Source organism: Vipera ursinii (genome assembly GCF_947247035.1).
Source record: "Vipera ursinii genome assembly, chromosome: 8".
Lineage (NCBI taxonomy): Eukaryota > Metazoa > Chordata > Lepidosauria > Squamata > Viperidae > Vipera > Vipera ursinii.
This window is the reverse complement of record NC_139519.1, coordinates 6,373,500-6,444,508: the sequence shown is the minus strand read 5'-3', so window position 1 is coordinate 6,444,508 and position 71,009 is coordinate 6,373,500. Positions and strand designations below refer to the sequence as shown.

General features: G+C 45.3%; 3 protein-coding genes across 4 annotated transcripts; 2 read left to right on the top strand and 1 right to left on the bottom strand.

Annotated features, from left to right (window-relative positions):
- Positions 1–12,121: 12,121 nt before the first annotated feature.
- Positions 12,122–18,513, top strand: COX5B (cytochrome c oxidase subunit 5B). The gene is made up of 4 exons (XM_083368221.1): positions 12,122–12,301; positions 16,321–16,391; positions 16,886–16,985; positions 18,278–18,513. Exons 1-4 carry the CDS (start codon positions 12,217–12,219, stop codon positions 18,385–18,387), a joined length of 366 nt encoding a protein of 121 aa, XP_083224347.1. The 5' UTR covers positions 12,122–12,216; the 3' UTR covers positions 18,388–18,513.
- A 1,888-nt stretch (positions 18,514–20,401) lies between these two features.
- Positions 20,402–44,139, bottom strand: ACTR1B (actin related protein 1B). 2 transcript variants are annotated; one of them, XR_014493125.1, is made up of 12 exons: positions 43,922–44,139; positions 36,926–36,990; positions 36,440–36,515; positions 35,903–36,028; positions 34,531–34,655; positions 30,720–30,936; positions 29,437–29,529; positions 28,772–28,946; positions 26,082–26,143; positions 23,390–23,430; positions 21,625–22,934; positions 20,402–21,526 (listed from the first exon to the last, which is right to left on the bottom strand). XR_014493125.1 is itself a non-coding variant. In XM_083368210.1 (11 exons), the coding sequence occupies exons 1-11, from the start codon at positions 43,967–43,969 to the stop codon at positions 22,832–22,834; spliced, it is 1,131 nt and encodes a 376-aa protein (XP_083224336.1). In that variant the 5' UTR covers positions 43,970–44,139; the 3' UTR covers positions 20,402–22,831. The 2 variants fall into 2 exon arrangements, 1 of the variants encoding a protein (XP_083224336.1); XM_083368210.1 differs by having other exon boundaries at positions 20,402–22,934.
- A 1,890-nt stretch (positions 44,140–46,029) lies between these two features.
- LOC310643699 (E3 ubiquitin-protein ligase MARCHF5-like) lies at positions 46,030–59,622 on the top strand. Its single transcript, XM_083368216.1, has 6 exons — positions 46,030–46,358; positions 52,959–53,161; positions 54,665–54,795; positions 56,907–57,090; positions 57,934–58,103; positions 59,240–59,622. Exons 1-6 carry the CDS (start codon positions 46,321–46,323, stop codon positions 59,408–59,410), a joined length of 897 nt encoding a protein of 298 aa, XP_083224342.1. The 5' UTR covers positions 46,030–46,320; the 3' UTR covers positions 59,411–59,622.
- The last annotated feature ends 11,387 nt before the right edge of the window (positions 59,623–71,009 follow it).

Here is a 71,009-nt window from a genome sequence, read left to right as displayed (position 1 = left end):
TACCATACAGCAGGGGTCTTCAAACGTGGCCCTTTGATGCCTTGTGGACTTCAACTCCCAGAATTCCTCAGCCAGGCAAGTGTGCCTGGCTGAGGAATTCTGGAAGCTGAAGTCCACAAGGCATCAAAGGACAAGTTTGAAGACCCCTGACATACAGGCTCCCAATTCTACCAATGAATGTCTTTTGAGGCAAGCTTACACACAATTTATCTGCATGAAGGCTACTGCTTAGCTTGTAAGCCGCCCTGAGTCTTCGGAGAAGGGCAGGATATAAATGGAATTAAAATAAAATAAAATAAATACCAAGAGACGGTGAGTGGTTCGGAGGTCTACCTGCCAGTTAAAACACTGAGGAAAGAAACCTGATCAATACCGCCTCGTACTAGAGAGCGAGCTTACGTTCTCTGCTCTCTTCTCTTCTCCCAAACAAACAAATCCTGGCTTCCAGGTGCTTACCCGCAATGCACCTGGAAACGACGGAGAATCCGTAAACGGCAAGGATAAGCTAGGGAAACGCAGGACAGAGAAGGGCCTGCCAACTTTGAGTCGTTTGGTTTTCCGAAGCTGCTGGTACTTCTGCAGGCTGGACTGGAAGGTGAAGCTGAAGAGACCAGCTTTGGGCCTCCTTAGAGATGACAAAGGAATTTGGAACCAACGAATGTCTCGCCAGGTGTTGAACAAGTCTTTGCTGAATGAAGTCATCTTTGATTGGGAAACCAAGCTAACTTTAGTGGTTTCTTTGGAAAGCGGGGTCTGACGCATCTGCCTTAAGGCATCCTTGGATGTCCCAGGCTGGCTATCCAATGCGGAGGATTTCCCCAAGCTTTGTTTGCCTGACTTTTTCATGAGTACGGCCTATCTCTTCCGGTTTGAATTCGGGAGAAGCTCAAACCTGTTTGCCTTGGCTTGGAAACAGCTGCGAAGAGGTTACCTCCTCGCCTTCCCTACACGCACTCTCTCTCTCTGCCCAAGAGGACAACACGGTGACCCTGTCAAAACAAACAAACCGATAAAATAGTACTTTCTACTGTTCCTAGGCTTCCAGACATACAGAAAGAAAACAAATACAAATGGATGCTTATTATAGTATGATTAATGGTTGTAACTATAATTTTATAACTGATGACCTATTCACTTTTTGTTGTCTTCGTCCACCGAGAGCTTATGCACCGGAGACAAATTCCTTGTGTGTCCAATACACTTGGCCAATAAAGTATTCTGCTCTGCTCTGCAATTTGTTATGACAAAGAGTAGAACTTCTCCCCCCCCCCCCCCGGTTATCTGGTGTTGCCAGCTGAGAGAGTTATGCACCCAGTCCTGTTACCATCTTTCTTTTGAATCGCTTTTGCGTGGGAGAATAGTTATTACTTCAGTGAATACAGCCACCTCAAATACATGACTGTGAGTGGCTTACGACAGTTAAAAACAATACAAAGAAACAGGATACAAAAAGCACATTAAACCGTATTTTAAAAAAACACGTAAACCGATGCAGACTAGGCTGATATGCTTCCACAGGATGCTTCTGTTACTCAGTGGCTAGGAAAACTTTACTGTGAAGTATCGTAACGATAATTGTAGTAAGAGAAGACAGCATCTGTAGCTCAAGGATGAACTATGGAGTCCTTGATGCTCTCGGAGCTTGACTGTGTTCACGCAGACGTTTCATCCAACAACATTCAGTTCAGTGGTGAGAAAAGGAAGTGAGGTCCTGCACTTAGGCACGGAAAATAAATAAATGCAGGTATGGACTAGGTGGCCCTTGGCTCAGCAGTAGTTAACTGCGAAAGGGATCTAGGTGTCTTAGTGGACCACCATTTAAATATCAGCAATCAATCTGCTGCCAAAAAAACCCAATGCAGTCCTAGGCTGCATCCACAAAGCTATAGCCTCCAAATCAGGGGGACCGAAAATACCACTTTATATCCTATTAGCAAAACCACATCTGGAAAAATGCATCCAGTTCTGGCCACAATACCAAAAAAGATGTTGAGACCGGAGAAAGAGAACAGAGAAGAGCAACAAAGATGACGAGGGCTCTGGAAGCTAAACCATACAACGCACGGTTAAAAGGGAACTAGGTATGTCTAGCCTAGCAAAGAGGTGGGAGTGGGGGGGGCACGATAGCAGTCTTCCAATACTTGAGGGGCTGTCACAGAGAAGAGGGGGTGGAAGCTCGTTAAAGAGAGATCCAACCTCAGACTAAGAAATTTCCCGACAAAGAGAAGAAATAATCCATGGAACAGCTGGAGTTATGAGTGCTCCATCGCTGGAGGTCTTCCGGCAAAGGCTGAACAGCCATTTGTCTGGAATGCAATAAGGTCTCCTGAGGAGGCCTCCAAAGATCCCTTCCAGCCCTATGATTCTATGATTAAGCCAACCAGATAACATCTGAAATCTCTGCATAAACACAAGCAAGCTCAGAAGGCATTAAGGATTCCATAACAAAGATCAAGCCGACACTGTCCATTTGTAAACTCCCAGCATTTTCCTTCCCGGAGACAAATCTTGAGGAAGAAAAAGTGAAAGAGCTGCACAAGGGTTTTCACCCGCAGCAGGGCAAACGTTCAGCGTGGGAGCATTCTCACCCTGCTGCCGGCATCAAGCTCCCTTCGTCCTGTGCGCTCCCACAGGGAGGGCCTTCTCAAGGTGCCACCGGCAAAAGACTGCCGGCGGGTAACACCCAGGGAGAGGGCCTTCTCTGTGGGTGCGCCTGCCCTTTGGAACCAGCTGCCCGTGGAGCTCAGGACTGCCCCTGACCTGCGTTCATTCCGCCGGGACCTGAAGACCTGGCTCTTCGAGCTCTCCGGCCCAGGCTGAGAATTTTTAACTGAGGTTTTTATTTTCAGGGATAATGTAATCTGTTTTAATTGTCTTTTAACTTTTGTATTTTGTATTGGTGTGATTTTAAAATGCCCTGTAAACCGCCCTGAGTCCTTCGGGAAAGGGCGGTATATAAATCTAATAAAATTAAAAATTAAATTAAAATTTTAATTTTATTTTAAATTGGGTTTTAATTGGAGTTTAACAGGGGTTTTTATTTTATTCAAGGACTAAATTTAATTATTTTAATTGTTCTTAACTTTTGTAATTTGTATTGATGTTTTAAATACCTTGTGAACCGCCCTGAGTCCTACGGGAGAAGGGCGGTATATAAGTCCAATAAACATAAACAACATAAACATAAACCCTTGCAATGGAGAACGAATCAAGGAACCAAGCTACGTGCACTGCAACCGTCAGGAGCCTCTTGCAGGGCATGACTGAAGAAGGTCAAGATGGCACCACACACAAGAGACGGGTGAAGGTTCAACTTACACTGTCATGGCCACCATCTTGACTTCTTCTTTTTTTGGCTGCACCCTGGGTTGTCAAACTAACTTCACCTACGGATTATCGAGACTCTTGGATGCTCCAGACAGGTTGAAACTCCACCTCATTATCACAACAGCTACACAAGCACTGGGACCTACAAGGAAACTGTCCTGCTGCCGACAAACAGGGTCCATTACCACCATAAAATATCCAAATTGGATTCTGTGAGGCTCCCTTTACAATGTTTACACTGTTTTAAGTCATCACATAAAATGTCAGCAAGGCTTCAGAGGACTTTTCTTCCCAGATAATGGGCCACAACTGCAGCCCTGTCAGAAACTCACCCACTCGGCTCATTACCCTGTGCCGAGATATGAGTTTTTAAAACGAGGGTTGTTAAATAAATTGCAATTGGCTTGAGTTCATGCATCACACTAAACCGCAGTTCACAAACTGCAGTGCTCACTTTCATGCAACACATTAAGCCACAACTAGAGGGTTTGGAAGCAAGAAGACGCTTATTTTTGCCAGACCTAGAAATATCCCCGATATCTGGATATCCCAAAAGAAATTCGCTTCAGGGTTGGCTTTTACTGTACGGTATAGCCAGCAAGGTCACTTGCTATATTTTCCGAAAGGATTTTACGAGGAATTTTCTGAAGAGCCAGAAAGACAAGGAAAAAGCCCTCCATTCTAAAAATACATCTTGCTCTAAAGACAGGTTATTAAATCTTATAATACATAGCCACAGCCCACTTGTTCCTCCTTCTATCAAGAAAACCCCCAACTGTTGTGGAAAAGACACCGTGGCCCTTGAATAGCCTTAATGGCCAAAAAAAATATATATTCAATATTGACGGCATTTTAATCCTGCTTTTTAGCAGCAACAAGAAGAAACAACGGTTCTAAAGGCACTGCACAAACCGATAGTAAAAATAAGCTGCTTCTGCTCTCAGACATAACTCAGCGCTATTATACAGACAAGGAGAGGAAAAGAAGAGAAGAGAAGAGCTACTTCAGCCGCTCAAGCACCATACTTGCCCCTTTGTTACCTGAACCATGGTTTATGTGCAATTAAGCCACAGCAGAGAGCAGCCCTAAGTCAACCTTGGTAACCAGAGGGAACAGAAGAGATGGAGGGAGGCAGAGGCAGCTGATGACTCGACCGATGATGATAATCACACCATCTGTTAGGTGACCATCTGCCTCCGCCACCCTTGATGGCATCATCTTTCCCTCATCTGCAAACTGATGGGACTAGCCCAGGGGTAGGCAACCTTGGCTCTTTTACGGGTCGTGGACTTCAATGGCTGAGGAATTCTGGGAGTTGAAGTCCACGAGTCATAAAAGAGCCAAGGTTGCCTACCCCTGGGCTAGCCCCTTGAACTGGATAGCCCAACTGGCTAAACGGCAAAAGCTGTATTGAAACAGAGGTAGTCCTCAACCTACAACAGTTTGTTTAGTGACCCTTCAAAGTTGCAATGGCACTGAAGTGACTCATGACCCGTTTTCCACTCTTATGGCCGCTGCAGCATCCCCGTAGTCACGTGATCGAAATTCAGACGCTTTGGAAACTGACTCCTATTTGTGACGGTCGCAGTGTCCCAGCATCACTTGACCCCCTTTTGCGGCCTTCTGACAAGCAGTCAATGGGGAAGCCAGATTCACTTAACAGCCGTGTCGCTAACGTAACAACTGCAGTGATTCACTTAACAAGTGGGACAGGAAAGGTCCGAAAATGGGGCAAAATTCACTTAAATGTCTCACTTAACAACAGAAATATTGGGCTCAACTGTGGTCGTAAGTCAAGGACTACCTGTAACACAGCTCCAAGCCCTGAAGAGTACAAAGCTTCAATTCTCATTGATCTGAGCTATGCTCCTGGAAGAAATACAACCACAAACCATCAAACTTAGTTTGATGTTTGTTTGAGGTGGCTACTAGTTTGAAAGCAACCTCCCCTCTCATATCAATGTATTCTCATTGTCTTTTTCATTGTTTACTGTTCCACTACTTTGCTGTTATTTTTACACTTTTCACTCTCCATGTTTATTGTTAAATTGACCATAGCAAGCAGCAAATAAATTTAACAAATAACTTTTAGGCTAGTCTAGTGTGTAAACCTGGGACTATCATTAGTTTAAGGTTTGGATTTTCATTGCAGATAACTGGGTGAAGAAATCAGGGAGCTAAGCAGAGATACCCGTAAGTTGTGTGTCAGGCAAACACAGCCTTAAGATAGTGTAGGTCTTGGAAGGACGGAGGGAGATTAATTCCAGTGAGAAAACTAGAAAACGGGGGGGGGGGGGGGGGGGGAGTCTGAACTAATAAAACAGGTGCTGCACAAAAAGCAATTCTTACTACTTTGATGTCAGGATTTGCTGCATACGCCTAAGCCAGCACTTCTTAAAACTGAGCTATCCCCCTTACCATTTTTCCTGGACTCTAGTGATGTCATTATCCCCACAAAAAAAAACCCCAGACTGTGGCTTTATGCAAGATCCCAGCTGAATCCTGGATTGACAAACAAACAACTTCCAATTGCTGCATTACTCCCAGGATACTACTAGGGGGTTGGACTACTAGGGAATGGAAAGGAGAGAGGCAACCTAGGAGAAATTTCCTAACAGTGAGAACAGTAAACCAAGTGGAAGGGCTTGCCGTCAGAAGTTGTGGGTGCTCCATCACTGGAGGCATTTAGGAAGAGACTGGACAGCCACTTGTCTGGAATGCATATAGGGTTTCCTGCCTGAGCGGGGGGTTGGACTAGATGACCTCCACGGCCCCTTCCAACTCTGTTATTCTGTTAAGACCTCCGAGGTCCTTTCCAGTCCTGGTTCTCTCTTCCACGTTCGCCCCAGTGACCCCCCCCCCAATTTAAAAATCACTAACCTAAAGCTACCAATTACTGGCGCTTTAATTAATGACTGGCTATGAATCGGGGCGGATCGTTCTGTACCTCTGCCGATGGGCAGCTCGGGCCAGCCCGATCCCTCCAACACGCTGGGTGACAACTTGGGTTCCCCCAACGCCCTGACCCGCAAGGGAGGCTGGGAGAGCGACCCCACCCCAAAAAGGGACCCCTCTGCAAGGAAGAGCCACCGGGCGCTCTACCTGCAGGAGAAACGCCCGACCGACCGCTAACAGTCACCGGCGTCTGACTGTTTCAAATGCCAACGCTCCCCGAGACATCCAATTGGATGCGCGGAGTGACACTTACCCAGAAGAGAGCCAATCCCAGCCCAGTTGTCCGAGCTGCTCTCCCGCAAGTGGAGAGAAGAGGCGGGACCCAGCGGATTTCAGCCAATCGGCAGCCTCGGCGGAGAAAAAAACCGCGCTTCGGAAAGTCAAGGCCGGCCACGTGCCGTTGGCCACCTTTGCAGGCGCTTCCTTAGTTTAACAGTTGTCCGTTCGTGCTGGGGCGCGTGGCCTTATGGGAAATGGAGTCCCATCGGGGCTACCAGCTCAAATAGGTTCCCCGTCTAAGTCAGAGTGTCTCAAACTTGGCAACCTTAAGATGGGGGGGACTTCAACTGCCAGAATTTGTACTTTCGAAGCGCTGATGTATCCACGCTTGACCAAATACAGTATTTTATTCTATTCTGTTTTATTCTCATACTCACCATTTAATTCTGTATTATGTTTTAAATTAAGTTTTCTGCTTGCATCACTGTTTCGTTTACAAAAGTTTAATCTGCTAAAAAGCCATCTTGTTAAAATATACATGAAGATTTTTGTAAATTTGCTTTAATTAAAATGTGTTTCATGGGTTGGCATTTTTAATACAAATGGACCAAACTCTCATTTCTGCAGAGCATAATCCCCACCCCATTTATCAGTGACAAACTATTATTGGAAATTGAAAAATGGAGGGTGGTAGCAGCTTTTCCAACTAACAAGTTTTATTAAAAGGCATAAGCCTTTTGTGCAGTTCACTTCATTAGATGTATACTGTAGATTCTACAGTATATATCTAATGATGTGAGCTGCACAAAAGCTTATGCCTTTTAATAAAAGTAGTTAGTTGGAAAACCTGCTATAACATTCCTGGTTTTTTGTTTTTACATCTGCAGACTTAACACAGTTACCCTACGCTGTCTTATTGGAAATTTGTATTCCATTGCTAGATTTAGCTTCTTTTAGAAAGTTGTGGGCAAGTCTAGCATTTCTGCCAGGGTGATATGAAATATCCCTCTAACCATACTTGGAGCATTGGTAGATATGTGAATGTTAACAAAATGCAGTATTTTAATCAATTTTAGTTTATAGAATTATAAGATTCTATCCTTGTTTTATTTTATAGAATATAAGATGTAATTATTAAACAGCAACGGTAGTTTTTAACCTTTTCTATACCCCCATGAAATCATTGGCTTTATTAAAGGGTGGGGAGAGATCACATAAAATCATATCTGCTTTTATGGTTTGCAGGACCCTGACATTAGCAAATATTAGTAGACATAATCAAATCATATTTAAGATGAAAATCAGAATAAGCTGACAATAGACAAATATTGTCAGGGAAAGAATAAGTGAAAAGGAATACAAACTATACAATAATTAGAAACATGATCTCTTTGACCAAACTGCTGTCTTGTATAAATTCCCCCCAAAAGAAGCAAACTAGAAATTGATTTGTTCAATTACTATGACCACTCAACTCAGTCAATAATCATGTATAATAAATTGGTTGCTCTTACCCAAATCAGCCACTTTGTTCCTAATGACATGTATAGAAAAATGTATCCTCAGCTTGAAAACTTTTGCCTTCTCCTCAGAGAACAGAATTAAACAAAACTGAAGTTCAGTTTGCTGTCTTAAACAGGGATTAGTTTTTTTCTATAGCACAAGCATGGCTGAAACCGTACAAGTACCCCTATAAGACAAGATATGGAAGAAAATGTAAAATTGACCAGATATACCAGAACATCTAAGTGTGCTCCTAAAGCATCCTTCTGAGTAGACTCAGTGACTGCCATATAATTAACAATTAACTGAATGATCATTCTAGAATGAAAAGGACCAACTATGATACTTCATCGGAATATTCTTTATTGGAATATTCTTTACTGGCCAAGTGTGATTGGACACGCACAGAATTTGTCTCTGGTGCATAAACTCTCAGTGTGCATACAAACAACAAAATGATAAATCATCAATCATCAGATACAATAATCATAAGATACAAACATGGTGATAAATCATAAGATACCAATAGAAGGTAGTAAGAAAGATGAGAAGGATAATGCAATATAGCCCTACTACATGGATAAATATTTTTAGGCCTAAGACAGTGCTGTGAAAATTAGGTATTTAGTAGATGGCATGGGTGGAAAATGTCTTTATGTCTAGTTGTTTTGGCATGCAATGCCCTGTAGCAGCGTCCTGAGGGGGAAAATTTAAACAGTTTATTTCCAGGATGTGAGGGGTCTGTAGATATTTTCTCAGCATTGTTTCTGGCTCGTGCAGTATACAGGTCCTTTATGGAAGATAGGTTGGTAGCAATTATTTCTGCAGTTCTAACTATCCATTCTAACTATCCGTGTTGAAGTCTGTCCTGTTTGGTTGCTGTGCTATACCAGACTGTTACAGAGGTACAAATGGAAGACTCAGTAATTCTTCTGTAGAACTGTGCTAGCAACTCCTTGGGCAGTCTGAGCTTTCTAAGATATACAGTATATAATGGCTGGGAGAAGACATGAGAAATAGACTTTCATCTTTGTTATATTATTAGATAAACACTAAAGGACATGAGAAACGAGACCTAGAAATCAAGAGCCAAAATTTTTTGACCAGATACAGATTGATCATGTGAAATCTTGTTATCAGACAAAACATTCAGTAGATCAACCTTCCCAAAATCTCTCTTCTGAAGAGGGAATAAAACTGATAAACCCAAATTTGGACATATTAAAAATTGGTAGTCAGAGTCCAACAAATAGTTCTGCCAGCTAATATAACAAGAGGGAAATAAAATGATTGGTTAATTCAGTCCATTGTGCTTTATTTTATCTTCTGCTGTGTCACATACTTCACTTTGAGCTTTGGTTTTTTTTCTCCTCTGCTAATTTAAGTTCAAGAATCCATTGAGATTAAGGAACAAGACATCAATCTAGAAACTATATTAGTGATAGGAATCATGCTGTTTTTGTTAAAACAGTATTGACCAGCTCTTTGTATCTAGGAAATATGTGTAGGAACTTAGAAGTGTATTAAAGGAGCGAGCATATATAACAAAGTATACTTTTAAATCAATAAACCTATACAACTGTCACTCGTAACAGTCACCATTCCCACTGGGAATTAAAATCCTAAATTGGTTTAAAGCTAGCTGTCAGACCTGCCTCAACCTGGGCTTCTAAGTAAAAAGGTAAAAGGTAAAGGTTCCCCCGCACATGCGTGCTAGTCGTTTCCGACTCTAGGGGCCGGTGCTCATCTCCGTTTCAAAGCCGAAGAGCCAGCGCTTGTCTGAGGACGTCTCCGTGGTCATGTGGCCGGCATGACTAGCACGGAACGCTGTTACCTTCCCACCGTAGTGGTCCCTATTTGTCTACTTGCAATTTTTACGTGCTTTCGAACTGCTAGGTTGGCAGAAGCTGGGACGAGTAACAGGTGCTCACTCTGCTACGCGGCACTCGGGATTCGACCCGCCAAACTGCCGACCTTCCGATCGACAAGTTCAGTGTCCTAACCCACTGAGCCACCGCGTCCCTTCTTCTAAGTAAAAATAATCCTTAACTCCATTTGTTGAGAAAGGTACAGTTTATTAGAAGTTAAATGAATTGCAGTAGGGTAAAGCCAGAATGGAAAGTTTGCGCCAGATTTTTGCCAGTTAATTTTCCTCCCTTGGTCCCTTCCTAGCTTATCTTTCATTGTCCAAGTTTAAAAGAGATGTTTTGGAAACAGTCACTCTACAAGTTGGCATTCTTCTCCCAGGGAAGTGACCTTGAGTTGGTTCTCACAGAGAAACCTCCTCACAGTTCAGTTTCACTTTCCCCCAGGCCTTCATCCTCCCTTCCAGCTTCACCCCATGGTTCATGCAGACTGGCAGTGAGGTGGCAGTTCCTACAGTAGCCAACTCAACAACTATCATCAAATCTCCCTGGTTTATGCTATGCAGGGTATGTTGCTCTTAGACTACAGTAACAATGACAATATAAGAGTTGGAAGGGACCTTGGAGATCTTCTAGTTCACATCTTCTTTCAGCTGTATAACAAAAAATGTTTGGATATATATTAAACCCAAAATTTGAACATTTGTTCCAGCCTCTGTCCTCCAACTTCTTAAGTTTTTTCTTAAGGTTTAAGCTCTCCATATCCAACAAGGGAGAAGGTGGGGTTATTTGCCTTTGTGTACATCAGTCAATCAGAATAGAGCTGTAAGAGATCTTGGAGGTGAATGAACCTGTATTGTCAAAGTACAACCATGTATACATTGAGATTAGCTGAACCTCCCTTCGTGCTCCCACCCCCCAACTCAAGTGACAACAAACCTCCATCTTATTACACCATGTGAACTGATTGCACCACACACCGGCCTCGCAAGTCAATTCTGCATAAAGTGTATAAAAATTATTTCCCGTTCAAAAGCCTTAACAGCCCACGGATAAAAGCTGCTTTTCAGCCTGTTGGTGCGGCTGGCTATAGTCCTATATCTCCTAGCCGATGGTAGGCGAGTAAAGAGATACCGTGCAGGGTGTGAGTCATCCAGCCCGCTTCTCAAGCAAGAAACTACACCGTTCCAGACAATCCCTTTTTGAAACCTTCCAGTGATGGAGCACCCACAACTTCTGAAGGCAAGCCGTTCCAACTGATTTAATTGTTCTCATTGTCAGGAAATCCATTCGGGGCTTGTTTCTTTAACACTTGCCACAACAGACCCTTTTGCTGACTTTCTGAATAGGCTAGCTTTTGCACATTAACAAAAAACAGTTTTGGCTAAAAAAGGAAAACACGGGCCCTTTTTTTTTTAACTTAAGAAGGAGTCACGGATGTCATACTAAAACGCTAACACCACCTTTATTAAAAAGCGTCGCGTCCCCATTCTCCGAGAAAAAAAACCTGCACAAATCCTTGCAATTTTGCAGGTAACGTTTCGAGGGAACCATAGCAGAAAACAAGGCTAAAGGAAAGAAAATGGGGAGGGCCTTCTCTGTGGGCGCGCCTGACCTATGGAACCGTTTACCGGTTGAGCTCCGGATGGGCTCCCGACCTTCGCTCCTTCCGACGCGACCTAAAAACACATCTGTTCAAGCAATCCGGTCTGGTCTGACGGGTTCTTTTTTAATTATTATCTTAAGGTAACTATCTTCTACATTTGGGCTAAATTAGGGTTTAATTTATTTTCAATATTTATATTTGTACATTCTATTATTTATGTCACTGTTCACCGCCCTGAGTCCTTAGGGAGAAGGGCGGTATACAAATCAAATTAATAATAATAATAATAATAATAATAATAATAATAATAATAATAATAATAATAATAATAATAATAATTAATAAAATAATAATAATAATAATAATAATAATAATAATAATAATAATAATAATAATAATAATAATAATAATAATCTGGATGGGGGGGTGGGCGGCTATCCAAATTCAGAAAACCTCCAGAGGAGCCCAGAGGAGCGGGAGGTGCCAACCCTTTGCCCAAATAACGGGCATCTGACTTCGGGCAAGCCAAACTCTCCACGTTTCAAACTTCCCCGCCTCTTCCCAGGGCGGCCGGTGGGCGGGGCCGCCTTGACCACTCCCACCGGACGTGGGCGGCGCACCGGAAAGGGCTGCGCGGCCATCTTGGGTCCGGAGGTCAGGAGGGGCACGTGACCGGAACTTCCTGCCCCCGCCAAGGAGGAAGAGGCGTCTTTGAGGCGGCCGCGGCTTTGAAGGGTTGTTATGGCGTCAAGGTTACTCCGGGTCTGCGGAGCCTGGCGGGCTCTCCGGGTGGGACCGGCGGGGTCTCGCGCGGCAAGCACTGGCGGTGAGCTTTTCCCGGGCGGGCGTCCCCTCCGAGGCTGAGACTACACTTCCCATCATTCCCACCCGGGATGGAAGGGCCTGGGAGCCACGCGGGGCGGGTGGGGCTTCAGCTTGTGCAGGAGGGGGGGTATTGCTCAGGCTCCTTTTCGTAATTAAAACCAAGCCCCAAATCATTACCTTCGTTATAAAGGTGATGTGTCATTTTATCCCAGGGCTGTTAGACTACCTAAAAATAATCAGGGGCTACAGAGTTTATATACATAAAGTCTCAAGACAAAATGACACATCACCTATATAACGAATAGATAGTCCATGGTATTAAATATATTTTTAAAATGCCAAAAGATGCATGTTACAGTAAAATAGCATCAGCCACCCTCCACAAAAAGAACTGTATAAACACCCAGCAATCTCATGGCTGTGCCATAATTACCATAAAAAGTAAAGGTAAAGGTTCCCCCGCACATGCGTGCTAGTTGTTCCAACTCTAGGGGCCGATGCTCATATCCCTTTCAAAGCCAAAGAGCCAGTGCTTTTCTGAAGACGTCTCTGTGGTCATGTGGCCGGCATGACTAGACGCCAAAGGCGCACAGAACGCTGTTACTTTCCCACTGTAGTGGTCCCTATTTTTCTACTTGCATTTTTACGTGCTTTCGAACTGCTAGGTTGGCAAAAGCTGGGACGAGTAACAGGCGCTCACTCTGTTACGCGGCACTCGGGATTCGACCCGCCAAACTGCCGACCTTCTGATCGACAAGCTCAGCGTCCTAACCCACTGAGCCACCGCATCCCTATAATTACCATACTATCTGTATTTTCCATCAAAAAAGCTGATGCATTTCTCATGCCATTTTTCTCTCACACTAGAATGACTAGAATGCTTTTGACATTTTTTTTGTTTTATTCACTTATAATATACAAAAATACCAAAGCAAATAATAGGGAATAAAGGTAAGGGAAAGAATGACTGGAATGCTAAAACTGGAGGATAGTGGAGTTCTTGAAGTCCTTCCACCCCCGTGTGGGATCTGCAAAGGGAATGTAATTGGTGGCATTCTAGCTTCCGCAGATGTTTTTCGAGGGTCCTTGTGCCACTTGACTGACTCATAAGCAGCATACAGGTTATTCAATTGAAATGTCCTCTTGCCATCAGAACTGCTTATTAAAGCACTTTCTAGAGCAGGGGTCCCCAGCCTCCAGTCCGTGGACCGGTACCGGGCCGCGGCATGCCTGCAACTGGGCCGCACAAACAAAGCCCCATCTGCAGGATACAGGCAGCACACAAAACCACATACCCTTCAGTCCGCGGAAACATCTCTCTCCACGTAACTGGTCCCTGGTGCCCAAAAGGTTGGGGACCTCTGTTCTAGAGCACACTTTTCAAACTTGATGACTTTAAAAAGGTAAAGGTTCTCCCGCACGTGTGCTAGTCGTTTCCGACTCTAGGGGCCGATGCTCATCTCCCTTTCAAAGCCAAAGAGCCAGTGCTTTTCTGAAGACGTCTCTGTGGTCATGTGGCCGGCATGACTAGACGCCAAAGGCGCACAGAACGCTGTTACCTTCCCACTGTAGTGGTCCCTATTTTTCTACTTGCATTTTTACATGCTTTCGAACTGCTAGGTTGGCAGAAGCTGGGACGAGTAACAGGCACTCACTGTGTTACGCGGCACTTGGGATTCGACCCGCCAAACTGCCGACTTTCTGATCGACAAGCTCAGCGTCCTAACCCACTGAGCCACCGCATCCCTTTTTAGGAATTCCTCAGCTAGCATGTTAGATTTGTCTCATCTTCTCTACCCCAGTCTTTCAGACTAATATAAACACGTGGGATTTAACTCCATACTAATCTGAATTTAATTGTTTAGCAGATAGCCCATAATTAACCCCGACATAACCCCAGTTAACCCTGATTACTAGTTCCCACGTTTATAATACAAAATTGGTTAAAGCTAAGCCTATCTCTTATCTGTCATGACAACAAAATGCCAGAATTCCTACACTTGAGGATTTTTTTTTAATAAAAGCTTACTTTTAAGGAAATATTCTTCCCAATAACGGTAGTTCCTTTCATTTTCTCAAGGTGGAATTTGTCCACCCAGCACAATATGACTGGGAGAGGAGCTGCCTCTTCAACTGGCGAGCCTGAAAAAACGAGTTTCAAAGGCAGCTCCCTCACTTTGAACTCTGCCTCCCTAAACTCAGGCTATTCCTATCCATTTATACTGTAGGAAACATAAAAAACGTTATTTGAGGAGTCAGTTTGAAATTATAGATTTTATAGATATTATCACTTGTAAACTGACAGAAGGAACATGAAAATCCGCCTAATAAATAAATAAAACTATTTTAAAATATATTAGGGTGGAAGTGGGTTTACAGAATTGCTCAAGTAGCAGTTTGTTAATAGTGATGACTCCAAATGCGTTCTAGTGTGAAATTCCCGACCTTTGGGGTGTTCTTTTGTAAGCAGGTTAATAAGATAAAGATCCCCTAGGCTAGATTTCAAAATCCTGCTAACCACTATTACTATAGAATTATGTACTACTGTCTAGGTCTATTAAACAGAACATCTTGAATAGATGGGTAGTGTACATTATACATACACACCAGTCATTCTATTACTTACATCGGGGGTCCCCAACCACCGGTCCGTGGACCAGCACCGGGTTGCGGCATGCCAAAAACTGGGCCACGCAAACAAGCGAAGCCCCATCCACGGGATGCAGGCAGCACACAAAACCACACACCACCTCCGGACTGCGGAAAAATCTCTCACTGCAGAACTGGTCCCTCGTGCTCAAAAAGTTGAGGGTTGCTGACTTAGATGCACTATACATATTTGTATCCTCTAAGACAGGGTTTCTCAACCAGGGGTGCTCACACCCCATGGGAGTGTTAGACGATATTCCAGGGGGTGCGAAAGCTTGGGTTTTCAAAATTATAGTGTATATGCATAATTCATCGTCATTATTTCAAGCTTTTGTAAGGGGTGCAAGAATATATCAGAAGCATTCTAGGGGTACGGGGTATAGAAGCGGTTGGGAGCCGCTGCCCTAAGACATTTGAAAAATGGCTGCCGTGTTTGTACTTAATTATTTTAATATAAGAAATTGCAAGTCTAAAATGGGTGCGACTAAGCCATTCTCATTAGTTCAAAATGGTGCAGTGTGAGCTTGTAGCTGAAGTCAAATTCTTCTGTTATTTCTGCAGTCTGAACACCTACATCAAATAGGCTCTTGAGAGACCACCCTATTCGTTTACTTCGTGAGCTGACTTTTGTCTTTTTAAAAGCCTTTTTTCTTCTGCTTTCTGTTTGTATATTAGGAAAGTTGAGTCTGCTTGTAAATTGAAAATCTCTTGTGTTCATGGCTAAAGCACTTTTAGCTTAGGATGAAAGGTTAAGTGAGAAGCAGGTCCTTAATTCCTGTTATTTCCATTTGTCCTTCTCTTGCTTATAACTGAATCCAAAAGTCAATAAGATCAGCTTTAAAGTAATTTATAAAAGTATAAAACAATGCATGGGCTTTTAGGATTGATCAGTGATTCTCTGATATGCAATTGTATTCTTAATATTGATGTGTTCTTGTGTTCTTTTTCATTGTTTATTTCATTGTCCTATTGTTTTACTTCTGTTTACACTCATTTCTTTCCCCTTTTTATTATTGTAAGCCACCTACAGGAGCCCCGTGGTGAGATAAGCAGCAAATAAATTAAACAAAGACAAACTGATAAAAAAACAACAAAATGAACATCCAGCTGCTATGGAGCCAATCAACAGAAATTGTTGAGAATGCTGGAAAAAAGTATTCAGAGCCAGATCAATACACTCAACTGTATATGGGGCCTGTAGATTTTCTTTAGCCTTGTGGTTTGATTACTAGAAGAAGTTGCTGTTTTCAGGGCAAGCAAATGTTTCATATGCTACCAAAGAATATTGGACCTTGTTTTTAGCCGTAAGGGGAATATCTGACAAGAGGAGGAATCTTTCATATTGCCTAATATTGTCCTTCTCTACCCCAGGTATGCCTACTGATGAAGAACAGGCCACAGGAATGGAGAGGAAAGTTATGGATACTATAAAGAAAGGAGTGGTGAGCAAAGCCAAGCACAGCAACACTTCTTTGAGCAATGAAACAGTTGACCATAAGGAACCTCGCTCCTTTCTTGGAGGGGCAGTGTTTTAGCTACCTCGCTTGTCATCGTACTTTATTTAACTACTTTAAGTAGTTGACTTAATTAAAAGGGTCAACTACTGAGCCTGCCCAAAGTAACATATCCTCCACCATAGCCCTGTACATGAAGACAGATGATTTTGTCGATCAATGATCAACAGAGCCTTTGACAGAGAAACCTAGATTGCTTCAGAATCCAGGCTAAGCCATCATTCTTGACTTGAAACTGGTAGTTGGAAAGATTTAGCTAATCCTGGGCCTGGGGGCCTAGTTCTCCTAATGGCAGAATTGGACAATGAAAAGTTTGAGGATAAAAGTTATCAAAGGCGATTCGCCATCAATAACTTTAGAATTGGGGCTAAGGATGGTACATGATTTAATGGCTTTAACTTCTCTCTCTCTGCTGGTTGTAGGATCCTTATGGAGTATTTCCATCCAAACCATACGGGGGAACAAAAGACGACCCCCACCTCGTCCCCTCCTTGACAAACGTGAGGCTCGTGGGCTGCATCTGTAAGTGGCTCCTCATACGGTAGACTTGTTTCTTGAAGGGTCTGTGCTGCTTTCTGAGTTGGTTGTTTGCTTGCAGACGTTTCATTACCCACAATAGGTGTCATCAATGCATCAGCACCGATGATAGTTAATGTGGGTAATGAAACGTTCTCAAGAAAACAACCAACTCAGAGAGCATCAGGGACCCTTCAGATATTCTCCTTGATTGAGACCAGTTTCTTGAACAGTGCTTACCCCAAAAAGACAATTGAGGGGAGGCATTTGAAATCATGGTTGGAGAAAGTATTGTTCTTGATGCAGGGGGAAAAAAACTTTGGGTGTCAAACTCGCAACATCACGTGACGTGTCGCAACGTATCGTGACTTCCCCCCCCCCCCAATTGCTGGCAATGGGCTGGGCGTGGTTTCGCTATGATGCATTCGGCCCACCGGCCGGCAGACACCCCCGTTTTAGAAGGATGGGGAGCTCCATCTCATTAGCTGAAATTTCTTGAGAAGTGCAAGCCAGTGACATACAAACAGGGACGCGCAAAGCATTTGGGAAGGACCCTCCAGGCGTCTCTTCTCAAAAAGGCCACCTCCTCTGGACCAGGGTTGTGGAGGATCTTAAAACCACTTTCCTCTTAGTAGGGCCGGGATCCAAGGCAACAAGCTGCTTCGAAGCCAACGGGGCCATCCAGAAGCGGTGTTTTCCAACCTCAGCCGTTTTAAGATGTGTGGACTTCGACTCTCAGAATTATGCTGGATCGGGAATTCTGGGAGTTGAAGTCCACATATCTTAAAATGGCTGAGATCGAGACGTACTGACCTAGAGCATCCGTCTGCAATGCCTCAAAAGCAGTTCCCCCTTATGCCAACATCATGTGACCACAGTTGTAGCCTGATCCCACAGAAAGACACCTTTGGATCAGGAAATTGCCAGGCACTGCGCTGTTTGCCCCATATGCTGTGAAGCACCTTCCCTTTTGCATCTGAAATATTGTGCCGTTTTGACCATTTGGTCTTTCCCTTCCCCAAGTGTTTGCCTAACTGCTTTCGTTTGTACAGCCCTGGTCACAAGAGGGATCCCTTTGAAGCCCTTCCTTACGTTGGCCGTTTCGCTCATTTCTTTCTGCAACCACATTTTGTTACCGAAATTCCAAAGGGTTCAGAAGATTGCCTTTTTTTAAACTTGAAACAGCTAGGTTTTGCTTATTTATTTGCTGCACATATAGCAGCCTTTGCTCGGGTAGCATGTACATTTTTCTAACGCTTCTGTAGCATTCTGATAATCTTGTTTCTACCCTTTTGTAGGCGAGGAGGAGGCCACGGAAACGTACTACTTTTGGGTTCACCAAGATAAAATGGAGCGCTGCCCTTCATGTGGGGCCCATTTCAAACTGATTCCCTGCGAGTTGCCCTGAAGGGCTGCAGAACCTTTTTGGGACACAAGCTTGAGCCAGAAATCTGAATAAGTTATGAGGTCCTGTATTTTCTGAAGTTCAATAAAGTCTTTTGGCCCACAGTGTAAAACATGTCATTTGCGTTCTGTGTTCGCAGTTAAAAATTGCATTGAAATTGAGAACTTTGAATAAGAAAAAATGGCATTTTCCAGTTTCAAGGCAAGAAGCAGATCTGTGTCCCTGGAGTTTTCTTCTGGAATGATGTCTACACGTGGACAGAAATGCCATGGCTAACATGGAATCTTCCTCACAGTGAATTTAAATGTTAATGCCATTCTCCATTAAGTTGGGGCTAGATTCTAGAAGCTTGCAGAAATCCGGTAACAGGCTAGTAGCTAACTCTCTGGGGCACTTGCTATCAATTTTTGCCCAGTTGCTGTATGGCTCCCAGATTTTATTTGGCCAATTAACTCTTACCAGCAGCCAGAGGCATTCAAGTGGTTTTCAAAGAATGAAAACGGCACCCTAAATTCCAACCTTTTTGAGTCTTGGGACTGCAGACGCGAAGCTTGTGTGAGTGTGCAACATTTTCTTTGTCATATTGAGAAAAGCATCATTCTGCTAGGGGCCAATCAATCCTCAGCCATTACTTTTTTCTCTAGCATTTAATTCAGTCTTACTGTCCTCCCTTAGTATGGAGATTCACTAACCATCGTTATCCATAACTGCATTTCAAAAAAGCACATCTACTAATAAACTGAAATAGTTGCTTTGAGATGTATTTATTGATATATTTGCCTTTCCCCCCTGGTAAATGGGAGTCTTAGATGGTCACACAAACGTGCTTTGTATTTGCTATATATCCAGCCCTAACTAAACCACTTTCTCATACTGGTTATCATATTGCTGGCGAAATATTCCACTGTCACATGAATTCCAGACACAGCTTACCTGATGCCAGACTATCACAAAACCTTTAAGACAACATATATTTTTACTTCCTTTCCAAAAGGAACTTCCAACCAAACAGGATATGGTTATTTACTAGTAAGGGCAGAATAACCAAGAAGAAAAGTGCAATTAGTATATTGGGACCACCCTTTGAACCCGGAAGGGCTCTTTAAGCCAGGGGTCTTCAAACGTTGCTGGCTGAGGAATTCTGGGAGTTGAAGTCCACAAGTCAATAAAAGGGCCAAGTTTGAAGACCCCTGCTTTAAGCCATCAAACATCCAATCTCGTCAGGGTAAGAGTCCAAATTCCAGCATCCCTGACAGATGACATCGGTTTTTCTTAAATTTAAATCTGTTATTTGATATCCTGCAATCAGGTGTCACATAGGAGACCACGGTCCACTTTGATTTTAAGGCAAGTGGACTTTTAATTTATTCTAAAATTTCCCAGCTGACCATGCATGGCTGGCTGGGGAATTCTGGGAGTTGAAGTACACCTGTCTTAAAGTGGCCAAGGTTGAGAAACGCTGTCTAACTTCACACATATTTTTGAAATGACTACACCTGAGCTGACCGTGGTCAACCGAGAAAGAGGATAGCAGTGAGAATGACCTAGTGTCTGGCAGGTCCTGGAGAGCCACTACGGGAATGAGGACGGAGACAGATTTAAAATTCAATCTCTTTTGTGTTCACTGATCTGCAGGACCAGGAAAGCACCACAAAATCCTTGGGAGAATCATTTAATCCAACAGCTAACACTCCCTATCTCATTTTGTGATTTGCATCAACTCTTCACATGGCAAAATCGTGGTTTGGTAAGCCTAGCAATATGGAATAGACTTTTATGTTTTGAAAAGTGCAACGTAAGAGCTTCCTAAACCCAACCTGTGCAACGCAGCGCTTCCTGGAAGAAGCGCCGCCCAAATTCCTGAAAAATTTAAGGCGTTCTAACATACCCCGTGGACCACTGAGTGCCGAAGGGTCTAATCCCAGCATCTGAAAAGGCAGTGCTTCCAACTAGCGTTACAATCAGGATCACACCTTTTCCCCACAGTTAACAGAGCAGCCTCAGACGCACGCCAAGCCACTGGCAGTTAATTTATAATTATTAGTATAATGAATTTACAAAATAAAAATACAGGCAACTGTGTTAAATTATTGTACATTGCAGCCCAGAAAGGTGTGTCACGGGGAAAGGACGGGGGGGGGGGGGGAAGGGAGCGGAGAATGGGAAGAAGAGGGCACTTCTGCCTCCGTCTGGTTTTAGTTACTGTCGATGGGTAACATGGAGAAGCCGACGTACGTACACATTTGAAGGGAACAGTTTTTCTTCTTCTTTTAAATAAATCCATTGGCGTACACATTAAAAACGCTGAATGCTTTTTTTTCCAGCCCGAGGCTAAGACCATGATCTGCAACACAGCTGAAGTCAAGAGGAAAGCTTGTCCTCTTAGTTGCTGGGCAGTTTGGATAAATTATTGGAAACCTGCCCTTCACCCCCTCGCCCCCCCCCCGCTCCCCCCAGCTAGCAAAACCAGACAGGCTTTCAACTGGGATAGCTTTTAGTAAAACCATTTGAATTCTGGACTCTTTGAGCCAACGCTATCCCAAACCCCAGAAAGGCAGTAAGCAAGGGGGGGGGGGCACCGCGCAGAGCTGATTGGGGGGGGAGAGAGACAGGGTTTGTCCTGCAAAGCCTGGGAAGCAACTCTTAGGCTGTTCGGCCACGAAGCCTTGGGGGGGGGGGATTCTCTGAATTGAAATCCGGACGGCTGGAGGGTGCCCCATCCATTTGGGAAAGCTGGCCTAAGAGGCAGGGATTGGATACAGAGCTGGCAGCTTTCATACAGATGAAGGCGAACCGCTCCCCCAAAGAGATACGGCCATTTGCAATGGATTTTTTTGGGGGGGGGGAGAGAGCACATCAAGGTATCAAGAGCCAAACCAGACGTGGAAAAAAACGCCAACACTATCATGTAGAGTGGGCTCGGGATAGGTTTGTCTATTTCTTAGGTCAACCTTAAAATGTTCCAGGCCCTGCACCATGCTTGTTAAGCTCCCCCCTCCTCTCGCAGCAGTCACCCTCCATTCTAGCTCAGGAGAGACCACCAAGGACTCCAGGCCGGGATGGTTCAGCTCCCGCAGCCTACATAGCTCTCCAGAGCAGCCCTTTCCCATCTCCTGTTTAGCCTAACCCAGGGGTAGGCAACCTTGGCTCTTTGATGACTCGTGGACTTCAACTCCCAGAATTCCTGAGCCAGCACAGCTGAGTCATCAAAGAGCCAAGGCTGCCTACCCCTGGCCTAACCAGACTGAGATTTGGTTTTCCATATTCTTTCCCGCTACTTGGAACCCCTTCGGAAGAACAGGGAGAGAAGAAGCGACCGGGATGATGCTAAGCAGCTGCCTACCTCCTCTCTGGCTTGGCCCTTCCAACGTGGCTTATGCCATCCCCGGAGCTGACGCCAAACTCCCGAGAGGAGAAAGACGTGGCTCTTACCCTCGCCCTGTTCCCCGAGAGACGTTCAGACACCCCTCTGGACCTGCCTCTTCGTGAGTCTCCCAGGCCTTGACGTCAGGATGGGGGCTGGGCTGGGGGAAGGGCCTCCAAAAGGGGAGAAGCGGGGCTTCGGTTGAGGCCCCCAACGCCCTGCTCTCCGAGACCCCCTGGTTGCTCCTCCGGGTGACGAGGGGACCGGAGCACTTTTGCGGGCAGGCTGAAGAAGCTTTGATCTCCCTGTCTTCCCCAGAGATAAAAGGTGGCAAGAGGTGGCGAGCAGGGCAGCAGCTCTAAGATGCCATCTTCCCTAACAACTTTCTGACTTTTTTTTTTTTACAGGAGGCATGAACGTTCCTGGTTCCCCCAGAGAGGCACCGAGTGTGTGGATGTCTAGGAAGATGGAGGCCAGGATAACTTCTTGCCCAGAGGGCGGCCTTCCTCCTTGCTTGCAGCCCAAGGCAAGCACTGGGGCAAAGCAAGAGGGCTGCAGGTGGGAAGGAGCTTCAACCCCTACCCCCACCACCCCCAAACAAGGCCTCGAGAGCAACACCTCCTCCTAGGGAGGGGCATGCTAGCAACATGCATTCAGGGGTACTAAGAGAGGGAAGTGGGGGGACAAGAAAGGAGGGAGGGAATTAGGGAAGGGAGGGAGGGAAGGAAGGAAATTAGGGAAGGAAGGAAGGAAGGAAGGAAGGAAGGAAGGAAGGAAGGAAGGAAGGAAGGAAGGAAGGAAGGAAGGAAAGGAAGGGAGGGAGGGAGGGAGGGAGGGAATTAGGGAAACGAAGGGAGGGAGGGAGGAAGGAAGGAGGGAGGGAGGGAGGGAATTAGGAAAGGAAGGAAGGAAGGAAGGAAGAAGGGAGGGAGGGAATTAGGGAAGGAAGGGAGGGAATTAGGGAAAGGAAGGAAGGAATTAAGGAAGGAAGGAAGGAAGGAGCAGCCCTGGACAAGAAAGGATGACGAGAGAAGAGACACGACCCCAGCTGCTGCTTCCTGCTGCTGCCACCCCCGCCCTGCCCTAGAACGTCTTTCGATGAATGGCCCTCGAGCCGTCCTCCTCGTATTCCTTCTTGGAGACCCACATCTTCTTGAACGTGTCCAGCGAGGCCAGAATGGAGCCCCTGGGGGAGCAGACAGAGGAGAATCATTGCCTTGGTAAAATGATAGAGGTAGCCCTCGACTTGCAATCATGCATTTAGTGACCATTTGAAGTTACAATGGCACTGGAAAAACGTGACTTATGACGGGCTTTCACACTTAGAACTTAGAGCCCCCCAGAGCCACCCTCAGAGGAGTCTGGCTTGAAATGTCCTACTTTGCAGGGGAGTTGGCAGTTGCGGGGTGTAGAAAAGGTTGGGAGCTGCTGATCTAGTAGAGCACTGGATTCGCAAACTGGACCTGAACATGGTTTGCAGAGTAATTAAGCCCAGTGGCTGAATTTGCAAAGAACAGTAAACTGAAAACAAATAAACCGCATTCTTGCTCAGGAAAGCCGAGATATTATAAAAATGGCTACACTGGGGCTTCTGGTGGAAACCCCCCCCCCCCCCAGGCTGAGGAAGGGGAACACTCTTACCCAATCCACGTTGAGTACAACCTCTCCTGAGGAGCAGAAATCTGGAAAGAAGAACACAGAAGGACGCTCAGACCAAGCCCAGAGGCCACCTTCGGCTATACACAACAGTCCTCCCAAACAAGCCAACTTACATCAACGTGCCAGTCAACCAATAGGAAGCCACACCCAACCAGGCACCACATAAACATGATGCACAGAATAGGCCAGGGGTAGGCAACCTTGGCTTTTTATGACTCGTGGACTTCAACTCCCAGAATTCCTGAGCCAGCATGGGGGAACTATGGCCCCCTCATGACTCGTGGACTTCAACTCCCAGAATTCCTGAGCCAGCATGGGGGAACCATGGCCCCCTCATGACTCGTGGACTTCAACTCCCAGAATACCTGAGCCAGCATGGCTCAGCTTGGAAACCTCTCCCTTTCCCCTCAGCATGGCTGGCTCAGGAATTCTGGGAGTTGAAGTCCACGAGTCATAAAAGAGCCAAGGTTGCCCAAAGCACAGCAGGGAGACGTTCCCCTGAGGATGGGCTCCAGCAAGAGTCCGGAAACTCGGAAGATTAACCCTCCACCGAAGGACCCAGACTGGATCCTGCAAGCCGGCTACCACACACTCCCCACTGCAAGGAGGCCCCCTGGCCAGGGCAACCCCTGAAAGCTCCTCTCCCTGCAAAGCTCACAGACCCAAGGTTGCATTTTGGAGTCTGCGCCCTCCTCTAGGCAAAAAAGGAACGCAGGTGGTCTTCAACTTGCAGCAGTTCCATTTAGTGACTGTTCGAAGTTACAACGGCACTAAAAAACAACTACGAGCTAGGGCTATTCTTCACATTTACCAGCATTGCAGCCTCCCCGTGGTCACGCGAACAAAATTTGGCTGCTTGGCAACTGGCATGGACTTAGGACGGTTTGCCGTGTCCCCAGGTTACGTGGATCCCCTTTTGCGACCTTCTGACAAGCCAAGTCAATGGGGAAGCCAGATTCACTTAACAACCGTGTTACTAACTTAACAACTGCAGTGATTCGCTTAACAAGGGCGGCAAGAAAGGTCGTAAAATGGGGCAAAGTTCACTTAACAACTGTCTTGCTTAGCAATGGAAATTTTGGGCTCCATTGTGATTTGTTGTGATTCCTCGCCAGCCAGCAGATCCGGCAGCTGAGTCTGAGGAATCAGAGGAGAAAGAGGAGGAGGAGGAGGAGGGGCCTGGAGTGACATCAGAATCAGAGGAAGGCTCTGAGGAACTCCGAGACTTACAGTTAGATGAGGAACCTGGCCCCTCTACTCACGCTCAGGCTGAGACACAGCTGTGCAGGGACCCTGAGTTGGACAGTGATGAAGAACAGTTGGGAGAAATCCAGGATGCACGAAAGCGCCGGCAAGAGAAGCGAGCAGGACAGAGGACTGCAATGGGGCGGCTCCAAAGGCAAAAGAGATGGCATTAGGAAGCCACGCCTTGGCAGAATTATAAAAGGGAAGGTGTGGGAGGTGCTGGTTGCCAAAGGCAACTGTTCGTGTTGAGGTTCGAGTTTCTGTGGACTGTGTTTGTTGTCTTGGACACTGACTCAGGTCTGTGAGAATAAAAGGGGTTGTTTTTTTCTTGGGGTTCCTGCATGGGGTTTCTCCTTGTGAGCATAACAAGGACTCACATAGGCTGGGACAGAACCGTGATCATAAGTCAAGGACTAGCTGTAAACGTTATTGACATGTTATTTGATTCTGTACAATAAAGGTAATCCTCGACCTAGGACCATAAGTGAGCCCAAAATTTCTGTTCCTAAGTAAGACAACAGTCAAGTGAGTGTAGCCCCATTTTACGACCTTTCTTGCCAAGTTGTTAAGTGAACTACTGGAGTCGCTAAGTTAGTAACACGGTTGTTAAGTGGATCTGGCTTCCCCAATGACTTTGCTTGTCAGAAAGTTGTAAAAGGGGATCACGTGAACCTGGGACTCTGCGACTGTCATAAATACGAGTCAGTTGCCAAGCGTCCGAACTTTGATCACGTCACCATGGGGATGCTTCAACGGCCGTAAGTGTGAAAAATGGTCCTAAGGGACATTTTTCAGTGCCGCTGTAATGGTCATCAAATGAACCGCTGTAAGTCGAGGACTGCCTGTAGTTGCAAAATTGTGAAGCTCCTGGCCCAGAATGGCTCTTCAGTAGAATGGTATAAAGCGGGGGGCAGGCATTTATAAAGGGTAGATTTTAATCTGTGGTCACTGCGGCTATATAAACCTATTAATGAATGGAAAAATAACAAAATAACTAACTAATATAATATAAAATAAAATAAAATAAAATAAAATGAAATAATAAAATGAAATAATAAAATAAAATAAATAAAATAAAATAATAAAATAAAATAATGGTTCTTCCACTGAGATTTCCCAAAATACTACAGGAAATCTAGAGCAAGTATTTTCTCAAGGTGGATCCACTCCGGGAACTGTCCTTGCCAGCCAGTAAATAGAAAGCATATTCAGGCATACTTTTTAGATAAATAATTGAAGAGGGAGGGAGGGAAGGAGGGGAGTAGTCACATTAAAACTGTCACATTAAAAAAACAAAGACTTTCATAGTCACAGGGACTTTAACATTCATCTTTCATTGGAAACTGGGATTATTATTATTTTAAAAAAGGTGAGTTTACCCACGTGAATGGAATTAGAGCTGGAATACAACATTTTCCCATCGATTTACCTTGATCTTGACATCCTTTGGAGCAAGTTTCTTCACTTCGTTGAGCAGTCGGTCCCCAAAACCTTAGGAGTTTGAGAGGCAAGTTAACACCCTCTTAAAGCGCCAGAATAGAACCCCCCCCCAGATGAGGAGCTGCTCAGGTCATTAAAGCAATGGCCTCTGACCCTGCTGGGTGGAATTCCCGAAAACTGGCACCCAGCTGTAGTCACACACACACACACACACACACACACTTTAAAAAAAGCGGCAATTTTGAAGAGGGCATTTTACTTCCCATTTACAGAATGCCCTTCTCAGATGTATCTGGCAGGTGTGTTTAAACAACATTTTTAAATAAATAAATAAATAAATAAGCAATTAGTAAATACCACGCTTTACTATTCTGCTTTATGGCTTACTTTCTAACGATACTCTTAAATTCAGGCAGCTTTTTTTCCTACAGCTAGTCCTTGAGTTAGGGCAGCAGTTGGGACTGGGATTGCTGTTCCCTAAGCTACGCGGTCGGAAAGCGCAACCGCATCACTTAGCAACGGCAATCCAGGCAATTCTGGTGGTCATGCTTAACCCAAAGGTGTGCCAGCTGTTAAGAGGGAAGCAGGAGGAGCCCCAAATAAGGAGGGCAGGGTGCCGTGGGGGGAGAGGAAAGAGGCCCTGGGAGGCTGCAGGCTGTGCCCAAATTTGGGACGGGGGTGCTGAGAGGCAGCGCGAGCTCAGGAAAGCTGAGTATCTATAGAGATTCTTAATCATCCAGGTCATGATTATCCCAAAGGGATTTTTTCCAAACACCTTTGGGACTCAGGAAGGCTGGGGAAAGGGGGGGGGATAGGGCACGCGCAATGGTAGGGAGACCCAGGAGAAGGGCGCTGGTGGGTCTTCCTGTGGATTTAGTACACAGTGCAGTTGCACAAAGGTTGTGGAAAGAGGACACAGGGTACACGCATATGCACGCGTGTGACTGCAGAGAAGCTGAGGAAGATGGGCACAGGGAGGCCCAAGATGGAGGCTGCTGATGGGGGGGGTGGCAGCAAAGGGGGGCATCTGACGTGCGAGCAAAGAAAGTTTGTAGGTGGTGGGAAAAAGTATCCCCTTCCCCAACTCTAGGTGCTCACCTCCGTTCCTCGGCTGAGGGGGACAGCCTTGTCCGAAGACGCTTCCGCGGTCATGTGGCTGGCATGACTATACACTGAGACGCACAGAACATGGTGACTTTTCCATCAAAGTGGTGCCTATTGATCTACTCACAGCATTTGCTCGCTTTCGAACTGCTAGGTGGGCAGGAGCTGGAGCAACTGACAGGAACTCACCCTGTCATGCAGGGCTGGGGTCTCGAACTGCCAACCTTCCGGTCAACAAGCTCTGCATCTTAACCGCTAGGCCACCGCACACACGCACACGCACACAAACACACACCCCAGGGCTGTACAAAGGCTTTCCCAAATGACTTGCACCCTTCATGGCCAGCACCCCCCGCCCCTCCTGACTTTGCTTGTGGGGAGAGCTGGCAGGCAAGATGGCAAATGGCAGTCATGTGACCGCAAAACATTGCAACCGTCGTAAGCGTGAGCTGGTTGCCGGGTGCCCAAATTTTGCTCCCATGACTGTGGGGGCATTGCAACAGCCAGAACTTTTCAGGACCAGTTAGTAAGTCCCTTTGTTCAGCACTGTCGTATCTTCGAAGTCACTGAATGAATGGTCATATCTCAAAGACTACCTGTATTAGTAGCGCCTTCATTTTTTAAAAACTTGACTTATGCAGCATGTATGTCAGTTTGGATAACCAGATATTCACACTCACTCACGTTCTCTCTCATTTACATATTGTGTTTATTATCACTTAGAATGTGCGATCCAGAAAAGCAACGGCCACTTTATGAATAAAATAAAACTGACATCCGTTGATGAGGGATGTTTTGAGAAACGCAGATTTCAGTGAGATCTAGTTAATAAACAGGAAGTTGGTTCTTTTTGGCAAACATGCCTCTCCATTTTCCCACTTTCTGAAATGAGCGGAAAAGCGAAGTGATGCCAAAAGCTGTCTCTGCTTAGAATGCCAAAATCTCCCACCGTCAACAGTCAATCCTCTAGTAACATTCTAGTAGAAAATCCCGCCTGTGCCATAAGCCCCACTTTTCTCGTTCTAATTGAATTGATCTCCCTCTCCTTTCCATTTCAATTTCTATTCCCTCAAAACATGAGCTTCCTGCTCTAGGATTCCCAGAGGCATTGCCATCCCAATATTTAGATACTCCTTCCATATTTCTGCTCTCTTGGACCTATACCTTGTCTGGGAAAGAAATGAAAACTGCACATCTCCTTCCAACCAATTTTTGGGAATGCAGAACTAAACTCCTTTGTCCAGACATTATGGGTGCTCCACCCCTGGAGGCTTTTAAGATATTGGACAGCCATTCACCTGGAATGGTATAGGCCAGGGGTAGGCAACCTTGGCTCTTTTATGACTCGTGGACTTCAACTCCCAGAATTCTTGAGTCAGCATGGCTGGTGCAGGAATTCTGGCTATTGAAGTCCACGAGTCATAAAAAAGCCAAGGTTGCCTACCCCTGGTATAGGCCCTCCTGCATGAGCAGGGGGTTGGACTAGAAGACCTCCAAGGCCCCATCCAACTCTGCTGTTCCATTATCTATTATTTGTTACAAGCTGAACCTACCTCCTCTAGATCAACCAAATACCTTTAAAGAGCGTGGATCCTCCAGACAGGACAATGTTGCCAAACAGCGTCCGCCTCAGGTCCATGTCAGATTTCTGGATCGCGAATACCAGCACTTCGTGGATCCCTTCACTTTCATCTCCTATTAGGTCTGGCTGGAAAAGCAGCTCGGGAGCTCGGAATCGAGATGGACCAACCTGTCCCAAAAGCCACAAGGTCACCTCTGCTACGGCAGGGCCGTTTGGTTACAACATTCATAAGCCGGACAAAGGTTCCTCTCCCCACTCCTGCCCCTTCCTTATGTTGTGGTTGTTAGTTGCGAAGTCGTGTCCGACCCATCACGACCCCATGGACCACGTTCCTCCAGGCCTTCCTGTCCTCTACCATCTTCTGGAGTCCCTTTAAGCTCACGCCTACTGCTTCAGTGACTCCATCCAGCCCCCTCACTCTCTGTTGTCCCCTTCTTCTATTGCCCTCGACCTTTCCCAGCATTAGGCTCTAACCCTTCCTTATACAACTCACCAAATATAGCTGAATTAACCAGACTCTGATGCATAGCTTAAGAACTCAAAAAGCTTTTTCTGAAAATCGTGACAGTGCTTCTCTCTTGCAAACCGAGACAGGAAGTTTCAGGGCCCTGACTGCCCATCCCAGGAGCGAGACAGGTCGTTTAGTTCAGGAACTTACATCTAAAGTGCTTCCGTCAGGCAGTGTGTACTGCACCTTCTCTGTCTCTAGGGCTTCATCCTTCTGCGGGTTGTTGGACAGGTAGCAAGCTCTCTGTAGGGAGGAAGGAAATATGTGGAGCACTGTTCTGTACCAGCCTGCTACCGGCCCTGCAGAAAAGGCAGGGACAACCCCTTTACAAACGGCAAGAGGCTGGAATTAAGCCTGGCAAATTTATTAAGATAAAACATAGCAAAACAAGACACCAACCATGAAACAGGAGCTATGAAACAGGAACTAGTCAAGCGGTTGCCTTCAGCAAACCAGCCCTCCCACGCATTCCCCTTTTATACAGTTCAGGGTGTGGCTTCTCTCTGCCTCCTTCCGAGGTGCCCCATTGCCTTCCTCTGTTTACTCCTGATTGACTGCCTCCTGCGTCGGGCGTCCTTGAACAGGGCCAGCTGTGGGTCATCTTCATCCACGCTATCAGGCTCACACAGATGGGTCTCTGTGGTGACCAGGTGGGAGGGGCCTGGCCAAGGGCTCTCATCAGCAAGATCTTTAACCCCCTCAGCAAGCTCTTCAACACCCCCCTCCTCTGAATCGTCCGACCTAACTGCCGAACCCACAGGCTGACCCTGAATCACAACAAGCACCTGAACTGGTCCTGGAAGCCACCAGGTAGAGAAGAGACCTCCTTGTAGGTCCTCCTGGTGGGGTGGGAGGTCAGCTAAGCCCCTCCTCCATAACTCGACCACAGCACCAGGCAAGACCTTGAACTACCTCAAAGTCTTTCCCAGGTCTGCTGGGGTTCATCTGCACGTTCCTTTTCAAGCTGTGCAGCTCTGACGATCTCGGTTGTGCTTTGTATGTATTTTATCTTAGTTCAAGGACACCAGACGCTGGAGAAGCCCAGCTCAAAGCAACAAGGCTGCTTGCGTTCCTCTTGGCATGGGGTACCAAAGCAGCCACTTCACAGACTACGAGGTTCTTTGAAGCTTCCGTTGCAGGCTTTCTGCAGGCCGAAGGCAGCAGCTTTGAAACAGGGAAACAGCTTCTGCCTTCTTCAGTGCCTGACGGACACCTCAGAGAAGCCGCCCGCTCGGCAGCAGCTTCCAAGACAAGATGAAAACCACCGTCGCCAGTTTAACGCCATCTCCAGCTTTAAGCTTCCCAACTGTTCTGTCTCGGTGAGATGCTCAACACTACATTTGTCAGCACACCAGGGAGTCCGTCCCAACTGCAAACAGGGCAAAGAGCCCCCCACAGCCCACATATATATCGCCCGCCTCCCTGGACCTTACCTCCTTTATTGTCTTGACCACTTCAAACTCGGCCGAGGTGTGGAAGTCATAGCCCTCTTTCCGTAACAGCAAGCGCAGGTAACGGGAGACGTCCCGCCCGGCAATGTCAACCCGCATAATTGAGTGAGGCATGGCAAAGCCCTCGTAGATGGGCACCGCGTGCGTCACACCATCCCCAGCATCTAGCACGACGCCTGTGGTACGACCCGTGGCATAACTGGGAAAAAGCAGAGGGAGATGGGGAGGGAGGGAGGGAGTCCATTAGGCTAAGTAAGGAACTTAGCCTGACTTAGTTTCATTCACCATCTGTTATTCCTTCACATCGTCAGACAATTCCTAAAACAAGGCGCTTGCAGTGGTTGTTTTTTTTAAAAAATGGGACTTGTGTTTTCTAGTTTTATTATTTCTCCTATTTCTCAGCCAGAGTTCTCATTCTACTGGGGCTGGAGTCTTGGACCATACGAGTAGCCCTCAACTAATTGAACCCAACATTTCTGTTGTTACCGTGTTTCCCCGAAATTTTTGCTCCAAAAGATGCATTAGGACTCATTTTCCGGTTAGGTTTTATCTTCAGGGAAATACGTTTGTCTGGCTGTCAAATCTTAACTGGGGCTTATTACGAGTGTCCTGAAAAATCATGCTAGGGTTTATTTTCTGGTTGGGTCTTAATTTTCTGGGAAACACGGTAAGGGAGACATTTGTTCAGTGAGTTTTATGACCTTTCTTGCCACGGTTGTTAAGTGAATCACTGCAGTTGATAAGTTGGTAACAGGGTTGTTAAGTGAATCTGGCTCCCCCATTGACTTTGGCTTGTCAGAAAGTCGCAAAAGGGGATCGCATGACCTTGGGACGCTGCAACCGTCGTTAAGTGTGAGTCAGTTACCAAACGTCTGGATTTGGATCGCATGACCACGACAGGGGATGCTGCAACGGTCACTGTAACTTTGAATAGTCACTAAATGAACTCTTGTACGTTGAGGACCACCTGTATTGGCTCTACATTGCCTCTCCCCGTACAGCCATCTCAGGGCGCACCTTGAGTTACTGAGGAACTTTGGGAGACGAAATGCCAGAAGAAACACCTGGAGCACCACTGGAGGGGGATCTGGAGCCAGTTTGACCAAACACCAGTAAGAGTCTCTAGGGATTACATCATGGGGTGTAAAATACTAGTATTTCTCCACTCCTATTTTGTCTGCTGTTCAGCAGCCCTAGCCATCACCTGGTCCCTACTGGGAAGGGACAGGCCACAGGACCCTCTGCAGGGCTGCTGTGAGGAATATCCTGGCTATCTGGCAGATAAAAGTCATTCAGATCCACCCTTAAGCTGGACTCCAGTTTGACAGGATTTGCCAAGGAGCCGAGGGCTCTGTGTGTGAGCTGAGTTGGAACTGGCGATCTCCTGCGCTGTGCTCCATTGTTTGCTGGACCAAGGTCCCTCTTAGATAGTGGAGGCAGGTGACCTATAATTGGGTTCATGTGTCATGGCTCTTCAGAGGCTGGTTCGGAGGAGGAGGAGGAAGAGTTGGACCACCTGACAGAGAAGGACGAGGGGCTGAGGATGATGCTGTCCTGGGCCCCTCAGGCATTGGGGGAGCTGGTCGGCCAGACGGAGAGCTGCCTGCTTGCAGACACAGGGGAGGATCGGCTGCTGCCCGGCAGTGGCGCTGATAGGCAGCCAATTTCCTCTGATGAGGAGCAGCTGCCTGCTCCACTCCATCCAAGGGCACGGACAGCGGAGGGGAGGCAAGCCCAGAGACGGGCTACAAGGCTACTCTGGAGGAGGAGGTCACCCCACCCCTCCTCATAAAGAACACCTGGAGGGGAGTAACTTAAGGAAAAGCCCTGGGGAGTTAAGTCTTTGCCAGGAACAATAGTTTGCTTTGGCTTAACACTCCCCCGGCTTTTGCCTCGCTTTGAAGATTGCGGTTCACGTTTTGTTTTGGACCTGGCCCTTCTCTGGTGGCTACATCTGGCCTTTGCTTCCCTGGGGCCTTGGGAACTGCTTCCTTTCTGGGACCTGAGGACTGCCCTGGTCTTGTGCCTGGACCCTGCCTGGTGGGTGAGACTCGGAACCCTGGACCTTGCCCTGGGAGGGTGCTCCTACTCTGTGGGCTTTCTTTGTACTAGATAAGGGCTGTTGTTCAAACCTTCACGGTAGCGTTGAGGGTAGAGCCTTACCGGTTGGCTGGAACTTTATTTAAGAGCAGGGGTCTTCAAACCTGGCCCTTTTATGACTTGTGGAATTCAAGTCCCAGAATTACACAAGTCATAAAAGGGCCAAGTTTGAAGACCCCTGTTTAAGAGAAACAAAGAACTCTTTAGAGGCCTGCCTTGCGTTGACCACCTGGGTCATAACACCACGTTGGTCTGGTCTCAGCCTCTGTGAGGAAGGAGGTGGTGTCTTTCACTTTGGAGGAGAGGGTGGTATGTACCCATGCCAAGAGGCCGTCATCGGCCTTAATCACCTTGGATAACTATCATCCCATCCTCAACCTTTCCTTAAGAACATACCAGACTGCAATTTCAGGGAACCGGGGAGGATTCCGCAGTATCTTGACTAGAAGGCCTTGAAGGACAGGAATGGGGAGGAGGCAACTTCCAGAATAAGAAAATGAAGAATGTGTAACTACTTTGATCTATCTTAAAGAGCAGACAGATTGGGAATTGTGGGCGCCATCTTACAGTGGTCCCCTTCCTTCCTGTGGGACCGGTTCCAGCGGGGGAGAGGGCATTCTATAGACCTCTCCTTTGCAGGAGGCTGAATGTTCCTAGCTGTTCCTCCTCCTCTTCAACATTTACATAAAAGTGTTGGCTGAGATCATCCACTAGTTCGCATTACGGTTTTGTCAGTCATTGTCACCATCAGCTGACCTCAGGCTGGCCACGTGAGACAGTCAAAAGTCCTGTCCCTGTGCCTGAAGGCTTTGTGGACCTACGTGGGAAGGGACCATCTCCAGCTCAATCCTACCGAATGGTTATAAATATTAGGGTCATCTGATTCCAGGGCTCTTCCCTTTTTAACCACGAGTCAATCTGCACATTCCCCATTCAAGGATGGTGCGCAATCTAGCGGGGTCTGTTTGGACTTCTTCTGCCCAAGCTTCATGTAGCCACTTTCCTGGATTGGGAGGCCTTTCAAAGAGACACTGATGGCCTGCTCACCTCCCAGCTTGATTAATGAAATGTGCTCTACATGGGGCTGCCCTTGAAGACCACATATAAAGTGACCACGGGATGCTACAAGTGTAGGAGCTGCGATCCAATTGCCAATTGTGATCACGTGGCTATGGGGCTGCCGCAACGGCTGCAAGTTCAAGGCCCATTTTTAAATCCCCCTGGTTCAGTGCCGTCATAACTTTGGTCACTGAACAGCGAGTCATAACCCAAGGACTACCTGTATTTTGCTTTTTGTTCTTCATTCTGTATTTTCACCGTTTGCAACACCGCGATTTTTCTGGGTGGCGCTGACATCTAATGAAATTTAATTTCCTACCAAGACATGGGCCTTTTCCAAGAGCTCTGTCGTTGAAATTCTTTTCAAGAGAACATACAAAGTCAACCGTAACTGAAGCTGAGATCCAGCCAACCTCCGCTTCCAGCAATTGGAAACTTACGGACCGAGAACCCAAAGGCAACTGGACTTTCTCGGGTGTTTTCCTTGGAAGTGTTTTGCTTCTCATCCAAGAAGCTTCCTGGATGAGAAGTGAAATGTTTTCAAGCAAAACTGGACCAAGAAAGTCCAGTCGCCTTTTGAACACCTTTGAGACAACTGTGACCCGGAGGACTGAGAATCTCCACAGACACTCACAGACTGAGGACAGCTTGCATGGAGATGAAGAGAGCAGGAACGTTGAAAGTCTCAAAGAAAACCTCTGCTGCTTTTTCCCGGTTTTTGCTAGGATTTAGAGGGGCTTCTGTCAAGAGAACAGGATGCTGGAAGGAAAACAGAGGCTCTACATCAAGTCACGAAACCGACTGAACGTTTTTACAAGCACCTTTTCATCTCAGTCACCCCATCCAGGCCCTGAAAAGTGCCCCAATCCAATTAGAAGCCAAGGCAATTGACTGCCAAGCTAATTCTATTTATTTTTCTAAGGATATGATGTGATACAGAGCACTGGATCTTAAGGAGCTTTCTATTAAACTATGTTTTTCACAACACTAAGTTCTTCAGGAACATGTATATTTATCAGAACCAAATCTAGAGCAAAGGGCTCCTCTGGCATCAGAACTACCCACAGACAAAACAGACTTACAGCAGGATCTAGAAAACTCTGGAACCCTTCCCTTTACCACAAATGTGGTTTTCCACCCCTACTGGTTAGGAAACTACCAGAAGATCTTTAAGGTTCCAACTCCCTTTCCCCTGCTATACACAGTGGTAGAGTACTTGGTACTCAACTGCTTTGAAACTCATCAAATTTGGTACTCAACGCATTCTGATGTCGAAATTTTGTCCCAGCACTCATCGTTTGTTTGGTACTCAACAAATTTTGATGTCAAAATTTTGTCCCAGCACTCATCGTTTGTTTGGTACTCAACACATTTTGATGTCAAAATTTTGTCCCAGCACTCATCGTTTGTTTGGTACTCAACACATTTTGATGTCGAAATTTTGTCCCAGCACTCATCGTTTGTTTGGTACTCAATGCACAAGCAAGAACTTGTTAGAGTCAGCTGCCTTGTGACACACTACATTACAGTGGTACCTTGGTACCAATTATTAATTGGTTCCGGGAAGCACAATGAGTACCAAAAACGATGAGTACCAAGCAAATTTTCCCCATAAGGAATGGTGCAGTGAGTCACAAGGCAGCCAACATTGACAAGTTTTAGCTTGGGCATTGAGTACCAAACAAATGATGAGTACCAGGACAAAATTTTCATGTCAAAATGGGTTGAGTACCAAATTTGATGAGTTTCAAAGCAGTTGAGTACCAAGGTACCACGGTATTCCTGATGGGAAAAATTTGTTAGGTACTCTTTGCGCCTCCCGAAACCACTAATGATAAGTATCGAGGCATATAGCAGCATGCTGGCTGGGGAATTCTGGGAGTTGAAGTCCACAAGTATTAAAATTGCCAAGACTGGACAGACCCGGTCTACAGCACCAATTCTAAAAATACTAAAATGTATAAGCAAACACAGGTTACAAATCTCTACCAGTATTGCCATATTACCTCTTCTGAAAATGTCTGCAGCTGGTCTTTGGAATAAACATACTGCCAGATTCTCTCCATGTCGTTCCAGTCCCGGACAATGCCATGCTCCATGGGGTACCGGATGGATAACAACCCTCGGTGTTCCTATAGGAGACAGAGGAGGAATTCTGCTGCAGAGGATGGCACCCAGCAGCCAGAAGATATATCCTCTTGGGTGGGGAGAACAGATAATGTTCAAAATACATAACCCCTGGTCTACATAGACACCACAGAAAGTTCAAAGGTTACAAAGCAGACCAAACCTGTCTAAAAGGCACAGTTTAAAACACAAATGCTCCTATTTGCCTATTAGTGTTGGATAAATCATTGTCCAGCCATATGTGTTTTTTTTCTGTGGTGTAAGGAAAAGTCTTAATTAATAAGGAGAAAAATCAAGTCATTTACTACTTCAGGTCGGGAACAGGGTTCAAATGAAGCCGGAACCCTCTGGTTCTGGGACTATACCATCTTTGGTACCGGAGGGGTATCCCAGAGGTGCTGTGGGTGGGATTTTACCTCTGCTTTCGGTCCAATGAAGAGATCTCCTTCAAGTGCTCCAGCCATAACCCGGACATGCTTCGGGCGGCCCACACTAGCAAGAAAGAGAGCGATTACCACCAACATGGGTCAATCTTACAAGGTAGACCAGGCAGAAAACACAAATAGTTGATGTAATTCAACTGTACTGTAAGATTACATTAAGGGAATCTTGCAAATCTGAAAGTACAATTTTCCCAACATCTCTTTTACAGCGCAGGAAACAGGTCCCTTCTGAGCCTCTTGACCTGCCCACCTTCCTACTGTGGGCTCTGCTGCCTTTTATCCGGCTGTTCCCTTGGCTGTGTCTCTTTGCCCTGTTTCCAAAGATAATTCTTACGTATTATTCTACTGGGTGACCCTCTACAATTGATCATCAACCCTAACCCCACCCAACGCCCCTCTTGTTCCCAACTTTCTCCACCCAACAGCTTATGAGGCAAGGAGTTTTGGAGCAATACTTACTAGTTTGGGAAGCAGTACTTCGGAATCTGATCTCCAGCAAAGCCAGCTTTAACTACTCCTGAACCCTATATGGGGAAGAAAAAAAACCCTCATCAACAGCAAGGCAGAAGACATCTTAGTTCGAAACACACTTAGTAGCAAAGTTTGCCACACGTCGCCTACTGGCATAAAACTGGCACTGAGATTTTCCTTCCCTTTTTGTAGATATCACTTTTCAGATTAAATGTCTCCCGCTTTTATCAGATATGCCTCAGAGATCAAGGGGAGACACATTGCTGTCTCAGACAAAGCAGTTGAGATGTTTAAGCCCTGTGTATTTATTTCCTCCAGATCTAACTTTTATAAAGCTATAATCCCTTGTTAGCTGTAGTAGCAGAAGACCTACTATGTACCACAGGCCAATTCTTAATTCAGTCTTTAACAATACAGCTAGTCCTCGACTTAAAACAGTTCACTTACTGACTGTTCAAAATTATAACGGCACTGAAAAAAGTGACTTAAGGCTGTTTTTCACACTTACGACTGTTGCAGCCTCCTCGTGGTCACGTGATCAAAATTCAGACTCGTACTTACGACGGTCGCAGTGTCCCAGGGACATGTGATCCCCTTTTGCAACCTTCTTACAAGCAAAGTCTATGGGGAAGCCAGAGTCACCGAACAACCCTGTTACTAACTTAAGAACTGCAGTGATTCACGTAACAGCTGCGGCAAGAAAGGTGGTAAAATGGGGCAAAATTCACTTAAAACATACGTTTCCCTCAGCAACAGAAATCTGGGGCTCAGCTTGTGGTCGTAAGTCGAGGACTACCTGTGCCACATTAAGCGAGAGTAAGAGCAGGGCGGGAAGTCCGTCCGCTGCTGCTCGTGATCGCAGAAGCCTGCCATCAGTCAGGAAAAACACTGGCCTGGATCACTGCCAGCAAGCTTCAAATGCCCATCAAAGCAAGCGTGAGACCCTTTTGCTGGCTGGGAAAGATCAGACTGACTCACTGCTGATTCACTCCTCCAGAAGATCAAAATCATGACCGCAAGTAACAAACTCGGAAGCCAGAGCACGTTGAAAGAAAAGAGAATTCAGAGTGCTGGAAGTCAAGGATGAAAATCTATGAGCCACCTTTCGGTCGTAAGATCCACTTACGATCGCTTTGCTGGGCTGGCAACAAAAACGGCCCTCTGCTGCAGGTAGGAATGGGCCCTCGATCTCCCGAGAGGAAGCACCATTATTTAATCATCCAACACAGGCCTGAGAATCACGGGATCAACTTAGCTGCGGGCAAACCTCCCCTTTGATGGGGGCAACGGCTTGTCCATCGGCCTCTGGGAACAGCTATGAAATTGCCCCAAATCTCTCCAGCCAGTTGATAATTATTTCTTTGCAGCATGAACAAGCAAGTCTCTTTCGTAGCCACACCTGTCAGAACTACCCCACTATACAAAATTAGAGAGAGGGGGATGGGTCAAGTCTAATTAGTTAGCCCCAAGAAGTAAAATTACTTCTATCTTATCCAATATATTTCTTATATTCTTACTGTAATTTGCAACAAGAGCAAACATGCATGGAAAGCCTCCAGAAAGAAAAGTGCTAAGCAGCAAAGACAAAAAAAGGGGGACACATTTTATAAGTGACAGTATTCATTAATAAACACACCATTAAGGTGTGAGTCAATGACCCTTTGTGTGATATTTACGTATCGTGACTAGTAAGCTATTCTCGACCCTCACTGCGTGGCAAAAGGGATATTTGTCTGGGGCTAGTCCACGTTTTATACTATTCCACAGGGAACAAGCTTGGCCAAGTCATAAATGCAGCTACTTCCCTGAATTCCTAGCATACAGAACATAGAATAACAGAGTTGGAAGGGACCTTGGAGGTCATCTAGTCCAACACTCGACTTCAATCGGAGAGTCTATACCATTTCAGACAAATAGCTGTCCAGTCTCTTCTTAAAAGCCTCAGGTGATAGAGCACCTGCAACTTCTGTTCCACTGGTTAATTGTTCTCACTGTTAGGAAGTTTTTCCTCAATTCCTAGGTTGCTTCGGTCCTTGATTAGTTTCCATCCATTCCTTCTTTCTCTGGCTTCTGGTGCTTTGGAAAATAGTTTGCCCCCCCCCCCCCACCTATGCGGCAGACCTCAAATAAATTCTTAAAAATAAATACTCTATTTATAAAAATCAATTTAATCTCAAATTCTTTAAAAAGATGGAAAAACACTATACTGTGTACTGTACTGTCGGATGTCTATTCACACGTACAAAACAGGGAGTAATCAGAAAATGCCAGGAACGCTGAAAGTTCAAAGAGACCAAACCAATAGTAGTGAGCTTGGAGGCAGGCACACTCACGTGACAATGGATTGTTAAGTGTAAAATGAAAAACAAAGGATAAAAACAGAAGGCACAAAAACACCACAAATCATCTTTTCCTCCAACTAATGTTATTTCTGGGACCATCCCCACCCTGAACACTCCGCCTGGCATATGCTGAATGAGGGACAGAAAGCTCCACACTTTGTACTTCCAACTTCTGGAATTGGGAAAAGTTGCTTTGCATTCACAGAGAAGAACCTAGAGAGAAGAAATGCCTAACAGCTACGAATAACATTTAATAATAGTCTACAGGGGTGGGGGGGAAACCCCTCTGGAAACCTCAGAGGGATACTTGTGGCAGAGAATTTTTACAGAGTTCTCTTCTAGCAAGTTAGATAGGATTTTCCATTTGGTTTGTAGTCCACTTGAAAAGTCCAGACCTGGCAATAAAAACACAACATATCCAATTGATGTGATGAATGTCAAGTTTGTCCTTTCACTTGCAGCACAATAACCACATCACATTCACATATGCTTAGAAGCAAGCTGCACTAAATTCAACAGGTCACACACTCTCATACCCATGAGCAGACGTACAATTTCAGCCGGAAACTGAACTATGAAATCGGGAAATCTCTAGTCCAAATTTTACTGCTATTATGAACTCACAAAGTACCATCTTACACCAGCTTTCCTAGAACCAAAGACGCAGCCAAGGAATATTCTTATTAAACTTCAGTTTCTAATATACATAATACCTTCAAGCTGGTCTTGACTTCTGCAGACTTCCGCCCTGAGTCCTTTGGGAGAAGGGCGGTATAGAAATTAAACTATTATTATTACATAGAAATAAGCCTGCAGTTCTTCAGCAACATTTTGGAAGTGGTTTGCCACTGCCTTCTTCTTAGGCTGAGGCAAAATGAAGAATATTATGAGTTGATGGCTTCAGATTCAACTGAAAGAAGGTGCTTTGGAGCCCATGAGGTATGTCAACATCTGTATAAAAGGACCGCATCTTGTACAACAAGCATCTTTCTATAACTCAGTCTGAAGCTCTTCACCTCTCTAACAGACCTAATTTAAGGCCTCTTCTAGGAAATATACTGAAAGTCAGACAAACATACATAACTGCAGGAAACAATATAAAGACAGATAATCTCTCTTAGGAAGTACTAGATTTTGAGTTTCAACTTATGTTCTATTTTTACAATTACAGTAGGGTAGGATGGGCCCTTAATTCTAAATGCTGTTTCACTTCCTACGTTCCAAGAGTTAATCTGAACTCTTAAAAAAGTGCATCTCTCAATAGTAAGAGTATGCAGTCCTTAATATCATTGTTAATTCTTAAGAGTCTTCAACATTGATAGTATTACCAACATTGTCAATACTGTACTGACAGCTAAACATTCGTTATACAATATTTACTATAATATAATGTAGATTTTGATATTAGTTGATAAAATGGAAAAGGCCATTCAGAGCACATGCAGATCATACATCACGATTATCTGCAACTCAGGGATCCTACAAAATTTGCATCTAAATTAAGGAGGTGTCTAACATAAGTATCCTTTTCCTTTCAAATCTGGACACATCTTAATTTCATAGTTATTCAAATGCCAAGTCATCTTTCAGATTCCACTTGTATCACACATATTTGTGTTAATTCCATTGGAGATATAGACCCTTATAAAACAAAATAAGCTGAGTCCATTGGCCATACTGGCTAGAATTCTGAAACACTAACATATCCGAAGTTCAGGAAGACTTATTTTAAAGTTACATTATATTAAACAATGGTATTAACTTATGTTTTAGGCCAGTTGTCAGCATAATATATTGGTTAAACAAATGAGCTATGCATCAGGAAAAAACAGAAGCACCTCTTTCTAGATATTCTAAACCACAGGTCTGCAAACCGCGGCTCCGGAGCCGCATGCGGCTCTTTCAGCCATCTCCTGCAGCTCCCAGTCCTCTGCCATGTGCAGTCCAAAAAAAAAAAGTGGGACTAAAAAAGTTCAACCAATCAATTCAAATATGCAGGGTAGGTGCATATCTTGCCTTGGCTCCATTCTTCAGTCAAACCCTGTTCTGTGCATGCATGCATGTATGCGCATGTGCACACATTTTTTGCGGCTCCCAGTTTTTCCTTGTTTGAGGGCACCGGTTCCGAGTGGCTCTTTCACTGTTTCAGGTTGCTGACCCCTGTTCTAAACAATCCACTTCATGAGCTTAAGTGTGCTCATCTACAATACAGGAGCTAATGCTAACTTACCTTACACATATAATAACCAGAGAATCCAGTTACAGGTAGTCCTCTACTTACGACTACAATTGAGCCCAAAATTTATGTTGAGTGAGAGATTTGTTAAGTGAGTTTTGCCCCCATTTTACGACATTTCTTGCCACAGGTGAATCTGACTGCCCCACTGACTTTGTTTGTCAGAAGGTCACCAAAGGGGATCACATGACCTGGGGACACTGCAAGTGTCATAAATATGAATCAGTTGCCAAGCAGCTGAATTCTGATCACATGAACGAGGGGAGGCTGCAAAGGTCATAACTGTGAAAAATGGTCATAAGTCACTTTCAGTGCTGTTGTAACTTTGAACGGTCACTAAATGAACTCTTTTAAATCAAGGACTACCTGTATTTTCCATGCTTCACAGTGCTATAAATTATTATGCTGGCCGTCAGGTAGTTACACAAAGATTGGCCCTTCCTTTCCTCCCCACCTATCATTAACTAATAGCAGGGATTGAAACTAGGGTCTTCCTGGTGCAGAACCACTATAGCAGGCATGTCAAATTGCCGGCCAGATGTATCACAACAAAACCCCACCCTCCCTATTGCCGGCAATGGGCGAAAAGTCGCAATACATCGCGAGTTTGACATGCCTGCACTATAGTATCAACAAGTTATGGAGTATGCTAATAAACTTAACATTTTGGATGTTTCAACAATCATAATCAAAGCTCAGTCAGTGATTTACATATAGAGTAGAACAGCACACTTTATTTGGTCAAGTGTGCTTAGATGCACAAGGAGATAAATTTCTTGTGTGTCTAACCACACTTAGCCGAACCAAGTATTCTATTCTATATGTAAATCACTTATTGAGGCTCATCTGGAAAGGAGCAAAAAAGCATCCACAAGAAAATAAGAGGCATTAACACAAGCCACGGCAATATTTAAGCAGGCACTACAGTAAGAATACATTCAACACCAGGAAATTAAGCAAGGGGAAAACAGTCCTATCAGGTGGAGCACCGAAGAGCAACTGGGTCAGGGCAACTATTGCTGTCAAAAAAAAAAAAAAGTGCAGGGATGGAACAAAACGGTAGGAACCATGATCAACACGGATGCCTTTCTCTCTCTCTCTCTCTCTCTCTCTCTCTCTCTCTCTTGCTTTTCTTATGCTATACCTCCAGCCCCAGTTTGCTGGATTATCTTTGTGGCTCAGCAAAACCGGAAGGTGGCTTCGGCTGGAGATACTCAGGGCTTCCCAAGAACATGCAACCGGCTGTACAGGAAAAGCAGGGAGGCCTTTGGCACCATCAAGACAAAGAAAGAGGCCCTGCATCGGAGGCCACTTCTCCTTGGCTGCCATGAAAGGCTGGACTAAATCCTCTCCAGGCAAAGCAAATGATGGTACTTAAAGACTCTCTCCAGATCTGGATGGTTTTATAAACATTGCCAAGCAACAATCTATCCCATGTTTTGAAGGGAAATGCCCATTGGGGTGGGAGAGTGATGATAATGGTGACCACCCACCTTCCTCAATATCCTTAACCCCCCCCATAATAACCTCCCTGCCTTTCCTAGAGCCACCCCATGTCAGGCGAGTATCCGCCGCCTCTGCAACCACCCCATCCTTTCCCATCCAGGCGCACCGTTTCCTCCCCGCTGGAAACCGACCCGGTCGTGAATAACGCAACCTATTTTTATTTAATTTATTTTAATTCCATTTATATCCCGCCCTTCTCCGAAGACTCAGGGCAGCTTACAAGCTTAGCAGTGGCCTTCATTCTATGTATATGCCTGCTTATTAGGGCTTTCACACACACACCCCAAAGCGGCATTATTACAAAGTCAGCTTAATTGCCCCCAACCATTTTACATTAAAGGCATCCGCCGCCCGATTCCGCTGAGTAATCGCGCGGCGTTAAGAGCGGCTGGGCTCCTGCAGGCAACGAAGCAAGGAGCCTTCTTTTTTATCCCGGGATTCTGAACACGCATCCGTTACCGGCTTTCACACGACACGCTGGACCCCCAACCAAGCAAGCAAGTCAAGGTCCTGCATCGTGGCTCAACGTTGCCCCAGCCTCGAGGGCCACTCGGTGCAAAAACCCAGCAGAAAGCCGTGGCATCCCTTATTCCAGCGTTTCCCAACCTTAGGAACTTGAAGATGCGTGGACTTCAACTCCCAGAATTCCCCAGCCAGCATAGCTGGCTGGGGAATTCTGGGAGTTGAAGTCCACGCATCTTCAAGTTCCTAAGGTTGGAAAACGCTGCCTTATTCTACGGAGAGAGCCGAGGCAGGAGGGATCGGGCCGGCCCTCCCTGGGCCACGGCCAAGGCCCCACCCAGCTCCGGCACCTCATCCGCCGCCGCTGCTGCTGCTGTTGCAGCCCTGCCGGGCGCGGCTCTTTTCCCCCTCGGCTGCTCGGGCGGGCTGCGGGCTTACGTTGTCGATGACCACGGGCTGGTTGGCGATGATATCGTAGGACTCCATGGCCGGGGCCGCTGGGCCTGGCCGAGCGAGGACTCTGGACCGCCCGCCTGACCCGCTGGAGCTCTGCCGCCCGGGAACCACCAGCCAAGCCCGCGTACCCGAACCCGGCCGCCCCTCCGCCACGGGGAAAGGCGGGCGCAAGGTAGATTGACAGCATCCCGCCCAGTCGGCGTCGGCGGCCCCTGAGTGACATCCGCGAACGGGCGGCGGCAGCTCGGGCTTTCCGGGGGGAGAGTCCGCCCGCCATTGGCTTCCCGGGCTGCGGAAGGGCGGGTCTTCCGTGTCAAGCTCAGCCAAGCGACCGCAGGAGGGAGAGAGGGGGGGGCGGGGAAAAATGATGTCATGGTCTGTTCTTAAAGGGACAGCGCGCTATTTTGACTTTGGGCTTCCCGAAGCGGAGGAAGCGGGTTGATCGGCCCGGCAACGGGATCCGGGCTCGGGAAAAAGAGAGATTGCAAAGGGAAAATATACCTAATAAGGCAGGGGTCTTCAAACGTGGCCCTTTTATGACTTGTGGACTTCAACTCCCAGAATTCCTCAGCCAGCTTTGCTGGCTGAGGAATTCTGGGAGTTGAAGTCCACAAGTCATAAAAGGGCCAAGTTTGAAGACCCCTGTAATAAGGCGAAGGAAAGGAAGCCCGCCAAAGGCCCAGGGTTTATTCTCCAACTTCAGTTCCCATCACTCCCAACCAGCACGTGAGCTGGGAGCCCCCAGTGAAGGCAGGTGGGCCGAACCCGCTTGGGTAAAAGCCGGGACGTTCGCCGGTCGCACTGATGGAAGATTTCTGCCCTTTTTTTTTTTAATATTTCCCAAAATATTCCTTTCTCTGGATTTTTCCCACAGCATCACTCGAAGCTCAAGCGAGCCTGGCATTTCTGCCCCGAAGCTCCATCCTTCATGTTTAGGCTAGCAGGGACTCATGGGATTTGTCGTCCAACATACCCGGAAGCCCTCGTGCTCCGGGAACCTCATCCCTGAAATTTGTTGCAGCAGCTTCTACTTAAACCAGAGGTAGGCAACCTTGGCTCTTTTATGACTCGTGGACTTCAACTCCCAGAATTCCTGAGCCAGCACAGCTGGCTCAGGAATTCTGGGAGTTGAAGTCCACGAGTCATAAAAGAGCCAAGGTTGCCTACCCCTGGCCTAGACCTAGGCCGCTTTATGACTTGTGGACTTCAACTCCCAGAATTCCTGAGCCAGCCATGCTGAGGGGACAGGGAGAGGTTTCCAAGCTGAGCCATGCTGGCTCAGGAATTCTGGGAGTTGAAGTCCACGAGTCATAAAAGAGCCAAGGTTGCCTACCCCTGGCCTAGACCTAGGCCGCTTTATGACTTGTGGACTTCAACTCCCAGAATTCCTGAGCCAGCCATGCTGAGGGGACAGGGAGAGGTTTCCAAGCTGGGCCATGCTGGCTCAGGAATTCTGAGAGTTGAAGTCCACGAGTCATAAAAGAGCCAAGGTTGCCTACCCCTGGCCTAGACCTAGGCTGCTTTATGACTTGTGGACTTCAACTCCCAGAATTCCTGAGCCAGCCATGCTGAGGGGACAGGGAGAGGTTTCCAAGCTGAGCCATGCTGGCTCAGGAATTCTGGGAGTTGAAGTCCACGAGTCATAAAAGAGCCAAGATTGCCTACCCCTGGCTTATACCATTTCAGACCAAAGAACCATTCTGGCTGAGGAATTCTGGGAGTTGAAGTCCACGAGTCATAAAAGAGCCAAGGTTGCCTACCTGACTTAGACTGATCGCTTTACCCGTCCCCCAAACTCCACTGAGCCACACCGAGCAAAATTGGAAACCAAAGGGGGAAAAAAAACATCTTTGGAGCGTTTCGATATATTTGGGGGGGGGGGTGAAATCCGTTCCTTCCCCCGCATTTCGCATAAACCGCCTGGCCCTTCCCGGCCCTGCTGCAGGCGACATACTCCAAACCTCATCGTCCCCACCCCACAGCAGCGGAGGGGACGATGGGACAGGCGGTGCCGCCTTTGCCCAGAGCGCTGGGCTCCAGGTAAAGCGGGGCGGGAGGGCGCTTGTGCGCTCCCCCCCCCCAATCTGGCCTGCAAAGAGCCCGGCTCTCCGGCCCTCCTTCCGGCGGGCGCCCGGTTGCCGAAGAAGGCGCGAGCCCCCCCCCCCCAACGGGGCGCTCAACGGCGGGCGGCGCGTCTCCAGGCGGGCCCGGAAGCTCGGCGGGCCGGGGTGGCGCCGCCGAGAGCGCGGGCTTGCGCAAGCCGAGCGGCCTCGGCGGGCTCATCCGGGCTTTGCGCGTGCCTCTGCGGCGCTTCTCGGCGCGGCGATGCCCCGCGGGGGACGCTGAGCTGGACAGCCGGGCCGGGCGGACCTTCCGGCGGGATGGCGATGGCGGAGGCGGCGCAAGAGGCTTCCGAGAGGTGCGTCTTGGCCGGGCGGGGGCGGGTGGGGCGCCTGTCCTTGACCCGGACGCCCGGATTCTGCCCGCTCCCCATCGGGCCCGGCCTGGTAGCCTCCCCGGCCCGGGACCCGCGTCTTCCCAGCCTGGCTGAGCCGGGGCTGGCCGACTTTGGCGCAGCCAAACCGGGTCTATGTAGGTCGGTGTGTGTGTAGAAGGCTGATTGAGGCCTGTCCTGCCTCCAAAGAGCCCCAAACAGGCCACGGCCTCTTGTAGGTGCCCGGCACGCAGCCCTTTCGCCCTACAAACGGGGCTCCAGACCGGTTTCTGGCCAAGCGTGTCTGCCATACGCACGTGCGCCTTCCGAGTCAGCCTTGACTGGCGGGGACGGTTGGAGGGGTCCCTGCAGCTTTTCATGGCAAGAATGTGGAGGGGATTTGCCCTGCCAGCTTTCAGAGAAGGGCTGGTGCAAGGTCACCCAGCTGGGGCAGGACTAGATTTCAGGGCTCCCGGCTGGTTTTCTTGATGACCCACTGGGTCAAACTGGATCTGCCCTACTTTCTGTTTCTGTTTAATGCTGATCACTGAGCTGTGTAGTTCTCTCACTTGAGCAACCACCGCTTGGAGGCAAAAGAAAAGGATGGAGAGGGTTTTGGGGTTTACTCCAGTTATGGTATGCAGATGACTATGGAGATTTATCAATCAAGTCATGGTTGTCCCAAAGGTGCTTTTTCCAAAAGGCAACTGGACTTTCTTGGGGTTTTTTCCTTTGAAAACATTTGGCTTCTCATCCAAGAACATTCTTCAGTCCTGAATGCCCGAGGGTTATTCCCAGGGGAAGGGCGTTCTCTGTGGGTGCGCCTGCCCTATGGAACCAACTACCCACAGAACTTAGGACTGCCCCCCCCCCCCCCCGACCTTCGCTCATTTCGCCGGGACCTGAAAACTTGGCTCTTCGATCTGTTTGGTCCAGACTGTGGGGTTGTTAATTTAACTGGGTTTTAGATTTACTCTTGGGGCTTGAATTTAATTTAATTGTTTTAATTGTTTTTAATTTTTTGTATTCATGGTTTTAACTGCCCTGTAAACCGCCCTGAGTCCTACGGGAATAGGGCGGTATACAAATCCAATAAAATAAATAAATAAAAATAGACTCAACTGAAGAAATTTCTTGGATGAGAAGCAAAATGGAGAAGGGGGAAAAAAACCAAGTTGCCTTTTGGAAAAAGCACTTTTGGGACATGTTATGCAGATGGATAAAGTGTTGTGTAGAGGGACAGTTGTGCCAATGGAATAGAGGGCCTAGGGATTACAAATCTTCTCCTGAGATTTAATATCTCGCCTCCTGCTTTGAGATAGTAATTTGGTTGTTCCCACTGTCACCACATATTTTCTGATGGTATCACGTTGGCACCATCCCAAAATATTTTTTTTTAAAAATAATTTTGGAAGGTTTAGGAGATGGGGAATTCTGGGAGTTGAAATCCACACATCTTAAATGTGTACATTTGAGAAACACTAGGTCCTTCCACACCCTGCCAATCTTACAGATAAACAAAATCAGACTGTTAGGAAAATATAACTGTAGAAAAATATTTCTCACTTTAAATCTCTAAGAATATAAATATTCACTACTAGAGGGGAATAAATGCGACTTGGTTTAAAAATATGCAAGAGAAATTGTAATTCTCCAAGCAGACTGCAAGATTAGGCTAGTATGGTACAATAGTGAGTTCTGCATGATTTCAGGAGAGATTCTCAAAGCATAAGAGAATGTCTTAAGTAAGACGAACATTTTTAGCTTGAAGAAAGTGTAAAAAGATGATAAACTTGATTTCATGTCTTATATATACAACTCCAAAAACAATGAGGTTTTCCTAGATCCACACCAAAAATAAACAAATCTCACACAACGTCCTGCCTAAATCTTGTTTATATTGAAAATAAATTACTCTTAAATCAATTATTTAAATGATTTGATTTCTGAAACTTCCAGATGTATCAGAAGATTTGCAGATATATTAAACCCCAAATCATCATTTTTTTCCAGCTTCTGTCCTCCAACTTTTCATGTTCTCTCTTAAGGTTTAAATTCTCCATATCCAACAAGGAAGAAGCTGGGTTTATCTGCCTTTGTGTACATAAATCAATCAGAATAGAGCTGGAAGGGACCTTGGAGGTCTTCTAGTCCAACCCCCTGCTCAAGCAGGAAACCCTATACCATTTCAGACAAATGGTTGTCCAGTCTCTTTTTGAAAGCCTCCAGTGATGGAATACCCACAACTTCTGGAGGCAAGCCGTTCCACTGGTTAATTGTTCTCACTGTCAGGGAATTTCTCCTTAGTTCTAGCTTGGATCTCTCCATGATTAGTCTCCATCCCTTGGTTCTTGTCTTGCCCTCTGGTGCTTTGGAAAATAAATTGACCCCCTCCTCTTTGTGGCAGCCCCTCAAATACTGGAACACTGCTATCATGTCACACCTTCTTTTCTCTAGACTAGCCATAGCCAATTCTTGCAACCGTTCTTCATAAATTTTAGTCTCCTTTCATCATCTTAGTTGCCCTTTGCACTTTTACCAAAGTCTCAATATCTTTTTTATAATGTGACCATAACTGGATGCTGTATTCCAGGTGTGGCCTTACTAAGGCTTTATAAAGCGGTACGAATATGATAGAATAGACGTTATAAAGTGGTACTAATTCATGACAGAGAGCACCTGCTCAAGGAAATGTGCATTGGGATTGTCTGATTCTGCTAACAAGCAAAGATTTCCATTCACAGTGTTGTGGTATTCTTACCTTTTGACACTGTCCAGTGGTCAAAACAGGTTTCCAGATTTTAAGAAAACCAATCAACCTTTCAGGATCTTTTAGGATAGGAAGGTACATTCCTTCTGGTTGTGCCTGACTTTGGAATCAAAAGTGGTTTGCCTTCTTCTGGGATTTGTGTATTATTTACTTACTACGTTGACTATGTTATGGCTGGTTTTTCAGTTTTCCAGTCCGCCTCCAACTTTGATGCTTAGGAAAACACTGTGCATAGAAGGGAGTGCAGTCTCCTGTTTTTCGATCTGCTTTCAATTTCTCTTCAAAATTGCTGCTGTTATTTATTTATTTATTTATTTATTTATTTATTTATTTATTTATTTATTTATTTATTAGTTGAATTTATATACCGCCCTATTCCCGAAGGACTCAGGGTGGTTCACAGGGCAATTAAAACAGTACAAAAAAGAATAAAATGGAATTAAATTAGTACAGGCCCACAATTCCTAATAACAATAAAATTAGTCCTCGACTTAACAACAGTTCCCCTTAGTGACCATTCAGAGTTATAAGGACACCGAAAAAAGTTACTTATCACTGTTCTTCACACTTGCGACCGTTGCAGCATCCCCATGGTCATGTGGTCAAAATTTGGACGCTCAGCAACTGACTCATATTTATGGCGGTTGCAGTGTCTTGAAGTCATGTGATCATATTTTGTAACCTGAGAAGCAAAGTCAGTGGGGAAGCCAGATTCACTTAACAGCCGTGTTACTAACTTAACTGCTGCAGTGATTCACTTAACAATGGTGGTAAGGAAGATTGTAAAATGGGGCAAAACTCACTTAACAAATATTTTGCTTAGCAACAGAAATTTGGGGTTCAATTCTGGTCGTAAGTCGAGGGTTACCTGTATTATTTTATATAGCTAAAAGGAAAACTAGGATTTTGCTTGTACAACATCGTGACTTTGTTCACACAACACATTTAAGCTGGTTATTGAATTCCTCAGTTTTCTGGTTCATGCATTATATTAACTCATGAATTAACCAAAGACTTTTGGTTTGCAGATCATACCAAGATACAAAAACTAACCATTGCATGGTATACAAATTGAATAAATAATGAAATGAATGTTGTGAAAGCATTACTGCTAGTCTTGACATGCAATAATATGCAATGAGATATGTGAACCTCAGCTAATCATATGTGGCTATTTCACACAAATTTAGCCTGTTTTTCCTCCACATTATTTGTTTTTAAAATGAAAGAGCCATCTTAGGCTCACCGAGAATATTATAGAAGTGTTTTTTAAAAAAAATTCCATTTATATCCCGCCCTTCTCCGAAGACTCAGGGTGGCTTACAAGCTTAGCAGTAGCCTTCATTCTATGTATATGCCTGCTTATTAGGGCTTTCACACACACCCCAAGCGGTGTTATTACAAAGTCAGCTTAATTGCCCCCAACAATCTGGGTCCACATTTTCTGTTTTCCTTTTTCAAATTAAAACGTTTTGCTTGCTTCAAGTATATATTTTCTTTTAATAGTGAGGATTTCTTCTTATGTGCATGGTAGTGTAAAAGAAATTAGTACATTTTTAATAAGAAAACATTTCCTTGACCTTCAACTCTGCAGCTCTGCTAAAGAATCATACTTGGTTGAAGCCTCCCCAGTCCATGAAAAAGCTAGATAAAGATCTTTATTGCACAGTAGAAAGAAGCCAGTAAATCAGATCTTTTCCTCTATCAGCATGAATGCATGTCTCCTGGGGAATTCTGGGAGTTGAAGTCCATACTGTACATCTTAAAATGGCTGAGGTTGAGAAACACTGGTGTAACCTTTTTTTTCCTGCAAAGCTGGATAACTGTTGGTTGTTGACATTCATAACTGACATCTCTGTCTCAATTCCCACGATTCTTGGCATTTCAGCTGAGAAAGCGTAATGGTGAAACACAAAGTTCCTGATTCAAATGTCATATTTGTTTGTAGTTGTTAAGGCTGTCTCTATCCTCTCAGTAACTACTCAGGCTCAATCTTCCTCTTATTATTAGATTGATATCCCCTCCTTTATACATGGTGAACATTCTTAACAGTCCTGCCTTCTCTTTTTCCCACAACATCCCTGCGAAGTGGGTTGGGCTGAGAGAAAGTGACAGGCCCATAGTCACCCTGCTGGCTTTCACGCCTAAGGTGGAATTAGAACTCACAGGTTTCTGGTGTCTTCACCACCAGACCAAATTGACTCTTGTTATTTGGGCTAATGCCTCCTAATTAGCAGTGGGCTAATGCCTCCTTAAGTAACACCAGCTGCCTGCAATTAGTGCAGGTTCGAGTCCCACCAGGCTCAAGGTTGACTCAGCCTTCCATCCTTCCAAGGTAGGTAAAATGAGGACCCAGATTGTTGGGGGCAATTAAGCTGACTTTGTAATAATGCCGCTTGGGGGGGGCGTGAAAGCCCTAATAAGCAGGCATATACATAGAATGAAGGCTACTGCTAAGCTTGTAAGCCGCCCTGAGTCTTCGGAGAAGGGCAGGATATAAATGGAATTAAAATAAAAAAATAAATAAAATAAATTTGGGAACATAAAACCTTCCAATGTAAACATGGTTGAGATAGTACTTCAAACCATGAGGCCATGCGTGGCAAAACTGGGACATGCTGGGTGTGTCTCATTTCAAGTTCCTCCTGTGCCTAAGGTGTAGTTCCAAACTTGTGAGACCAGCTTTGATATTAACATTGTTCAGCACTAGAGTTCAGACACATCATTATTACCGCGGGTTTGTTCAGAAATCTTTGCATCATTTCATTAATATGAGAAACTGGGTTCACTTCAGAAGCAGATTCCAGAGGCAGACCCCACTGTTTGGGAGAGTACAAGTTGATCTCAGACCAGTTGGTCGTTTAGACTTGGCACAGCACCATGTCCAAATCACGGTCTATTTGGGTAATGAAACGTCTGCAAGAAAACAGGCAAGCTCAGAGAGCAGCAAGGACCCCTCGTTTCGACCCTGAGCTACAGATATTCTCCTTTAAATGTTATCTCTTTTTTTCTGGACTTATAAAAGAGTCCCATAATATTTAGTGTAAGAGGAAGGACAAGTTAACATCCATCAAATTGAACCCAATTTTATTTTCTACAGCCACAGAACTTAAGATCTGAAATAACAGATGTTGAAATTGCAACTGCCTAAATTTATTTCAATATACTGTAAAAAAAAATCCTGGCTATAACATACAAAAATGGAAGGTTGCAGGTTGTTCATTTCTCAAGGGTTTGGAGAAGAAACTGGATAGCACTCTCAAGGGTGGTTTATAATTGGTTTTCCTGCACATTGGAAAACGTTGGAATAAGTGATCTTTGTAGGCCTTCCAGCTCCATGGTTTTTGCCTGGTCTCTGCCTTATTTTGGCAGTATAGCATATTATTGAAAAGCCAAAGATGTTCTGACCAAGAACTGTGCGTACTCTTTTCTACAAAGACCCTGCAAAGTGCAGCTGTCAAATCCTGCGCCGGACATTTGACAATTGAGGGATTTTTTTTCTGGAAGCAACAGTCATCAGGTGCCCAAAGTTAACCAGAACAGGTTGTGAAGAAGAAAAAAAGCAAGCCTTTTACAGGATAGTTTTGGTGCCATGCAGAACCTCATCTTACAGAGTTGGCCTCCTCCACCACTTCCCCCAAGATCTACATCCCTTCTTGTGGGGGGGGGGAAGTCTCCTAACTATGTCTCCAATTATTTATTGCAGGAAAATTTTGATCTTCCTGCTTGCTCTTTTGATTTAGCAGGACAAAGTGGAGGAGGGGATCACCCTTCAACACTTCCTTTCTCTTTCTCTCTCTCTCTCTGTCTCCCAGGCATTGCTGGGTGTGTTTTGCTACTGAAGGCGATGACCGGTCGGCCGAGTGGGTTTGTCCTTGTCGTTGCAAAGGATCTACCAAGTGGATCCACCAGGCTTGCCTCCAACGATGGCTGGATGAGAAGCAAAAGGGCAACAGCATTGGAAGCGTGAGTTGTCCCCAGTGTGGAACTGAGTACTGCATCGTCTTTCCCAAAGTAGGTGAGTGTAGAGCTGGCCAGGAAAGGCCCAACCACTGCTGGATAAATGCCCCCTTTCACTGACATGGGATCAGGTGCTGAATAAACACTGCATTTCCTCCAGAGTCGTTGCAAACTCTGTCTTCTCCACCAGATTGGTGTGGCTTGCACAAAATAAGACACATTGGAGACTTCAAATGACTGCTATTGATGTTTCCAATAATGGATGATTCAAGATATTTTCCCTTCTTCCTTCCCTGGTCTAATACTGCTCAGGACCAATGAGACTTATACAGGTAGTCCTCAACTTACAAACATTCATTTAGTGACTGAAAATACAACGGCAGTGAAAAAAGTGACAAGCGTCTGAATTTTGATCATGTGGCCACGGGAATGCTGCAGTGGTTGTAAGTGTGAGATACAAGTCACTTTTTCCATTGCCGCTGTAACTTCAAACTTTTTTAAGTCTGTTTTCTGAATGTGGCACAGAAGCAGGGGCCCTGGGTTTTGACTCCTGGTTTAGGATTCTGTTCTATACAACAGGGATCCCCAACCCCCGGGCTGCGGCCTGTTCAGAATCGGGCCGTGCAAGTGGCAGGCGTGCGTGTTCTTGCAGCGTGAGTGGCGGGTACATGTGCACGTACGTGCCCACCACTCAGATTCGCCTGATACACCAGTTGCGCCCCTTTCTGGACCGAGATGCCCTACGTACAGTCACCCACGCACTCGTTACCTCCCGTATAGACTACTGCAATGCTCTCTACATGGGGCTGCCCTTAAAGACCACCTGGAAGCTTCAACTGGTGCAGAGTGCAGCTGCACGGGTAGTGATGGGAGCACCCCGATACTCCCATATTACACCCCTCCTGCGTGAGCTGCATTGGCTACCGGTTGCCCTCCGGGTGAGATTTAAGGTGCTGGTACTTACCTTTAAAGCCCTACATGGCTTAGGCCCGGGATACTTGCAGGACCATCTGCTGCCGGGAACAAATTCCCATCGCCCAGTACGCTCACACAGAGAAGGCCTCCTCAGGGTACCGTCAGCTAGACAATGTCGGCTGGTGACCCCCAGGGGGAGGGCCTTCTCTGTGGGAGCGCCAGCCCTGTGGAACCAGCTCCCCCCTGAGCTTCGGATGACCCAAGATCTCCAGTCCTTTCGCTGTGGCCTCAAAACACTCCTTTTCCACCTGGCTGACCTGGACTGACAGGGCATTTTAATTATGTTTACAATTTTAACACTAATCTTTAATTTATTTCAATTTTTAATTTTAATTTACTGTACAGAGACCTTTAATTTTTGTTGTTGTTAGCCGCCCTGAGTCCCTCGGGAGATAGGGCGGGATATAAATCCCATTAATAAATAAATAAATAAATTGAGCTGCGCATACCTGAAACTCACATGGAACCATTTCCTCTTCTCCCGCCCCACACCGTCCGCAAAGCCGAAAAGATTGGGAGCCACTGCTATACAGATTGGCTTCTGGTCCACAAAGACCTCTTGTGATGCTTTGTCTTCTCTTTGCAGGACCCTTGGTCTATTTCCTGCAGCAAGTGGACCGGATTTTATCCAAAGTGAGCCCTTTTGCTGCTGCTGGCATTGTGGTGGGGACACTGTACTGGTCGGCAGTGACTTATGGAGCTGTGACTGTGATGCAGGTAAGACTTGATGTGGCAGCAGGAAAGGCTGCCCTTCCTTCCAAGACCCTCTGCGGAGACATCCCCCCCAAAGACTACGTTAGTCTGCAAAACATGAATGAAGTCCAGAGCCTTAGGCTGTTGGAGAATTGATATTCTCCATCAGGATTAATCTACTGGACAGGGGAGTCATGGATGGGTGGGGGCCAACATCTGTAAGGGAGCGGGACAAAGAGGCAGGCTTCAATCATAATACTGTGCCTGCTGTTTTCCCTATTTCCATTCACACACACATACTTGCCTCTGAAGCAGCCCTGGTGAAAACCAGGTAGAACTGGGTTTCTTTCACAATAGAAAAAAGACACAGACTAGAATAGAAAAAAAGATGGCAAAGAATGTGACTGGAGCTGTATATAGCAGTAGCTAGATTTAAATGGCACATTAACTATAGAGCAAGGTGTCCAATCTTGGCCACTTTAAGACTTGTGGACTTCAATTCCCAGAATTCCCCTGCTGTAGACTCAGAGCTACTTTTGATCCCATCCTGTTGCACTATAGCTCAGAAACAGCAACCCAACAGAAATCACACATTGCATGTGTGTAACAGGCTGGCTTTAGAATAGGCTTAGCCTGAGGTGTAAAAGCATTGTGGTTTATCAGCCTTGATTGATCACTTAATGTTCCAAGTGATGCAGACCATCATGGCTTGTCCATTCTAGGTCTAAAACAAACTGGCTTGCTATCCTAAGGAATTCAGCTAAAGAGTTTTTCTGAGCATGCAAGGCCTCTTTGAAAGAAAACAGTAGGCTGAAGGCATTCACCTGTTTAATTTCCTTAAAAAATGGGATGTGTCTCTTTTGTACATTCTTGGATATCAAGGGATGCTGCAACTTTGCTGTGCACTATATCAGTTTCTCACTTTTTAAAATTAAATTTTTAAAAAATCAAAAGTATCAGGTGTGGCCACAGACCCGTGAGAAGTAAGAAAAATGTCTGCTGGTATATTAGGAGCCACCCTCAACTTCCTATGTGTGCAGAAAGCTTCATTGACGTGTCTTTTTATTTTTATTTTTTTATTTCCTATTTCCTAACCGCCCATCTCTCTCAAGTCAGTGGCTACCTTCATCTTTATTTACTTTACTTTTACATCCTGCCTTTCATTCAGGATCTTAAGAGTGGCATTCAAACGTCCCCGTCCCCCATTTTTACAAGCAGCAACAACCCTGCAAGGTAGATTTGGGCAGAGAGAAAATAATTGGTCCAAAGTCCACCTCAACTGGCCAGAACTAAGATCTAAGCCAACATCTTCACCACTGATAGAGATAAGAGATAAGAGATGATAAGATAAGATAAGATAAGATAAGATAACCTTGCCATTTTTTTTTACTGTGGTCACAACAACACACATTAAAAATGAAAATTAGTTGCCCGCTCTCAAAGTGAAACACATACATGACACACACCTAAACATACCATATACAACATATGTGTAGACCCACACTTACATATACATAACAAATAAATATTAAATACTGTCCATCTTGAATATATAACGGAAGGAGGAAGCTTGAGGAGAACTATTTGTAGCTCAGGATTGAACTGTTGTTCCTTGGTGTTCTCTGAGTTTGTTGGTTTTCTTGCTGACATTCCATTACCCAACTAGGTAACATCATCAGTGCTAGAAGGGAGTGGGGTTTCTTCTTGATTCCTTAAATACTCCCACCAACGTTGATAGCGCAAGCCACTGGTATATAAACAAGAGAACGAACCCCACTCTGTTTTAGCACTGATGATGTTACCAAGTTGGGTACTGAAACGTCTGCAAGAAAACAAAAAACTCAGGGAGCGCCAAGAATCCCATATCTTCACCTCTGCTCACACTGGCTCTCCTGTAAAAGATGGTTTTGAATTGTGTGTTAGCACAACTATGCCACCTTTCATTCAGGAGCTCAAGACAGCACGAAAAGCCATCTCCCATTTTTTCCCCACAATAACCCCCCAGCGAGCTAGGTTCGGCTGAGTGACAGTCACCTGCCCAGCATCACCCGGAGAGTTTCTTTGGCTGAGCCGAGACTAGAATCTCGGCCTCCCCAAGGCTTGCGCAACTCCTCATCCCTCACTCATCTGCACAGGTGGTCGGCCATAAGAAGGGCCTGGATGTGATGGAGCGAGCCGATCCCCTCTTCCTGCTCATGGGGCTGCCCACCATTCCAGTCATGCTGGTGCTGGGCAAGATGATCCGTTGGGAAGACTACGTGCTCCGAGTGTGGCGGAAGTATTCCAGCAAGCTCCAGGTCCTACATTCCTGGGTTCCAGGTTAGTGTGTTCTTCTTCTGGGCTCCTACTTTGAAGTGATAAGGACAAGGATTTTTTTTTTGCGGGGCGGGGTGGGATGGAGTTGATTTTCTTGCATTATGGGGGGCATCTGCAAGTGGGGAGGTGTCATAATCAAGGTGGCAGCAGAATAATCCTTGGCCTTGACTCATGAGAGCAGTGTTTCTCAACCTTGGCAACTTGAAGAATTGTGGACTTCAACTCCCACCACTTTAACAGAGCTTCAGCATGGGAGTCGAACAGACTGGGAAATTCTGGACGTTGAAGTCCACACATTTTCAAGACTGAGAAACATGGCAAGGAAGTTAAGTCAGTAGCGATGTGTACTGCATCCTTATCCACATTAGAGATGGTGCACCAGGGTTTTAAGTCCTGCAAAAGGAATAATTTTGCATCATTTTGGGGGGAGGGAGAAGCAGCTGTGCACCCAAGAAGCCTTGTCTAAGCAACCAACTTGAGTCTCATTCTACCTGGCGTGCTCCATGTATTTTTAAGCATATCATTTTCACCTTAAGGACTAGAAGCTTGGATTTTTGTTTTCAGTATGTGTGTTCAAGTGTGGATTTGTGTTTTGGAGGAATCCCATAAATGAGAACTGAGGTTGAATCTCTGGCCAATGTCCAAAAGAGAATCTTTTCTGTGTGTTGGTGTTTGGGTGGGCACCTGCTGCAGAGGAGAATAACAGGACCTGTTGTTGGCTCTAATTGCCATTGTAGACCACCTATTAAGGCTCTATAATGAAGCTAAGAGATCAGCAGTTCAGTCCCTGGAATCTGGGAATCCAGTCCCTTTAGAGTGGTCTATTCTCCTGTTTTCTCTCCTCAGGAACCAGTCGTCCAATCCCATCGATACCTCTGGCCGAGTCACGCTACCAGAGTGACCACCTTTCCATCTCACGCACCTTGTGCGGGGCCCTGGTGTTCCCAACTATTGCCAACCTTATGGGCCGGGTCACATTTCAGAGAGTCAATTCCAACCTCCAGCGTACCATCCTGGTGAGTCAGGAGATTTGCTGAAAGAAAGCCATTAGCAGCAATAAATGTTTGGGTTGCCTTCCACAGAACTGGTCCCAGTGCAGTCCAACTGCATTCAGTAAGGAATCGCTGTCATTTGCTATTGAGCATCTCTCTCTCTCTTCCCCCTTCCCTTCCCTCCCCTCCCTCTTCCTGTCCCTCATAAACACACATACACAAACATTATAAGGTCAACTAAAATCTAGTCGTCTTTCAGCAGTCTCCATTGAAGAAACGTAATGGGAATAACTTGAGGAAAACAAGAAAAAGCCATTACCAAGACAATGGTCAGATAAAAGAGGTCTGAATCTGGGCCAGAACTATAATCTGAGAAAGCATTCCAGATAAGACTCGCCCTAGTTCTCACAAAGATAAAGGGAGGGAGGAAGCGCATTTACACTTGCAAGATTGGGACCAACTCTTCAAGGTAAACCAGGTTAGGAAACTAAAGTCAAATAAATAGGCTAATGCTGTTTTTTATAATAGAACTATTGTAATAGAGTCTTGCAACTTGGAATATGTTTCCCCCAACCTCCCTTTGTCTTAGTGAGAACTAGGGCAGGCCTGAGAGGCTTTCTCAGGTTACAGTTCTGGCTTAGACTCACATTTCCTTTATCTAATCATTGTCTGATAGTGACTTTTCCTCCTGAAATAATAGAAGGAACAAGAAAGCTTATTCCTTCTATCTGTTACATCACCACTTTGTTCATCCAGGCTTGGAGCTCAAATTAGGCTGTAGTATTCTTTAGAGCCGCAGCCCCCAATCTTTTTGATACCAGGGACCAGTTTTGGGGAAAGCAGTTTTTTTTCCCACGGACCAACGGCAGAAGGAATGGTTTCACAAAATACTATATCCCACACAAGCATAGATGAAGCTTTGCTCGCTTGTGTGGTGGGTTCCTAACATGCTGCAAATCAGTACTGGTCTGAAGACCAAGGATTGGGGACCCGTGCTTTACAGTGTTTCCGTTATTCTTGCAATCCTGATTTGATCGTTTTAAATTTAGCTAGCTGGGATTGTAAAGGTTGAAGATGACAATCTTGGAGGGCACCCAAACGAGGAAGGCCGATCCACCGCCTGCCATTTAATTCCCTTCCCTTCTCTTCTCTCTTGGTAGGGTGGCATTGCCTTCGTGGCCATCAAGGGAGCATTGAAAGTTTATTTCCGCCAACAACAGTACTTGATCCAAGCCAATCGCCGCATCCTCAACTTTGTAGAGAAAGAGAATGTGCAAAAGGACTTGGCTCAGCCCGAGGAAGACAGCGGTAGTGAAGTGGGGCTCAGCTAGGAAGAACAGCCTTGGCTTCTGCAGATCCTTCCATTCCCCCCAGAATAAGCGAATTCTTCTCTAAGAGAGATTGTAGCTCATCCAGCGTCATTCTTGAAGCAAGTGCCTTTTGGACAACCCAGATGTGGCTGCTGTGTGTTGTGGGGAGATGCTGACTTGGGTGAACCAAATCTCTGGAATCTTCTGTATCAGTAAACAATGCTCATTTCCAAGCCAGTTCCTTTTTTGTGTTCTGACCAGCTGGCCTTGCTCTGTCTTCTGTTTTCGCTCCGTCTGGTCTGAATCCTGCCTAGAATCTGTCCCTCGATCACTTTAGAAATCATAATTTCAATAAATCAGCGATGCTCCCACTTCCTGCTAGGGGAATTCATAGTATGGCTTTTCTTGTCAAAGAAAGATGCTGGGTTGTAACATGTTCATATTTGGTAGGGAAAGAGGGGTGCCTGGGGGGGCGGGGTGTCAAAAAAGTAAAAATGGTGGCCATAACTATACAACCAAAGCCCTGCCTCTTTTTACATGCGCAGTGATTTAAAACTGGACTGTTAAGCCCCATACTCCCCTACAGCTTGCCTTTCTCATTATTATTTCATATGGAGAATTTATATGGCTGCCCACTCACTTTCAGTGACTCTGGGTGGCTTACAGAAAATAAAAACCCAATATACAGATAGTAAAAGCAATAGTCCCACACACACCCTGGTAACAGCAGTCAATCAAACAAGCAAGCCACTTCATGGGTTCCATCCTATTCTGGGTTCCCCAGGCTCATGTGGCAGAACCAGGTCTTCAGGGCCTTGCAAAAGAGTGTCACAATGGGAAACAGTCTAATTAATCTCCATGGGGATGGTGTTCCAAGGAGAGACTGGAAATCACAAGAACAGGAACCTCCAGGTCAGCAATTGTCTCTCTGAGTCCAAGAGAAGCCAACCACATATCCACACCAAGCCCATTTTTTTCAAACACACCTAGAATACCTGCAGCAAGGGCTACTTCCAGATTCAGTATTCTTTTTGCAAAGGAATGAATCGATTTTTCAGATTAGCCATCCCACTACATTCTATTCCAAATGATAGTTATTTTCCTGGGGAGAGGAAGAGGGCTAGTAGTGAAATTTCCACTGGCAGAATTGAAGCACTCAGTACCATTGTTATCCAGACAGGTAGTTTTGTGATTTTGGGATGGCAAAACATATAGGGAGGAAGGGTGAATTCTTCCTCTGAAATTCTCATAGTACGTTTGCCTACACATGACACTTTCCGTTGGTGTCAATGGAAAAAATTCTGAAGATGAAACGCTACGCAGGAATGGGGCCCTTAGTAAGAAGACATTTGGAATACTGAATCCAGTTTTAGTCACTACATTATTAAAAAAAGATGTTGAGACTCTAAAAAGAGTGCAGAAAAGAGCAACAAAAGATGATTAGAGGGCCGGAGGCTAAAATATATGAAGAACAGTTGAAGGAATTGGGTATCTCTAGTCTAGTGAAAAGAAGGACCAGGAGAGACATGACAGCAATGTACCAATACTTGAGGGGCTGCCACAGAGAAGAGGGGGTGTCAAGCTATTCTCCAAAGCACCTGAAGGCAAGACAAGAAGCAACGGATGGAAACTAATCAAGGAGAGAAGCAACCTAGAACTAAGGAGAAATGTCTTGACAGTTAGAACAATTAATCAGAAGTTATGAGTGCTCCAGCACTGGAGGCTTTTAAGAAGAGACTGGACAACCACTTGTCTGGATTGGGTTTCCTGCTGGAGCAGAGGGTTAGCCTAGAACAGGGATGTCAAACTTAATTTCATTGAGGGCCGCATCAGCATTGCGGTTGCCCTCAAGGGGCCGGATGGGTATGGCCAGGGTGGGCATGGCTGGAGTGCGTATGGCCTACTGGGTGGGCATGGCCAGCTCTACATCATTCGCATCAAGGGTGCCTATGGGGGCCTGGGCAGGAGTGGGACATATCTGAGGGTCTCTGGTAGAAGGAGGGTCTCTGGGCCAGGGCCAAGGCAGTGGGGGCCGTTCCCTCACTGTTTCCAGGATGGCTTCGCGGGCCACATGAAACCACTTTGTGGGCCGGATCTGGCCCCCGGGCCTTGTGTTTGACATGTCTGGCCTAGAAGACCTCCAAGGTCCCTTCCATCTCTGTTCCTCTGATATTCTTTTACTCCTTTTCAACCACAAGATGGTGCTGGCAGTTTAAAGAATATCAAGGGATTCTCTTCAGCTCCTGACTTTAGACAAAAAAAAAGGTAAGCAGGTTTGAAGTTTGCCAGATCTACCACAGTTTATTTTGCGGAAACATTATTTTTATAATGTTTATGAAACATTATCCCCAGTGGAAGTTTATTTTGAAAGCAATGGCAGTTCCCAGCACACGATTTGTCTAGTTTAAAGACTATATTTCATTCCTCAAACCAGAGTTCTCAGTCTTTTCCCCCAACATTTTCCTCTTGGACCAGCTGAATTTTGAAAGAAATAAGATTTTAGATTTTCCATCACCAGATGAGCAGAAACGTCTTTTTATTAGGGAGCCACTTTGGAGGTATAGCGAAAGTGCTGGGCTAGAAACCGGGAGGGCCTGAGTTCGAGGCCTCCCTTGGCAGGGAAGCAGCTGGTGATTTGAGGCCAATTCCTTCCTCTCAGCCAAACCCACCTCACAGGGTTGTTGTTGTGGGGCAAATAGGAAACAGAATTTCCACATTGCCAGGTAGGTCAGACAAGAAATACAACCAGTTCGATTAATTCTACTTTATTGTAAAACTACATTTACAGAATCCGCAAGTCTGAAAGTACAATTTTCTCAACATCTCCGTCAGGGGAATTGCACAGCAGGTGTCCAGACAAAGTGAGAGATGCTCACACGAACTTGTGGCTTTGTGTAAACAAATATATTTTACATCTATATTTACATCAGTTGAGATAGGAAAACAGGAGCATCGTGAGGAAAATCACAGAGCACACACAAAAGAAAAAGGCGGGAAAAAAGGGAAACTCCCCCTCCACACCCACAGCAACCAATCACAGTGCAGATTGCCTCACACAGGAGCCAGCATTCTCCGACCAATCAGCTATAACTGATCTCGCTCATTGCACGATCCCACTGCTCCAGCTACTAAATTTAAATATCTTTTAACAGTCTTCTTTACATTTCAAGAATGTAAAGAAGGTCCTTTCGCAGCCTCTTGCCCGTTCAATATCCAGCTGTGGGCTGTATGGCACTTAGACTTATATACCACTCTACAGTGCTTTGCAGACCTCTCTAAGTGGTTTACAAATGTCAGCATATTGCCCCAACAATTTAGGTCCTCATTTTACCGATCTCGGGAGGATGGAAGGCTGTGTCAACCTTGAGTCAGCATCAAACTCCTGGCAGTGGGCAGAATTTGCCTGCAACGCAGATGCTGTCTGTTATTTGACTGTTCTCTTGACAGCATCTCTCTGCCCTCTTTCCCAAGGTCTTTCTCACATACCACTACATAGGAGCATTGCATACATCACCTTCAGCTGAATAAAATAAAGGCAGGATATAACAACAATTATTGCATTTAATGCTAGAACAGGTTTTTTTTTTCATTCTGGTGTCTTCCAAACCTGTGCAGCGATACCTCTCATCATCCTCTGCATTGGTTTTGCTAGCTGGGGCTGATGGGAATTCTAGCACACCACTTTAAAGAGAAGGTTCTCTGTTGGGAAAGGCTGTCCTGAAGAAGAGCTTCTCCTTACACCAGGAACAGCTGTGGGTATGTTGTTGTTGTTAGCTGCGAAGTCGTGTCCGACCCATCGCGACCCTATGGACAACATTCCTCCAGGCCTTCCTGTCCTCTACCATCTTCTGGAGTCCATTTAAGCTCACCCCTACTGCTTCAGTGACTCCATCCAGCCACCTCATTCTCTGTCGTCTCCTTCTTCTCTTGCCCTCCACCTTTCCCAGCATTAGGCTCTTCTCCAGTGAGTCCTTCCTTCTCATTAGGTGGCCAAAGTATTTGAGTTTCAACTTCAGGATCTGGCCTTCTAAAGAGCAGTCAGGGTGGATCTCCTCTAGGACTGACCGGTAAGGGACTCGCAGGAGTCTTCTCCAGCACCATAGTTCAAAGGCCTCAATTCTTTGGCGCTCAGCCTTTCTTATGGTCCAACTTTCACAGCCATACATTGCAACTGGGAAGACCGTAGCCTTGACTATACGCACTTTTGTTGGCAGGGTGACGTCTCTGCTTTTTAGTGTGCTGTCTAGATTTGCCATGGCTTTCCTCCCCAGGAGCAAGCGTCTTTTAATTTCTTGGCTGCAGTCCCCGTCTGCGATGATCTTGGAGCCCAGGAAAATAAAATCTGTCACTACCTCCATTTCTTCCCCATCTATTTGCCAGGAAGCTGTGGGTATACCTTGATTTAATTTCCAAAGCCTTCTGTAAGTGATCAGTTCTGTCTGTTCTTTTCAGGGGATTTCCTGCATGGGAAAGAAAGAGAGATAAGGTAACATCTAAAAGAGATTACCTAGTTTGAACTAAGCCACGGCTTTAACATGATTTGCTGAATCCTAGCTTTGATTCAGAGATTTGGATGAAAGGCAATCTGATTGACCCTTGAGTAAAAACTTCCACTTGGGTTCATGGATTTGCACTGAAGCTTTAAATCCACCCAGGGACCTCAAAAACAATTAGGTGATTTTTCAAAATATAATTTGGAAAATCAAATCAACCCACTTCCCCAATGGATTTCAGTTATTAAACTGGAACAAGTCAACCATCTGAACTGAATGCATAATTTGACGCTGACTGGAGCTGATCCACACATCCCAATATTTTGCTGCAACCCAACATAGATCAAATGAATTTTAATCTCTCTCGTGACCCACCCATTTCTTTTTTGGAGTTTGGAGCTTGGATCAAATTATCCAACCTGGAGAAAATGTACCATCCAGGCTGACTTTTGGCTACATCTTTCCACATTGCTGGTTTCTCTACTTCCTAAGAAACCTTTTACCTATCCTTTTCAAGCAAAGTCTCAGAATTCCTGCTGCCAAGCACTCTTTGAGATCTCTTCCCTTTGTGCTGAATTTCAATGTTTGCAGCACTGCAGTCCAGCTTTGACATCCTAATTCTGCAAAGCTGCTAAGTGATGAGGGCCTGTGATTGGGCTGAAGACCGAATCCTGTCTCCATCTCATCATTTTGCACTGGTACACCCAGGCCCCTCCCTCCTCAACCAAATAACTTCAGTATCTACATCAAGAGAGCTCAGATAGTCCCATATCTATTCAAATGAGGTTCTATCAGGAGAAAATGTGCCGATTCCTAGGTTGCATCAACAGAGGAATACTTTCAAGATCACGTAAAGTGATAGTGCCACTGTATACTGCACTAGTGAGGCCACATTTGGATTCATGCACCCACTCCGGGTCACCATGGCACAAAAAAAGATGTTGAAACACTAGAAAATGTGCAGAGAACAATAAAGATGATTAGTAGACTGGAGGCTAAAACATACAATGAATGGGTGAAGGAACTGGCTGTGTCCAGTCTAATGAAGAGAAGGATTGGGAGGGAACATAATTCCTGTCTTTCAATATTTGAAGGGTTATCACAGAGAATTGGGGGTCAACCTATTCTCCAAAATGCCTGAAGGCAGGACAAGAAGCAATGGATAGAAACTTATGAAGGAGAGATCCAACCAAGAACGAAGAATTTTCATGAGAACAATTAACCAGTGGAACAGTTTTCATTTGGTGCTCCATCATTGGAGGTACTTAAGAAGAGATTGGACAACCATTTGTCCGGAATGGTAAGTTCTCCTGCTTGAGCAGTGGGGTTGACTAGAAGACCTCAGTCCCTTTAACCCTATTATTCTATGTTTTATGATGGAAATCAAGAGAAAGTACCTGGAAGGTCTCTTCTCCATCATCAAAGTGTCTTGGCAAGTGATGGAAGGAGGGGGGATTAAAAACCCAAGCTGCTTTTGGAAGGCAGCTGAAGAAACAGCAGGGAAGGCAAAGTGAGTTCTACCTTCCCCAGCTAATATTGGCTTTTTGCTCAGTTGGGAACCTGCCGTTTGTTCTCATTAACTGGGAAAAAGTGACCTATTCCTCCCCTGAATCTCTCTCTCAAACACACACACACACACACACACACACACAGAGAGAGAGAGAGAGAGAGAGAGGGAAAGAGAGAAATTGCAGACGCTACACACACAGTCATAAAATTAAATCTGACAATCTTCTTCTCTTGAGACTCTGTATTTATCTATTTAATAATGTCAGTTGCTTAGCACTTAGGAGCTGGATTTTCAGGGATGCTCCTCTGAAGAGTTTGTTTCAAACCTCTGATAGCTGCAGGGCATCACTTCCGCCTGCCTCCAAAATTAACACTGCCGGGACTGTACAGCTGATGACTTTTAAAGTCCATTTGCAATGCTGAGCCTGCCATCAACCACAACCATCAGATATCATGCTAGGGTTTGTTTTCCTTAGACATATGTCCCGAGTCCCCTGTGAGGCTGCAAAAATTAAAGTGTGACCCCAGTGGGGAAAAAAAAGGCTGATCGTGTGCCCAGCCAGAGCAAAATGAATTGAATTACAGCATAGCTCAACAGTCTTGTACCAATGTGCAACTGCAGCATTGTAAGAATGTGCAGAGTTTGTACAATCGGCTTTACATGTCACACCAAGCGAATGGGGTTTTCAGCCATGCCTGTAGTGTCAATACAGTTGAGATGATTGCTGCTGCTGAAGCTCCTCCCCTTTTTATGTACATGCAGCCATCTTGACTTTTTTGACTCATCCCTCTGCAGAGACACTCCTGGCCTTTTCTGTAGTTTTACTTTTTAATGTGTACAAAGCCTTGCCATAAACCTTAGATTAGTGATGCCCTCCCATTATTGCTTCTTCATTAAACCATGATATGGTAAACATGGATTTGTGCTCTACATTATATAAAAAGGGGTGGGGCTTCAATTGCACAGTCACAGCCACCATCTTGAATCTTTTCACCTCCTTCCCGGATGCCCCTGCCTTTGGCTCGAGTTGCCAGGGGAGGTGGCTAAGGTGTTATCTGACAGTTAAGGGGCGGAGCCTGAAGGGGTGTGGCACGTAGAGGCAAGATGTGTGACCTGAGACTGAAGGCACAAAGAATATGGAAATCAATGTGTTTCTTCCTCCCCAAACTTTATTTACCAGCAGAATCATCCCTGCAAAACTTTAAATGTAGTCTGAGGTTTAGCTTTAGGCTCCAAATTGTCCCTTACTTTCCTCTGAACGTGATCTTATCTGCATTATCAACATCTCCACACGGTGCTGTTCAGAATCAAAAAGCCAGTAAGCAGTGCACAAATTGTTATTCTCCTTGGCAACCGTAGCACACAATAAACCGTTGTAATTGTCACAGGTCCTGGATGGCAGCATAATTTGAGTTCCAGTTGTTGCAGCCCAGTGTGAGAAGCCAAAAGCTTACACAAGAATGAGATGGAAGCAGAATACCAAAATAAGGCAGCAAATCATGCCACCCCCCAACATCTGTTTGCAGCATCAAGGCTCTGAGCCAGTTCAATTAAAAAAAATGTCTCTGAGCAGGTGCAAAGCATCTCTCTCTCAACTTTCTTCTCCGCCTGTCTGGCCTCCCAACACTTAACATTCCAGAAGAGGCTTTTCAAGACAGATGAGAACAGCTTCCAACTGAACAAGTTTTATAACTTCCTGGCATCTGTCTTTATGGAATTCAAGGTCAAGTAATGCACTCAAAGGAACCATTTTTCATAGATTGTAGGCCAGTGTTTTTCAAATCTGGCCACTGAAAGATGTGTGGACTTCAACAGCATTCTGACTGGAGAATTCTGGGAACTTAAATCCACACATTTTTAAAGTGGCAATTCCAGCACTCCCAGTTGCCATCCACCAGTCACCATATATGTCGTTAAGCAAGGATGTCACATGATTGGTATCTTTTTAATTTGCTGGTTTCCCCAATGATTTTGCTTGTGAGAAACCATTAAATAAAATCACAAATGGGGATCACATGGTTGCAACATGCTGTGACATTTTATTTGTGAACCAGGCGTTGAGCACACAGATTGCGATCACACAACTGGGGATTTTGCAACCAACTTAAATACAAGGCTCCATCATAACTCTTATTCATTTAGTGCAAGGGTCTTCAAACTTGGCCCTTTTATGACTTGTGGACTTTAACTCCCAGAATTCCTCAGCCAGCAAAGTCCATAAGTCATAAAAGGGCCAAGTTTGAAGACCCCTGATTTAGTACATAGTAAGTTCGAATAGTTGCTGAATGAGTGGTCATTAATGAGGACCACCTGTATTAAACCCATGAGGTATTAACATCAACAAAATATGTTTCATGAAAAAATGTTATACTTTTTTTAACAAATAATAATAGTAAGAACAGTGGCATTGTTTTAGGATTTTGCAAATATCTTCAATATCTAGCAAGTAATTCTGATTTTGCAGAATATATGAAAGGGTCTTGGGGACACCCCCCACCAGGGATTCTCATACTACTCTTTAGGAACCTTTCATTGCTTAGCTGCCAAACGTCTTATAGTACCATCCTTTTTTCTCAATAAATGTTGCTAAACATTCTTGCAGAAGTAACAATAACAACAACAACAACAACAACAACAACAATAATAATAATAATAATAATAATAATAATAATAATAATAATAATAATAATAATAATAATGTTGGAAGGTACCTTGGAGATCATCTAGTCCAACCTCCTGGTCAGGAAACCCTACCATTTCGGACAAATGGCTGTCCAGTCTCTTCTTAAAAACTTCCAGTGTTGGAACACCCACAGCTTCTGGAGGCAGGTTGTTCCACTGGTTAATTGTTCTTACTGGCAAGAAATTTCTCTTCAGTTCCAGGTTGCTTCTCTAGTTTCCATCCATTGCTTCTTGTCCTGCCTTCGGGCACTTTGGAGAATAGCTTGACTCCCTCTTCTTTGGGGCAGCCCCTGAGATATTGGAAGACTGCTGTCATGTCACCCCTACTCCTTCTCTTCATTAAACTAGACATGCCCAATTCCAGCAGCCGTTCCTTATATGTTTTAGCCTCCAGTCCTCTGATCATCTATGTTGCTCTTCTCTGCACTCTTTCTAGAGTCTCGACATCTTTTTTACATCGTGGTGACCAAAACTGGATGCAGCATTCCAAGTGTGGCCTTACCAAGGCATTGTAAAGTAGTATTAGTACTTCATGTGACCTTGATTCTATCCATGTGTTAATTCCAAGTGTGCTTGGGAAAAAAACTCCTTTCTGTCTGGGCAGGTGCCAGAGAGCTGAAAAGACTATAGACATAGCTCTTCAGTAGAAGCTACAATGACATCATATGTACATGTAGTCCTTGACTTACAACCATTTGTTTAGTGACCGTCTGAAGTTACAATAGCACTGAAAAAAGTGACTTACAACTGTCTTTCACACTTATGACTGTTGCAGAATCCCCACAGTCACGTGATTAAAATTTAGGCGCTTGGCAACTGGCATGTATCTATAACAATTGTACTGTCCCAGGGTCATGTGATCCACTTTTGCGACCTTCTGACAAGTAAAGTCAATGAGGAAGCCATATTCACTTAACAACATGTTACTAACTTAAGAACTGCAGTGATTCACTTAATAACTTTGGTAAGAAAGATCATAAAATGGGGTAAAATTCACTTAACAACTGTCTTGCTTAGCAACAGAAATTTGGGGCTCAGTTGTGGTCATAAGTAGAGGACTACCTGTAAATGAGGTAATTTGGGTCAGTGATGGATGTCTGTGACATCACTAGCCCCCATTGCCACCCTGCAAAAAAAAAGCAGTGACGGGGCATTGAACAAGCTGAAATAATCACACAACATACAACTATCTAATGCAGGGACATCCAAAAAAGTCAAAATGGCATCATGATGGCAGTTGAATCTCCAGCCATTTTCTATGTGCACCTAAAAACCATGTTTTACTAAGTTAGCCAAACTGTACTGTACAGATAGGAACATTCATAAATTGGATTTGAAGAAAAAATTACTAGAGGATGACGCTGCTTAACACAAAGCCATGTGCATCATGGCAAGGGCAAAGAGAGGACTTTGCAGCCTGACGTGGACATCCACAAAATATGGGCGTTGATGTCATCCTGCAAATGGGACTGACACAAATCACATTAATCACCTAATATATGCATTAGCATTACTGCCTATGTAACATCATCACGTGGGGTCTTTGGTGCTCCCTGAGGTTGGGGGCTTTCTTGAAGACATTTCATGACTAAACTAGGTAACATTATCGGTGCTGATGTGCTGATCAATAGCACTAATGATGTTACCTTGCTGGGTTATGAAACATCTGCAAGAAAACCACCAAGCTCAGAGATCACCAAAGACCCACAGTTCAACTCTGAGCTACAAATATTCTCTTCTGTTGGTAAAATCATCATGGCTTCTATCAGAACCCTTCATGGGTGCATAGAATGTAGACCCTGTATTTTTTTTACTTTAAAAAGTTAATATCTATATTCAGATTTTCCCTGGCTAACTCTTTCTTTGTGCTTTCTAGCAGCCTTTTTAATTTTTAATTTTTATTACATTTTTGGCATGGATAAGATGATGGTTGCTCCAGATTCGTTGGGTCTTGGATGTGGTTGTGAAAAGAGCAAAGAGATTGCTTGGACTCTTTGAGCAAGTGAATGAACAAAAGCCTCCGGTGCAAGAGAAAAACATGACAGTAGTGTGAAGCCACACATATGCAGTAAACTAAGAATCCTTCATTTGAGGAGACCACAATGGCCGATTTCATAAGGCACACTTCATCAAAAGCAAGGAAACCAGGCTGCATCTGAACCCAGTCAGAGAGGCCTGAGGTGCACCTGTTAGGTTGGAGACTGGCAGTGGAAACATGAACTCTGATGGGCCCTTTCCGCACCCCCAGCTTATGCCAATCTAGGATCAGCCACACATCCCTCTATTCCCATGCCGGAGCTCTGCATCAGCCCTTCCACATTTCAGCCGGTTAACTTCTGACTCAGCCACAGCACAGAAAGAAATGCTGGGGAGATCAAGCAGAAAAGCGACCTTGCAGATGCCTCTTGCAAGGAGTGGCTTATTTTTCAGTCCATTTTACAAAGCAATGATGAGAAAGGGGGAGACTGGCTGGAGTCTGCTTTCAGTGCTCCCCCCCCCACTCCCCATTGAGCTGGACAGGGCACAGGCTGGCTCATGGACATCTTTGTGAGTTTAAGGATGCCAGCTGTGAGGATGTTCACAAGGCAGCAGGAAAATGCACATTAAGATTTGGAGGGATAAGCCAGTGGCTGGGTTGGTGTGCTTACGGTTTGAGCTGATTGTCCTGTTGCCATATTTTGGCCTGAAATTAATCTGATTGTCAACATGACTTTGGAAAGAGAACATTGTTTTTCAAGGACGCATCTGGTTTTCTTGTCTATAATTCAAGTATCTGAAATCTATCAAAGAGGTAAGAATTATAGTCCCACTGTTACCAATATATTATTGTTTGTATCGTTATAAAGCTGTTACTATGAATATTATTTTGAGTTGTTTCATAAAGGACGGAGGGAAACAGGAAAGAGAAAGAAAGAAAGAAAGAAAGAAAGAAAGA

Coding starts and splice junctions, on each gene's coding strand:
- LOC310643699 (XM_083368216.1), top strand. CDS start 46,321: ATGGCGATGGCGGAGGCGGCGCAAGAGGCTTCCGAGAG. Junction 54,796..56,906: donor GAGCTGTGACTGTGATGCAG/GTAAGACTTGAT, acceptor TCATCTGCACAG/GTGGTCGGCCATAAGAAGGG. Junction 57,091..57,933: donor CCTACATTCCTGGGTTCCAG/GTTAGTGTGTTC, acceptor TTCTCTCCTCAG/GAACCAGTCGTCCAATCCCA.
- ACTR1B (XM_083368210.1), bottom strand. CDS start 43,969: ATGGAGTCCTACGATATCATCGCCAACCAGCCCGTGGTCATCGACAAC. Junction 36,991..43,921: donor AGCCCGTGGTCATCGACAAC/GTAAGCCCGCAG, acceptor TTCCCCATATAG/GGTTCAGGAGTAGTTAAAGC. Junction 22,935..23,389: donor TTGTACTCAACGTGGATTGG/GTAAGAGTGTTC, acceptor CTGCTCCCCCAG/GGGCTCCATTCTGGCCTCGC.
- COX5B (XM_083368221.1), top strand. CDS start 12,217: ATGGCGTCAAGGTTACTCCGGGTCTGCGGAGCCTGGCGGGCTCTCCGG. Junction 12,302..16,320: donor TCGCGCGGCAAGCACTGGCG/GTGAGCTTTTCC, acceptor TCTCTACCCCAG/GTATGCCTACTGATGAAGAA. Junction 16,392..16,885: donor ATACTATAAAGAAAGGAGTG/GTGAGCAAAGCC, acceptor TGCTGGTTGTAG/GATCCTTATGGAGTATTTCC.